Source organism: Furipterus horrens, unplaced genomic scaffold (genome assembly GCF_987537825.1).
Source record: "Furipterus horrens unplaced genomic scaffold, mFurHor1.1.pri manual_scaffold_1, whole genome shotgun sequence".
NCBI lineage: Eukaryota > Metazoa > Chordata > Mammalia > Chiroptera > Furipteridae > Furipterus > Furipterus horrens.
This window is the reverse complement of record NW_028327171.1, coordinates 78,341,427-78,413,515: the sequence shown is the minus strand read 5'-3', so window position 1 is coordinate 78,413,515 and position 72,089 is coordinate 78,341,427. Positions and strand designations below refer to the sequence as shown.

The following is a 72,089-nucleotide window of genomic DNA, read 5'->3' as shown; positions in this document are numbered from 1 at the left end:
CTGTAACAAGCCTACCTAAAGGTGGTGTCTGAATGTGTCGCGAAAACAGTGATTCACAACAAGCAACACGCTGTTGCAGATTCTCTGGAGACAGTTCATGTGTGACCCATTTTCCAACTACTGAAACCTTTCTAATCCTTTTCAGTTGGCATAGCATGGTTGTATAGGTTACATTAAATTGTTCTGCAAGTTCTCTAGAGATAATGGTGGAGTTTTCCGTGACAACAGCTTCCAACACTTCGGAATCAAGTTTTTTTGAACGAACCTCATTTGATCTATTTTTCAAACTGAAATTTCCACTTCAGAAATGGGAAAACCACCTCCTGCAACTTCTTTCAGTCACTGCAAGGTCCCCATAAGCGCTTTGAATAGACTTTGCTGTTGTACTTGCATTGGCACCTTTATGAAACTCATAGAGTAAAACATTTCTAATGTGATCTTTAGATCGGACAAACATGGGTGCAAATATTGCAGACGATTATGAACAATACTTTGATAATCTGAAAAAATAAGGTATAAATTTGTCATTGAGACATAAAAATATATAAGAAGAGGCACAAATTTAATAAATACTATCTAAAACCTTATTTTAAAAAGGTTGGACATTACTTTTGCACCAATCTGAGTTTCACTACAATTTATTCAATTGTCTAAACACATTAAGAAAATGATTCTTTAAAGCATTATGATGTAATAGGTAAAAAATGGGGACTGGGAGACCTGGGTTTTAGTTCTAATTCTGTCACCAACCAGTTTATCTTCTTTAGAGAATTATTGTTCCCTTATGGTTAAGTATTTTTATCTATAATAAAAAAAATGATACTAGATGACTGGTATTTCACCTCTGTTCTTCTAAACTCCTAGGTGGCAGTGCTTTACAAGTTCTGAAATAGGGTCTTGATCATAGCGTAGATTCATTAACCATTTACTATTTTACTATTCCCTTTACCTCCACCACTAATTGTATTTAGTTTCACCTCTGCTAATGATGGCTGCTGCCTCTGAGATTCTAACCCTCTTGCTTTTGCTGCCACCATCAAGCAAAAATAGAGATGGCCAGAGTTAGCAGTCCTACCTTGCCTCATTAAGACTCTCTCATCCTCTTTGGGCTCAGGACTCCTAGTCTACACAGATAAATTTTTCTCTGTAAGCAAATTACTTTTAACAGAACTTGGTTCTGATAATTATTGTTAATTCAAGTATATTTATGCCTTTATACTGCTATAAAATTACTAGCTCTGAATGGCTTAGAATTTTTAAAACAATTATAAATTCAAACTACATTTTAATTTTATTTAATACATTGATTTATCCTTTTTGTGGTTTTCTGCATTGTAGATCAATTTCCTGAAATTTTAATGTCAAAAAAATGAAACCATCTCATAGTAACTGCTTTAGTTAAAAGTCTAGGCCCTGGCCAGGTAGCTCAATTGGTTAGAGTTGTCCTGAAATGTCAAGATTGTGGGTTCAGTCCCAGAACAGGGTACACACAAGAAGAAACCAATGAATGCTTAAATAAGTGGAACAACAGATTGATGTTTCTCTCCCTCCCTTCTTTCCTCTTTCTCTAAAATCAGTCAATAAATATATAAAAATATACAAAAATCTACGACTTTACACTGGCAAACCATGCTTCTTATTATATTGCATGTAGAATTTACATACACATTATTTTATATTAGGCTAGCCTCAGGCTCTGATCATGGGCAAAACTGAGAATTTCCCTTAATTTTTGATGTACTCAATGATGTAGAGTTGAGGTGCAGAAAAGGAAAGTATGAAGACATCATTGAAGAAATAGTGTTGCACACCTCAGTCCTCAGAGTAGGCTTTACTTTTATTTTCTTGTTGTCAATGTAACATCTTAGTCATTACAGTGATCTATTAAAAAGTTGGGTGAGAGTAAGCATTGTAATTCTCTGTTGAGAGCTTTGGGTGAATAACTGAATATAACCCAAGACATGAAAACTGAATGGCTTCTGTGTCTAAAATGACTTATTTGAGATGTGATATGTTGAATTTATACAAGAAATGTTATTCTGCGTGTAACAAATGAGATAGAAAACTCCCAGTAGAGATGCTGTACTTCCTTCAACAGGAAACACTAATATTTTACATATTAGATCACTCAGAGGCCTGATTCATCATAGGTTTGGATATTTAATTGCTTCATACAATAATTAAAAACCTGTTTCTCACATGCACCCTGATTCCTTGATGAGAAATATAAAGTTTACAAGAAGAATCAATATTAGTTTAACAGAAAGAATCAATAAACTGGCTAAGTCATTGTAATACCAATTTGACATTTTCAGAATTACTTTACAGTCATTCAATATGTTATTGAATGCCTATCAGTGATAGGAACTAGAATTAAAGATGGATGCTACATAATTGTATTGCTACCATACAAGTTTTCTAGCTATGCAGGGGGATATTCAGCACTAAGTGGGAACTAGCCAGCATTGCTATTAGAATCTCTCCTATCAGGTCATCTCAGATCCTGTAGAGGGACTATGATTAGTGAACTATCAGATGGACTCTTGCAAGGCCTATTTATTCCAGTTTGTACCAGACTTCTTTCTTTAGTAAAGTGCTTCCACTTACTGCCAGAGCTGGAGTTTCAGGCTCTATAAGAGGTCATAGGCAAAAACAGAAAGTTCAAGTTCATCTGTGTTAGACATATGAGGATATCTATCATAATATTACAAAGGAAGTAACTTTTGAATGAGAAATACTAAGAAGCATTGGGTGGCAATCTGCATTAATGTTGTAGACCAGGCCAGGGAAAAAACTTTAGAAGTTTACTGTTAAAAAATATGCTATAAAGTTCCTTGAGGTACACCTGAATTTTGCTGCAATAATCAGAGCCGTCTGTGAGTTATTTATAGCCCAAGGATTGCCAGACACTATCATATCTTCATTTATTCAACTGAGTTAAGTAGGTTGCTAGAAGCACCAAAATAAAAATATTATTACTAGGGTTGTTGGATTTAATGAATTAGTTTTCAATCCTGGTTTAATACCAGGTAAATTATTTAACAACTCAGTTTTCTTATTTATCAAATAGAGAAGTACCTATCCTACAGAGTAACTGTTGTGTTGAATTAGAATACAATACTATTAGTGGCTAAATACTGAACGAGTCAAACAAATAAGTGTAAACTCCATGTCTAGCCCTAGAACGTGGTCAATAAATGTCAGTTTCCTTTTTCTTTACATCTCTATGCTTGTGCCACAATTTCTAATGATTTCGGAAAATAATTTTCTAACAATGAGCTGATACTCTCAATGAAGTAACCACCATCTCAGATTAGAGTTTTCTGCAAAATTGAGAGTAGTCTTAAGAGCACAGACTAACACTTCCGGGTGCAAACCTCAGCTCTGTTATTAGCAAGCTGAGTGGCTTTGAGAAAAGCTACCTCTCTGGGACTCAGTAGATAAAATATAATCTCTCTACTAGAAATGGTATAGAAAAATTACATTAATTAATATATTTAGAGCACCTGACACACAGTAAGCTTTTAAAAAAATGTTAGCTCACCATAAACAAAAGTCACTTAGAATAATGCAAAGAGCAACATTCTGTAGTCAGAAGTCAGGGCTCTAGTTTCACTTTTACACCTGCTAGATTTATAAGTCAAGGTTCTTAACCTTATTAAGTCTTAGTTTTCCTGTTTATAAAATTAGATTAATTTTACCTTCCTGTCCAGCCTATATTATAGGGACAAACTAAATGACATGATATAGGTTAGATGATGAGCATATTTTGAACAATGTTATTATCTAGGATAGTGTTGTCTGAATTATTTAGTCTACCAATGTTATAAGAAAACCATTTATTAAATAGTTATATATGCACTGTTTTAAACTCTGCAGAGCTACTCAAATCTGTAGTCAATCTTATAACCACTAGATCAGGAAGATAAACCACAGAGGTCTTCAGCTATGCTTCAGCTGATGTTCCATACCTTAATTTTCTCCTCTGTTTGCAACTTTTCTTTGTATAATTACTAATTGATAAGAAATGTCTTTTTGACTTTAGGTCCTGGCTTTTAATGTTAAATTCTAAAGACTAAGCTCAAGGGACATTATTATTATTATTATTACTGTTTTGCTAGTAAAATGCAATTTTGTGAACCCAGTAGAGAAGCCACTTCCACAGGTAAATATTTAAACTATTCTAAGAAAGCTTAACATTTCAATTACTTTAACCTACATTAGGGAACTGAGTTGTGCTGGGATTAAGTCAATCCAATTAATTTGTGGAAAACACACACACACAAATGTTTTTCTATAAGTGAGAATAAAAGGTGATAAACCTGGGGACAGAATGTGGTTGGTCTTCACAGTAAATTAATCTGAACCTTCCCACCATTTTCCTCCTCAAATGCTCACTGCATGATTTCTTTCCAACCTTATTAACTTTAAAGTGAATTTCATGTATGAGGGAGATAAACAGAGTTGGAGGAAAAACAAAGAGTGGAGGAGGAAAGACAGGTTTGCAAAGGGAAAAATCTTGTGTTTTTGCCTTCAATGCAAAGAATTTAAAGAAAGTTCTTTATATTTACATGTTATATTTAAATCCCTTTCTTTTTATATTATTTATTAAAGTATATTTGACATACAATATTTATTAGTTTCAGGTTTACAATATAATGATTTGAAATTTATATACCTTACAATGTGGGGATCTCTTATTTTTCTACACAAAGAATTACGCTTTACCTGAGATATTTTGTAATGAGGTCTATTTCTATTATTGCTAATGAAGTTGGTAGTAACTGTAACAGCAGAAGAGAAGAGTAAGGTGAGGTGATGGACTCCACAGTCCAGAAAAGACTGATGCAGTGACAAGATTAACAGTGCCAGACTTTCACCCTGGCTGGTGTGGCTCAGTGGATTGAGCATCAGCCTGCAAATCAAAGGGTTGCTGGTTCAATTCCCAGTCAGGGCACATGCCTGGGTTGCAGGCCAGGTCCCCAGTTGAGGCTGTGCTAGAGGCAACCACACATTGATGTTTCTCTCCCCCTCTGTTTCCCTCCCTCCCGCTCTCTCTAAAAGTAAAGAAATAAAATATTTTTAAAAAGAGAGAAAAGAAAAAGAGTGCTAGGCTCTTCATGCCCTGACACCATGTCAGCTTTCTCACCCACTCTGACCACCTTGGACACATCCCTGGAGAAGGGAAAACTTGGAATTCATGTAGTTAATTTTTCTATCATTTCAGTAGAATGTGGCTCTTCATAGAAATTCAGTAGTAGAAATATAAAGTAATATTTATTTTTCAAACTATATTTTGGAATTATTTCAAACCTATAGAACAGTTGCTAGAATCATACAAGGAAGTCCCTCATGTCAGATTCTTTCTTATTCTATGGAGATACCTATCGTCATTTGTTGAACAATATGAAAGCAACCTGCAGTTATGATGCCCCACCATCCCTAAATATTCCATTGTTTACCTCTCCAGAACAAGGACACTCTCCTATAGTACCTCCATACTAGCCTACCTCTCCATACTAGCCTACAAATCAGGATGTCAACAATGATGCAATACTACCATCCAATCCACAGACACCAATTAAATCCCACCAATTTCCCCAACTATGTTGCTTTTCCTTCATGATCTAGAAACTTATGTTACATTTACTTGTCATGTCTCTTCAGTTTTGTTCAGTCTGGAACACGTTCTCAGTATTTCCCTGTTTGTAATGACCTTGATAACATGATCCTCAACATGATTCTAATTCAAATGATTTCTTCTAACTGTACTCTGGCCGTTCACTCTTGGTTGAAATAGCTTTGCTCTTCTCAGTTCGTGATAATGGAAGCACACATGTCGAGTTGTTCTACCACTGGTGATGTTAATTTTAACCACTTGGTTAAGTTGGTGTGTACCAGGCATTTCCATTTTAAAGTCTCCATTTCCCCCTCTGTAATTAATTGGTTTTCTGTGAGGAGAAATTCTGATATTACACTACTTTCCTGTTATTCATTAAACCTCCAACTGAATTTGGATCCATTGATGACTTCCACCTGAATCAACCATCAGTCTAAAATGGTTGTTAAGTGGATGATTTTCTATTTTCTTCGTTCTGTCTCATCTGTTAGTTGTCATGCTATTGAAGCTTTTCCTTTCTTATTCATTTATTTTTATCATTTTTTAGTTTATTATGTATACACTTAAGAAATTCCTATTTTATTAAATGGGTTAATAATCCATTATTCTCATTATTTATTTTGATGCCCAATATCATAGATTTGTTCCCTTCAAGCTGAATCCTCTAACATTTTGCATTTTTATACTATCTGGAGTAACCAGATGTCCAGGCTAATCTTGTTTTGCCTCATTCCAACCCTAGAATCAGCCATTTATCCAAGAAACTCTGGTTCCTTTTAATGGAGAATGGTATTCAGAAAACAAGATCTAGGTACTCCATGTGTTTGTTGCTATTGGGATGGCATTTCTTTAAGGACTTCTCAGAAAACAGAAATAAGAAATGCTTGTGTATATATTCATACATCTATATATACACATCTATGTATATTGCTATATATATCTAAGTATTGTAAAAAAGAAAAAGTTCATATGATCTCTTATTTAAGTTCCCCTAAAGAGTCTTTCTCCTTCTCTCTATTCATGTTTATAAACTTCTCTGGCAATGAGAAACATGCTCCCTTTATCTTCTGTCTCTCTGTCCTTCTCCATACATGCGAACACACACACACACACACACACACACACACACACACACACACACATACACTATTTGCATAAACAATTTACTCCTTTATTGAAAACAATAAAGTTGTTTTCAACTTTATTGCCTCTGTAAAGAAGGTGCCTCTGCACCTTCTTGCTCTGCATATCCCCCAACTCACCTAGCTTCCCTGGCTTCCAGCTACTAGCTGATGTATCTGTATAGCCTCCTTGGTCCTTTGCTCACTGCAGCAGCTGACTCTCTCTGTGCTGAGAATATATTTCTTATGCACCTGATTTTTATGGCACTTATATCAATATGTTCTTGTAAAATTATTAATACTCTAAATCCAGTCTCAGTTAAAATAATGCCTTCTTGTCCAGGCCAGTGTGGCTCAGTAAGTTCGAGCACTGTCCTGTAACTGAAGAGTCTCCAGTTTGATTCCCTGTCAGTGCACATATCTAGGTTGCAGGGTTTGATCCCTGGACCAGGTGTGCATGGGAAGCAACCAATCAATGCGTCTCTCTTGCATAGATGTATCTCTCTCTCCCTACCTCTCTCTCTAAAAGCAATGAAGAAAATGTCCTTCTGTAAGGATTAAAACAACAACAACAACAACAACAAAAACCTTCTTGAAGCTCTCTCAGATCCTCCCGGTGGAAATGGATTTGCCTATTTTTGTCTTTCCCATGTTCATCTCTGCCCTCAGGGCATTAGGTCTTGACTGAACACTACTTGCCTGCTTCTTTCTGGCAGTTGTTTCCAATGGAGGGTACTGGAATTCAATGAGTTCTCTTTCTTTTCACTCCACGTAATCTTTAAACTGACTTTGTTGATGGCCTGGCTTGTAATAACCACTAACTATCATTGTATCTGCCTTTCCATTTTACAATACTCTTCCCCTCACTTGTGAACCAGCATGTTCTCTGTGTATTTATGTCTGATCTCTGAAAGCTGGCCCCATTCTGGAGATGTAGGTTTTGCCACTTTGTCCCCTACATTTGGGCTAATTTTTCCTAACTCCTGTAACAAAGGGTCAGCTTCTTCTGGAACTGGTATTTAGTACCTCTATCATGGAATGCACAGTTCTTCTAACAGTAGTGCCCAGCCCACACATTATATTGTTACTCCTTAGGTCAAAATTTTTCTCCTTGATTTTTATATACTCTATGGAACATAAACCAAAGCCTTGAACAGGATGGGTGCTTAGTAGATATTTTATAAATTTCACTATGTAATAAACTAATTTTCTCTGATATCTTACACTAAAATAATTTCACATTTGGTTTATTGATTTGTGGCAATAACAGTTTAATAATTATTTATGATATTATAAGTCCACTCAATCTAATATGGTCTAGTGTAGAACAGTGTGAGACAGTATAGGTGCAGAAAATTTCTTGGAAACAATAAAAAAGACTGTGTTTTGCTACATTTAATGTATTTATTTGCATTATATTTGGAACTTCCAAAAGCCTTGCATTAATGTTAAAGTGATTTTCTACACAAAACCAAATTTAAGGAATTATGTATATATATATATTTTTGGATTCTCAGTTTCCCTAATTCCAGAATATTTTCACTCATTCAACAAATTAAAACACCATACATAGAATTTTATTAGCCACTCACATGTTTTTCAGGTAGTGGCTTGTCATTGAGAGGCTAGATTATAATTTGGAGACATTTATCCTCAATGTAAACACTTTAAAATATAAAATGTAAAGTGCCAATTAATTTTTAAAATCACCATGTGTTAATTAGCTGACTTAACATTGGACAATATATAAATCGTTCTAATGAATATAAAACTAAAAAATTCTATGTCCTTTATCTCTGTAACCCAGAGGTCAACTGATAAATAAATTTTTATTTCTTGTGGGCTTTATCTGCTAGCCTAGTAAGAAATATTAGAAATAAATGAATAGTTAGAACCTGAGTTTTGTATTCAACTGTTCTAACTACTACTTTTAAGGCATTTCCCTTAATAAAGGGATATCCTATTACAGCGTCTTTCAGAGTTGCTTATAGGAAGAGGATCTTAGTTATTATTTGGTCAATTTAATTCATCATAAACATTTTCTCATGCCTAAATTAATGATAAAGGAGGCTGTTTATTAACCCAATCTTTTATTCATTTAACAACTGATACATTGTGAGAATTTGGCACCCATCAAGCCCTTATTCCCATGGACTATTTGCTTAATAAGATCTTGACATGTGATGGGTGAATAGGCTTTCTTGGGGCTCTCTTCTTGTTCACTTTCTTTCTATTTGTGAAACATATTATTGTTTTAAGATCCTTGAGTATACAAGAGAAACCTTTTCAATGGAAATAGCAAGATTTTTTTTCTAGAAGCATAAGTTTTATTGGAGTTTGTTTTAAAAATATAAGATGCAAAATGGGAGAAAATTAGAACAACTGTAATAGAACATCAATAAAAAATTAAAAATATGTAAGATACAGAAGGACCTTTAAGAGAAAAAAGAATCTTTAATTTTCTCACAAGAAGTTACCATGAGTGATTTAATATTTTACATATTAAGTCCAAGACATCCAAAAGAACATATAAGATAAAAATCAGGAATATAATATTTTACTTTTATGCCAGCTAGTATAATATAATCTTGAATTTGGACAGTCATCAAAATTTGCTCTGTAAGAGTCTACAAAAATAGGGTTTTTTTCTACACTGTTTTTTTTCTATTTTAGTGTGAGAAACTCAGATTTCGTTACCATGATTGTTTCCTTCCCTGCCAAGACTAGGCATCTCCACATTTGGGCTATTTTAGATTTGTTTATTAGAGCACGTGAACTAATAATAACCCAGAATTGGGTTGCACTTACTATGGAGTAAGCTTTCAATAAATATTTGTTGGATTGAAATTGCCTTGTGAGGCACTGATGAAAAATCATCAGATATTGATGATGTCTGCTGACCTTTCATCACAGCCACTTTCAAGTCAGACATCAAGTCTGCTTCCCATTCTCAGTCTGGAGAACCTATTATCCTTAAAGGCTTTGTTTGCAAAATACATTACCAGTAAAAGCAGAATATGCTGTTAGAAAGACACTGTGTGTTTACACAGAGTGCAATAAACTATTTTACACAGTAGTAAAAAATAAAACCAGTCATGTCTCCTCTTCCCCTGTAATATAAGGCACGCACATTTCTAGGTCTCAAAGACTAATAGTTGTGCTCTAGGAAACCGTAACATCTTAGAAATTCATATATGTATTCTCACCAGAAAACCTTGCATTTGATTCATCGTGTCGGAACAACCATTCCAAGTTTCTTGCAAAATAAATTTTACACATCGTACCTGGAAGGCTCAAGTAGTGAATATGATTTTAAGTCCAATATATCATATATTGCAAGGGCCAAACACTCACAACTGGAGTTCGACATTCTATTTTACTGTAAGGTTTTAATACAGGTTACCCAAAGACAGAAATTATGGAATAAGTCATCAAAATTGGGTTCAGTATCAATGTTACAAAAAAAGTAATTGTGCTGATAAAGTATATTACCCGATAAAGAAATTGCTATGAGAGAGCCCTTGCTTAGAACACAATAGAAGTTTTCATAGCTAACAATCCTTGTTTGTTAAAACTCATTCATATTAGTTTATTTTCAACTTAGTAAAACCTCTGAAGAATGGAGACATTATTTTTAGGACATTGTTCCAATACGATAGCCATTTCAGAAACTTGTTGCAGAACTGGACCCGCAGCGGGAGCAGAGAGTGGATTCCAGAGAGCCCTGAGCTATCCTACCAGTTCCGCCGGCTTCGTTACCCTGCAGAGGTGCTCAGCCCCCACCACCCGGTCCCCTCTCTCCCTGCAGCGGAGCACGCAGGGCGGGACCCCGCAGCGCCCTCTGCCGGTCTCCGTGCTACCGACACGATGGTGTGCACCGCCTGTAGAGGCTAGTGGCTCAGGGAGCCCTCCGGGAGGCTTCACATAGGCCGGCCTTAAGGTTGTGGCAAGGCAGGTTTTGCGAACGGTAAGATGGTTCAATGTAAAAAATGTATACGATTTCAATCATAGGAGTAACATGACGAAAGATGTATTTATACAGCAGATCGACTGCCATAAGAATAACCCCCGGAAGTACCTTAGCAGTGTAGGAGATGGAGAGACTATTGAAAGAACAGAGACCATGGAGGCGGCACTTGTCTCAGGCCCGGGTGTAGTTTCAGGGCCAGGCGGTAAACGTGCAGCCGGCCGAAGCCATAATAGCCACTCTGCACGTCGCTGGGGTCACGCACACAGTCACCTCATGTGTTTACTCACATGGAGACAGAAGTAGTGAGAGTACGAGGGAATGAAGGTCCGAGGGGTGTTCGTGAAGGCCAGGTGCCCCACAGGCCGCGGTGCCTACTTGCATGCGTAGACCCCATGGGTGCCACCACAGTACTGCAGCTGTGGGTGCAGGGAGGGGTGATGGAGGCTGCCGATAACTAGGGTGTAGGAGAACAAGGTAGGCCAAAGAGACAATCTGTATCCAGGCTATAGATCACAGTTCTGCAGATAGCACAATGGAGAAAATAAAGAAATACAGGCTTTGTTCACGAATGACCATGTGGACTAGAAAAAGAACAAAAAAACAGGAGTAAACAGATATCATTTCTAGTCTTACTTCTCTTATTCATTGTGTAAACTGGAACAATTCATGCCATCCCTTTGGGTCTCAGTTTCTTTTTTACAAAGGGAAGGGTTGGTAAAAATGAATTCTAATATCCATTCTTGTTTAAAATTATATAAATTGTGTTTATCATACTTATTATTTTTGTCCCCAAGGGTTATCAGTGAGTTCCACATGAAATTAAAATGTAGATTTATTCTATGGTTTAAAAAAGTCACCATGTTGAATATTAGTGAGAGGAAAATAAAAGACGAAATTAAATTCATCACTTGCCTTTATGATCCAAAGGTTCCAATACTAGTAGAGGTCATCTGAGCAATCTGCCTGAGCAATGGAACACAACTGTCTCATTTGCCAGTGGAGAAGGAAGCATGCAAGTCTTATGTCAACCCCCTGGCTCTTCCCTAGTCCTGTCTGCCTTTCTACTTAGTACATCACATTCACTTTCTCATCCTATTATGTGGTACTGGATTCACTCTTGCCTTAATGTCTTCTTGGTTGCTACTTGATTTGAAAGTGCTTTTGCCTAAATTTGTAGAATATTAACTGTCTGCATTCTGCCTCTTACTTGAGTGACAGTATGTTGATAAAACATGTTGAAATCCTCTGAGACTAGGTTTAAGTAACTATGGGGTATTATTATTGGTAGGTCATTCAGTTTAAAAAGAAAGTTGACTATTCCAGATTTTTGCATGTGTTAGCAACTTATAGAAAATGATTGAAAAGACATTTATGTTTGACTGACTCCAAGGTCTGGCCTTGGAGACTGTTTGGAAAAGAGCATAGTTTGTTTAATTGAAAATTCTCTGCCTGTTATGATTTTCCATGTTGAAGCAACTAAGTTTACATTTAGTGGTGGTTGTTGAGCTTAGAAGTAACAAAATGTTTGAGTCCTTACATTATGCATGTGACTGTGAACATTGGTCTGCCAGAAAAGCTATCAGCAGCATCATACACAGACTCTGACTTGTGCAGGAAAAACTGCCAGACAGAAAGAGAATTATTTAAAATATCACGGTTTCCCGCATTGGTTCTTCTTGGTCTTAAGGGAAAGAAGCGGATGTAAAGACATCTGGAAAGCTTTCATAAAGTGAGATTTTACTTATCTACCTCTGGGTAGATAGTTTTAATTTCCAAACTCTTTAAGGGAGTACATTTGCTCATCCCTCTATGGAGTATTGTAGGACAAGACCTATTACAAGTAACAGCCCAATGTGGCTGAATCTTCCACATGTTGAAATTAAAGTTTTTTTTTTACTGTAGAGTTCAAGGCTACCTAAGAGACTAATTTATGCAGTAGTGACTATTAAACCTAAGCCCTTTTGTTCATTCTGTAGCGTGAATTGGAGAACATTTTTCTATTTTCCATCTGGATTTATTTGCTGTGATAAATTACTGACCTGACTTTAATACAAGAGAAGAATATGAATATATGTATATATATATAACAAAAAGAAATTTGAAGTGGGATTTACAATTAGGGCATATGAAGTAAAAGTTCCTAACTCTTCATTCTTTTGTTGCATCTGAAGATTCTATTTTCGTGTTGATTAGAAATTTGTGCTTGTTTTTATGCATCTATTCTTTGGCTGATGGTCTTAAGCCTTAGAGTTCTTGCAACTGAATTACTTATTTACCTGTAGTCATGTGTGCTAACAGCTATTGGACTGGACCGGAGATTTGAGAAAATACTGGTATAAGGGGTTAGGAGCAGAAAGTGTGACAAAAATTTCTTTGATAAACAGACATAATTATCATTAAGCAGTTTCAAATATAAGAGGCTTTATTTGTTGAGTTCCATAGCTTGCTTATTGGCTCTTACTATTCAGGGGGCAAAAGGGTAATTGTTGACAATACTTGGGAAAACTTAGAAAATATATGTATGGAATTTTAGTAAGAAAGATTTTGAAATGCGCTTGAAGATGAGTTATTTAGAACAGCACAGACTGTGGAGGGAAATCTAAAGATGAATTTAATTATGTACAAACGACCTGGAAATTGTAGTCTGTTATAAATTGTTAAATTGCTTTTTTGCAAAGATATCTTTACCTGGAACCAATTCTCTATCTTCCAATTTGATACAAACATTGGTCATTCAACCTAGAATGACTACTATTGGTGTTGTAATTATATGCAAAAAACAAAACAAAACAAAAAGCCAAAATAGAATGAAAGGTTCAAAGCTACTAAGCTTTATAGCTTGAGTTTTTAAGATGTTCTGGGTTGTTTTAATGGAATGCCAGACATACAGTGCCAAGAATAAACATTTGTTGGCTTGATCCCTCTACTGTTTACCACATTACTTGTTTTCTTCAGGAACATTTTATCTTTTTCTGCTTGTTTATTGTTTTTCTTTAGTTATTGTGTTTTTCGCTATGGAAGGGGATGAAAAAATTAAAGATATATTATTCTGGACCCCGATAGCTTAGAAGAACTTACATAATTTATGAGTTCCTTGATGGGATGACCTCGAAAATTCCTGAATTAACAGAATCACTTCAGGTTAGCTCTACTTTTCTAGAAATGGCTTGCATACATTTATCTCATTTCTTTTGATTTTCATTTTTAGTGGCACACACTTTATTTGCTTAACAAGTTGTGATTTGTTTACTATTTACATGGACTGCAGCGCATTGCAGCATATGTTTCTCAGGGTGGAATAATTTCCATGTGGCCTATATCTTGTCATTTGCCATACATATGGCTAGCAATAACCATTTTAAAAATAAGGTGGGAATACACAAAAAGTATGTCTTTCTTCACTCACACTTTGGGTAACTATCCCATCCTGCCTCCTCATAGCTGACTCAAAGATTTATCTGGTAGGAATGGCAGAAAAGCAAAAAATAGTAATAGTTTTCTCTGAGAAGCAAAATAAAAAATAATATCTAACACAAAAAAGCTCTTGCAGTTTCCCTTGGGATGCCAGTAAATGGAAGAAGGAACATCCAGAAGAAAGAGGACATACACATGAAACTATTAGACACCTGTGAGTTGCTTCTGTTTCTAAACTCTGTAATTATAACAAGAATTATCTTAGTTAATCTGTGTTTGACACTGATGGGGAAAAAAGGTATTGACTTGTAGTTTTATATGTACAAAACAACTTACTCTTTTCTAATCCTTCTTTAAACCTAAAAGTAATTTTGGCTTTGATATGTAATTTTTGGTTCATTATAAAAAGAAGTACATAATATATAATACATGAAATAAGTTGCTCTTCATTTTAACTGGCACTGTCAATTTTCTTAGTAATTATTATTTAGTTAATATATTAATGATAAATGTTTTATTTTTTATTACTTCCAAACATACAAATTACTTTCTTAAGAAAGTGTTTCATAATTATAGCTAGGTATGTCAACATTCACTAAAATAAAATCAGAAAATGAATCTCTGTATAGGTCATTTTTAACCAAATACCAATACTGTAAAAATATTGTCTAAGAGAGACGCAGATGTGGTGACAATAGTAGAGGCAACATAAATTAGTAACACATGCCTAGTCATGTAAAGGAGATAGTCTCAGCAACTCTAGGTAGGTCTGTTCTTTGTTAAATTGTTTTCTCCTTCATTATAAAACTTATGGATTATTTATGTAGGACAGTATTACTATATATCTCTCTTAGAAGGTACACATTTATGAAACTATTTAGTATTACATTTTGAAAAGGAGGGATCTTTTTTTTCCAAGTCAGTTTTCTAAGGGGGTTCTCCCTGCAGCAATCAATTTATACCTGTAGGGGTCAGTCCACATGAACAGATGTCGAATTAGGTGTCCAGTTTTAGGACAGTGTTATCATTTGATTTCATGCAGTGTTTTTTCATTTGGGGATAGAAGACTCTCCTTGGACACTTACATTCTTGCATCTTGAATTTTCTAGCTACACTCTTGACAGGGTATTTCTCAAAGGATTTCAGTACATGGCTTAACTGTTCTTTTTCCTTAGCCGTCTCGTTTTTCTTCTGTCTGTTGTCAATTTAGAGCCTTCATCAAATTTAATATGCAGGAACAAGAGAATGGCTGACAACAGAATCTTAGGTCAGGAAGATGACAGTTGCTCATGGAATGACTAGATTTGGGGTGTGACTAACATATAACATGTGAGTTATGTATGAGGGTGACATTATAACTATAATGCCTTCTCTAACTGTAGATTTCTTTCTCTCTCTCTCTCTCTTCATATTTCTTTTGTCTTCTGGAAGACATTGAGGTCTGTCTTCCCTAGTGTATCATACAGGGTGGGGCAAAAGTAGATTTATAGTTGTTGAGTACATGAAGCACAGTTTATTCTTGTATTATTCTTTATTAATTATGGTATTATTTCTCATATGAACAGCTGTAAACCTTCTTTTGTCCCACCCTGTAAGTTCTTCTTAGGGAGGTGTTATATACTAGCAATCTTTATTTTTCAACTGCTTAACACAATATTTGACAAGTAGTTGGCACTTATTGTTTTTTCTTTTAACTGAACTGAACTCAGTAAATACTAAATGCCAGAATGAGCTGCTACACAGTAGTTATTTTTATCGGTAGGGAAGTGTTCAACATCAATGGAAATGCCCACTGATGCAAAAACGAAATGACTCATTCTTCTTTTTCTTTATAAAGAAGGAGGAGAGTGTACACACTTTATAAATAGTTGGGTCAGTTTGGAACTCTTTTTAAGCTAATAATTTTTCTGAGTAAAGAAAAATGCCTCTAATTTTTAGATAAAACTCAGAGAAATAGTCCCATGTCTTTTCCTGAGGAGGGAATTTTGTTGGTTTGGAGATAACAGTGCTTACTTCTCAGAATAAATATCTTTTTTAATTATTCTGCTTCATGGTAAGTTTAACATCATATTGGCCATATTAGAAAATTAGTTTTAAATCATAGAATCCAGCTTTTGGAATTGGAAATGAACTAATTATTTAATTTGCATCATTGTGTTTTATAGATGTCTTTTTTACTTTTAAGCAGAATGAGTACCAAAGTTTTTAAAATAATGATGGCTTTACTCATTATACTAAATTGTGTTATGTATATATTGTACTATACTAAATTCTATACTTATTGAACTATGATCAGAGACGAGGTTCAACTTGTGACCACTGGGAGTCACTGTGTCGCTGTCACAGCTAAGGAGGCTCCCACACCATCCACACTATCTTGCTGGGCTACGGGGAGATAACAGACTCATCTCTTTCCTCCAACCACTGGCATTTATCAATTTGCCAACTGGTAGTTATTAAGTGCCCACAGAGAGCTGGGTGCTGTGTTAAATTAAGCAACACAGTGAGAACAAGCTGCGTGTGTGGCTAGTCATGTTTCCCTGCCCCACCCCCACCCCCATGCAAAACTCTTTAAATCTCCCTTATGATTTATGAGTTTCATGTATTTATTATAATTTATGCATTTATTTTTGGGATTTTGTCTTTCCTACTGGAGATCCTTCACAGCAAGGTCTACATTTTTATTTTGTGATTGTTTATCCCATTGGCTGGTGGCATGCACTAGTCGATTCCCATTACATATGATTCCCATTACATATTTGAGTGACTGGATGTTACACCAGTTATTTTCTCTTGTCCTTTTGACTTTGCTGTTATTCCTCTTGACTGCACTACTACCTAGTTATTGTGACCTACCCTGCAATACTCCCTGCTCATTATCATTTAATGTTGTTGCAATAATGAAATGGTTATGGGTGAATAATTTTCTTTCATGTATGTTATTCTTCCTTTGTCATTCTGCTTAACAGTTGAGAGATCTTTTATATACCAGATAAAAAATGAATGACATCAGTTATCAATGACAATATAATATTCTCATTTTTGTAAGTGGGGATTAGAATTGAACAATATGTATCTAAAGCTGTGTGGGTTGGAAAACAGCATTAGTTACTGGAAAGAATACTAAGTTCAGAAGAGGGAATTCTACATTTTAATTTTGTATTTTTCACCAGTGAACTCCTTCAATATGGAGAATTAAATTAATTCTCACTATTCCTCTTTCTCCATTTATAAAATCCATTTAACTTCTTAAATGCCATTGGGGGCCAGGCAATGTGCTAATTGTTGAGAGAAGTACAAAGATGAATTAAATAGAGTCTAGTGCCTTAAAAAAGTGATGGCTGTGGTGGAAGCTAGAAATAAGATAAAAGAAATCAAACTTTAAAGGCAGCACTTAACTGCCAAATATGTGGAAGAGACCATAGGAATTTAGGTATGTGGGTGATTCCATTTAGAGTAGATCTGTCAAGCCTGGCTCCAGAAAATTGGATTTTGCCTTCGGCTTTGAAATAGTGAGACACTCCTTTTCTTGGAATGGAGAGCAGAGGACGTTTTGGGGAGAGATGTTCAGGTATGTGTTGGGAATAATGAGGAAAATTTATGTCTGAAGTGGAGAACATATTTAGGGGAAAGTAGAAAAAACTATTAAAAAAGTAATGAGTCCATTCTGTGAAATACTTTGAAGAAACCTCTAATCATGAGTTTTGGGGCCAAAATGGATCATGCTTAAAACTGGGTATTGAAAATTACTCCTCATTTTATATCCTGCACTTTCAGCTAAACAACTGGATGTTCTCTGTAGGTACTACATCTAGAGTTACCATCTCTAGTAATTTTTTTCCTGACACTGGTAATTACTAACAATACAAGTCCGAATATTGCCAGAGGTGTCTGTCCTTTCTTGGAGAAAAGGTGGCATTTCATCCATGCCTTTTCAGATGGCAACTTCTGGAATACATGAAGTCCAAAGGTGACCCAGTGTTTGGGTCAAAAAAAGCATAGAGCTCCAGGTCATATCATGGGTTTTCAGTTTTCCCTTTTACTTCCATTTAAAAAAAATTTCTTTAGGAAAACTTTCTGCCAGACTAGGAGCCACAGATGCTGAGCTTGTTTGATAAACCACTGAGCCCCTTAAGGATAAATTGGTGTCTGGAAAATTTGCTTGTGGAATTAATTAAATTAAATTTGCATTAAAAATATTTTAATTATTTGATAAATAAAAATCTGTGCTTAGGGTATTATTAATAATATAATTTTGTTTCTATTCTATTCACTCTTTTCTTTCCTTCTCTTGTCTATGCTATGTTTAAGGACTGCCAATTCAGGGGAACAACCTTTTATTCCCATAATTAAGAACCAACCCTTATTCCCATAAATGCATAAAGATTTCGGTTCCTGTTAATGTCAATAGATTTTTAGTCCCATTAAAGAAAATGGATCTTTATTTTCGTGGATGTTGTAAAATGAGATGGCTGGAACCTCACAGGTAATAAAGGCCAGACGAGTTGATTAAATGAAGAAACCATAAAGAAAACAATTGATTTTATGGTAATGATTTTTTGTTTGTCCAAAAAATTCTTTATAATTAATTTTTCTCCCATGGGAGTGATAGTAATGGAACTTATAAAGAATGTGTGCATGTATATGTTTCTGATTTTAGGCTACAAATTTTATTATTTTACAGGATGACCTCATATACTCTGAACTCTCACTTACCTATGAAGCACATTGTTAAAGCTACAAAAATCGATCAACCACAATTTTTAACATAACAAGTAGAGGAAATAAATAGAGTGCTTGATAGAAAAACATCTTCACATTCTAAGGACAGATAAGAGTCTGTGTTAATCTTATATGTAACCTAGACTTGCAGTATGATTGCAAAAAACTCTCAACAGGTATATAACATTTAACTCAATAGATATTTCTACAGATATTATCTCTTTATTTTTAGAAATAAGTTAATATAAACAAATTTATTGTAGTAAAAGTGTCCCTGCCCTGGCTGGTGTGGCTTAGTGGACGGAGTGGCGGCCTGCGAATCAAAAGGTCTCAGGTTTGATTCCCAGTCAGGGCACATGCCTGGGTTGCAGGCCAGGTCCCCAGTTGGGGGTGTACCAATGGCAACCAATCAATGTATCTCTCACACAACAATGTTTCTCTCCCTCTTTCTCCCTCCCTTTTCCTCTCTCTAAAAAATAAATAAATAAAATCTTCAAAAAAAGTGTTCCTAATTGTATACAAATTGATTTTCAAAAATTAATTATTATGTAAATATACCAAAAAGAGTTTTCCATTAAAAATATTACAGGGAACTTTTTCATAATTAACCTTTTTAATATTGCAAATAACTTTTACACATATAAAATATAAACTGTAATTTGTAAACCTGAATTTTTTATGTATCAAGAGCTCTTAAAATTGGTCAAGTGTACAACTTCCTTTTATTGGAATGAATAAAAGACATACCTATAATTTCTTTAACATGGCAACAGGAGCATACTTATTGGTGAGCCTAACCTAAACATTGAGCTGAGAGAATGGAGTGGGTCTGCAGGCCATTGAAACAATCACATTAAAATTAAACAGTTTGGTCATTTATAAAGATGTTTACTTTTATATAAATGTATTCAATTGTTTACAAGAGTTTTCACTTTAAATAAAAAAAATTGAATGGTGCGGGGCAGAGGCTCTATAAATACAACAATAAAACATAGTCCCCCAAAAATCAAACAGACGGGTGACATGAATCCATGAAGTTACTGGACTAAATTTTTTAAAAATGATTGGAAAAACACTTGTTATTTTAATTTATATTCCTTCAAAGTCGCTTATTGAACATGAATTTTTATATCTGTGTTTTTAATCTGCCTCTTCCCAACATGCATCTGTCACAAGGGTAGAGTGGTAAATCTCATATTAAAGGAAAGATTGAATGAACAGAACAGTGGTAAATGTAAACCGAGATCATATATTACCTTTAGTCTAGGAGCAGGAAACCAATTATTTTATACATAAATGGTCATTGCTCCTAAATATTTCTTAGCTAATAGAGAATAGTAATTTTTAAGTCATGTCTTCTTGAGAGTATAAAAAAATTTCCTTTTTGAAAGGAAAAAAGGAAATTTTCTATGGAGAGGTGAAAAACCAGAACAAGAATGCTTTAGAAAAGGAAACTACGAAATAGGGAATTAGAGAGACCCTGAGAAATTATCTAATGAGCAGTACATCTCCCTCAACATGTAGATAGGGAAACTGAGCCATGGAGAGAAATAAGCACAGGTTTGTGGACTTTTTTCTGTTAACTTTTTATTATAAAAACATTTTAACATGGATAAAAGAAAAACGAATCATATAGAACTCTGTTGTTCAACATGGTAATCACTAACCATATGTGACTATGGAGCACATCGAAGCTGTCTAGTGACACATTGACATGGTACTATTTTGGGTATATCGACTTAAATAAAATATATATTTTAAGTAAATTTCATTTATTTATTTTTACTTTTTAAAATGTGGCTACTGGAAAATTTTAAGTTACACGTGTGGCTCACATTGTATTTTTTTTCTTTTTTTTAATTAATTATTTATTTTTTAAAGTATATTTTATTGATTATTATTATCTTTTTTCCCCTGACCTCAGGGGGAATGCCCTCAGTTTTTGCCCATTGAGTATGATGTTGGCTTCAGGTTTCTCATATATGGCCTTTATAATGTTGAGGTATGCTTCCTCTATTCCCATTTTGCTGAGAGTTTTCATCATAAATAGGTGTTGTACTTTATCAAATGCTTTTTCTGCATCTATTGATATGATCATGTGGTTTTTGTCTTTCATTTTGTTTATGTGGTGTATTACGTTTATTGATTTGCAAATATTAAACCATCCTTGCATCCCTGGGATGAATCCCATTTGATCGTGGTGTATGATCTTTCTAATGTGTTGCTGGATCTGGTTTGCCAATATTTTGTTGAGGATTTTAGCATCTTTGTTCATCAGCGATATTGGCCTGTAGTTTTCTTTCTTTGTTGTGTCTTGACCTGGTTTTGGGATTAGGGTAATACTGGCTTCATAGAATGAGTTTGGGAGTCTTCCCTCTTTTTGGATCTTTTGAAATAGTCTGAGGAGGATAGGAGTTAGTTCTTTCCTAAATGTTTTGTAAAATTCATCTGTGAAGCCATCTGGCCCAGGGCTTTTGTGTGCCAGGAATTTTTTGATTACTGCTTCAATTTCACTAATTGTTATTGGTCTATTCAGGCTTTCTGCTTCTTCTTGATTTAGTTTTGGAAGACTATTTGTTTCCAGGAATTTGTTCATTTCTAGGTTGTCAAATTTCTTGTGATACAGTTGTTCGTAATAATTTCTTAAATCCTTTGTATTTCTGTGGTATTGGTTGTGATTTCTCCTCTTTCATTTCTGATTTTATTTATTTGGGTTCTCTTTTATTCTTGATGAGCCTGGTTAAAGGCTTGTCAATTTTGTTTATCTTTTCAAAGAACCAGCTCCTACTTATGTTGATCTTTTGAATTGTTAGTTTAGTCTCTATGTCATTTAATTCTGCTCTGATCTTGATGATTTCCTTCCTTCTACTTGCTCTGGGCTTTGCTTGTTGTTGTTCCTCTAGTTCTTTTAGCTGCAGCGTTAAATTTTTATTAGAGATTCTTCTATCTTTTTTAGGTAGGCCTATATTGCTATGAACTTTCCTCTCAGGACTGCTTTCACTGTATCCCATAGGTTTTGGGTTGTTGTGTGTTTATTATCATTCATTTCCAGAAACTTTTTGATTTCTTCCTTGATGTCATTGTTAACCTATTCATTACTTAATAGCATGCTGTTCATTCTCCATGAGTTTGAATGTTTTTGAGTTTTTTCCTTGAGGTTGATTTCCAATTTTAAGCCATTGTGATCTGAGAAGATGCTTGATATAATTTCAATTTTCTTGAATTTGTTGAGGCTTGTTTTGTGTCCTATCATGTGGTCTATCTTTGAAAATGTCCCATGTGCATTTGAAAAGAATGTATATTTTGCTTCTTTGGGGTGAAAAGTTCTATATATATTGACTAAGTCTATTTGATCTAGAGTGCTGTTCAGTGCCTCAATATCTTTGGTGTTTCTTTGCTTTGAAGATCTGTCCATTGTTGACAATGGGGTGTTAAAGTCCCCTACTATGAGTGTGTTGCTGTCTATATCTTTCTTGGAGTCTTTCAAGTAGTCCCAATTTTTTTCTCTTTGCTCCCCTCTGTCCAGCACCCCCTCCCTCCAGCAATCCCAGCCCCTTTAGTTCATGTCCATTGGTCCTGCATATAAGTTCTTTGGCTTCACCATTTCCTATATTATTCTTAACTTCCCCCTATCTATTTTGTACCTACAGATTATGCTTCTGAATCCTGCACCCTTCCCCATTTCTCCCCCTTCCGCCTTCCAGCCGACAACCCCCTAAACGATTTTTATACCCATGATTCTGTTCCTATTCTGGTCTGCTTACTTGGATTTTGTTTTTAATTTTTAGATTCCATTGTTGATAGTTGTGAGTTAGTTGTCATTTTAATATTCATAATTTTTATCTTCTTTTTCTTAAATAAGTCCCTTTGACATTTCATACAATAATAGCTTGGTGATGATGAACTCCCTCAGTCCTGCCTTGTCTGGGAAGCATTCTATACTCCCCTCCATTCCAAATGATAGCCTTGCTGGATAGAGTAATCCTGGCTGTAAGTCCCTGTCTCCCATCACCTTGAACACTTCTTGCCAGCCCCTTCTTTGCTGCAAAGTTTCTTTTGAGAAATTAGCTGATAGTCCTATTGGTACCCCTTTGTAGGTAACTCTCTGCTTTTCTCTTGCTGCTTTTAAGACTCTCTCCCTATCTTCAGCCTTTGGCATTCTAATTATGATGCATCTTGGTGTGGTACTCCTTGGGTCTAGCTTGTTTGGGATTCTCTGTGCTTTCTGGACTTGTATGTCTATTTCCTTCACCAAATTTGGGAAGTTTTTCTTCATTATTTTTTCCCATAAGCTTTGAATTTCGTGCTCTTCCTTTTCTCCCTCTGGCACCCCTGTGATTCGGACATTGGCATTTTTAAAGTTATCCCAGAGGTTGCTAAGCCTCTCCTCATTTTTTTTTCAATTCTTGTTTTCTCATTCTGTACTGGTTGACTATTTTTTTCTTCCTTCTATTACAAATCATTGATTTGAGCCTCAGTTTCCTTCCCTTCACCACTGATTTTTTTGTGGATTTTCCTTCATTTCACTTAGCATAGCCTTCACTTCTTCCCTTATGCATTTGTCGTACTCAAGCATACCTGTCAAGCCTGTGAGCATCTTTATCACCAGTGTTTTGATTTCTGTGTCTGTTAGGTTGGCTCTCTCCTCATTGCTTAGTTCTCCCACTGGAACCTTGATCCATTCCCCCCTTCCCTGTCTCATCTTGACAGGCTCCTGTGTTTGTTTGCCTCTGTGTCTTAGGTGGAGCTGCCGCTCCTGTTACATTGTAAGGGGTGGAGCCTTAGGTATTCATCAGTACAGGGTGACCTGTTTCACCACACTGTGGCGCTGTATGTGGGGGAGGGGTCAGAGAGGGAACAGTGCCACTTGCTCAACACTTGCCCCTTTTCCAGGCACCTCTGCCACTTTTGTATGGGACTGGCACCTCTCTAGCTGTTGCCCTGGCTGTCCTTTCCAGAATGGGAGGGTCTGCAGACGTTATAGGACTGTATGGGACCTTTAAACAAGCAGACTCTGCTGAGAGATCAGCAGTTTCTTCCTCTTCCCTGACACCCACTGGTTTGCACAGTCAGAAGCAATGAGGCTTGATTATCTCTGGTGCTGGGACTGTGAACTGCATGGTCTTTTCAGGAGCTGGAAATACTCCCCAGGTGTCCCTCCCCACTTCTTAAAATGTGTGACTGTGCTTTACATCAGCCTGCCATTTCCACTGCTGCTGCCACCACCACACTGCATCCTCTCTGCCCCTCCTACCTGTCTGGATGAGTATTTCTTCTTTATATCTTCGTTTGTTGGACTTCTATGCAGCTCAATTTTCTGGAACTTCTGGTTGTCTCTAGTTTTGAGGTAGCTGTATTTCTTCTTAGTTGTGGAGGGAGATGCAGCGTGTCTGTCTAGCCCTCCATGTTGGCCGGAAGTCTCTCACATTGTATTTTTATAAGATAGTGCTGTGGTAGAACCCCATTTCAACAGTTGCCAACTTGTGACTCATCTTATTTCATTTACACCTCTTGCACTTTAGAACTGCCTTTGGTCATACAGGTAATTGGTTCCAGATTTGGCATGGACACCTGCTTTTTTACTATTAATTTTTCTACTACTGTACTTTAAAATTTAAGTCTTTTGTGTGTGCCAATTCTACTATCTCCTAATTATTTAAGATTACATTTCTGAGCTATACTGATTTTGACAAGTTAATAATACATGCATTCATTTCCTTTACAGACTGTTATTTTAATTTCATTGAAATTAAACTTTTGGATCAAATTCTTCATTTACTAAGTAAGAGTGAAGTCATTTTTAAATCATTATTTCCTGTAAAATTCTTATCACCAAAAATCAGCAAAGGAATTAATGCTGTCTTGGTTCTTATTTACATGCAAAGTTTCATTATTCTCTTAAAGCAGATGTTTAAAAAGCAGAATTGTCTAATAAGAAACATATCCATTGAATATTTATCATGTAAAAAGCTCAGAGTGTTCTGTGCAGGTATGCACACATGCACACCCACACACAGAGACTCACACAACATCATTCAGGGAACTAGTAGCCTTGGGATGGGAAGAAAGAGGAAGAAACACAAGTTTGTCTCTGGATATGATGGACCTCTAGTGTCAGGGAGAGTCCAGAGCAGAAATATCTAGACACCCCTCATCTTAAAAAGCCAGAGGTACTATCTTATCCCTCTGGGTCTTCTGTCTCTACCCCATACATTTTAAACTCCCTTCAAACTGTCCTAATTTGAATGTGCCATTTGTTTCCTGTGGGATTCTGAAAGTGTATGAGGATTTCCAACCCTGGTCTTTCATATTAGAATTCTAGTTTGACCCTGATCCTTCAGCAATTTCACCTCAGTAACTGAATTTCTACTTGGAAAAAAAAATGACATGTTACTGGAGGTTCTGAGACATTGATCAAAGGCTATAGAACAGGATTTTCTCACATTCCTTTCTACCTAAATAATAAAATGCATGCTTCACTGGAATGAAATATAGAACTGACATTCCAGAATATACTTGAAAACTGAACAATTCTTCAAGGGATATTTGCAATTAAACTAAGGAATGAGGTGGCAGCTGCAGCCCTGAAGCCTGTACATTTGGACTTGACTTCAAATTGACACCACAGACACATTTGGCCTCATGTCGCTGGCAACAGCATTAAGTCCTAGAGCACTTAAGAGCTTCAGGTTTCGAATAAGCATTTTCTTCAAAGCAGAGGCTTGATTTGCTCTGTGATTTTTGTCAAGTGCATATCATATCAAAGGATAAGTGTTTGCCAAAGCCTTTCTTCAGCCACAAAAAGGGGAGTTTTGTTTGAAGAAAGTCAAGTTGCACTGACTGGCTCCCACTGGGAAGATGAAAGGAACGACTGGATTTCCTGTTACTCTGTTGTTGTTTGTATCCCTCAAATATTTTAATCAACATGAAAGAGCTTGTTGCTCTGTGAGAGCAGTGCAATTTGAGAAAGCCATTTAGAGGCCGCCAAATAGATTCACAGCTAATAAAGTTGTATTTGTCTGTGGTGTCAAAGACCAGATTTATGGAAGATGATTAATAAGGGCCAGAATGCTAGACATGGGAAGATGGTCAGGAGATTATTTTCAGAATGGATTTCCCATCGCCAATTCTTGATATGCGTTATGTACATTTCAAGAAACAACAAGATAGATTATAAAGGCTGATTTTGATCTAGTTATAACGTAGCACAAGACAGGATTATGATTTAAACGGTAAATTCTATGTAAGCACATGCCCTAATGAACCAAGAATAATCATTTCAAATTGAAAATTTAAATACTTTATTAAATTATATTTTGTAGTATGAAAGGGATCATCTTATTTCTATAGAGTATTTTCTTGTTAAATTTTGTTCTTTTAAAACTAAGGCTGTATAAGTATAAACTACTATCTGATGTGCCAGATTTCCCTTTTCTTTTATTTTTATATAGCCTTTGTTATTTGTGGATCATTGTCTTTCCATTCTAAATTTAGAACCAATATATCATATTTCTCAAAAATTTATAATAGATTAGGATTGCACTTAATTTAGAAGGGAAACCTGACATTTATACGTTCTCTTATGTAAGTGCATGGCATATCTCTCCATTTATTCTGCTCATCTATACCCAACATTCGAGTTTTAAAATATTCCTCAATCTTGAGTATTTGTGTTTAGAATAATTCCTAGAAATTTATAGTATCTATGTAGGTTCTCATTTCCATTATATTTTATAATTATTATTTATTTAAAGAGATGCTATTTAATTTTGTAATTTGATTTTATAAAAGGAAACTTTAATCAATTTAAAAAACATTCAAATAGTTTGGTCCATTGTTTCATTGATTGTCCTTCAGGATGATTATTTACCATATTGTTGATGTTTACTAAAATTTATTCCTGGCTGGTTACAGATGAATTTTCTTTTTTTCTATTCTTTGGTTCTAGCCTTCTAGATTACAAATGTCATCAAGGTATTTGATAATGTTAAAGTTATAAAAAATTTACAACATTCACCTTTATCTTCTTATTTCAATACTTTCTTCAAGGTTGTTTTTAATATGACTTTAATATGGCAAAATACCAATGGCTTTATATATGTAAGAAGATTTTTTATTATTCCCTCATTTTTAAACAATAATTTGACTGTATATACAATTCTTACAATAAAAGTATTTCCCTTCAGTACACTAAAGCATGAATAATTGCTGCAGAGAAGTCTTAGGTAAACTAAGTCTTATCCTTTTGTAGGTAATCCGCTATTCCCCTTGGGAAGCTTTAGAAATTCTTCCCAGAAGAGAGAAGGGAGAAGGCAGTCTCCTTAGTTTGTAACCCATGAGCCCTGGCAATAGGAAGACATTAAAGGATGAATGCTGGAGGGGAGAAGGTGGTCAGCTGGGATCTGTTTGAATTTACTTTTCATCCCAACGGGGTTTTTGCAATACCCTGAGATTACTCTGTGGAAGTTGGTAGCCTAGGCTGTTATCACCATATGGCTTTTGTGGCCAACTGCCAAGAGGCGGTTTTCCCAAGCCAAACAGGAGAAAGGAAAAGGCAAAATATAAACGCTTTCCTGACCACACGACGAATTCAGGAAAATCTATTGTCTCCTTAGTGTCCTTTTTTGTTTTTTGTTTTTCTCTTCGCAGACTTCTGTTGTAGTTGCTTTTTTTCTCCTTTTATTCCCTCCAGTGCTTTCTTTCCTTTACCTTCTGTAGTTTTTCAGGAAGAATCCTGTAGAATTCTTCTAACAGCTTTTCATCCACTGTGCATTTATTCTGTCTTTTCTTCCTAAACCTCCCCTCCCGCCTCTCCATTTTCCTCTCCTTTCCTCTTCCTTTTTATCCCCTTCTCTTCCCCCAAATATTGACTAAGGAAAACAGCAAGGTTAGAATAATCAGCAGCAAACTATTCCTTTTTCCTTTCTGCCTACCTAACAAGCCCTGTTCTATATAGCTTTCTAATATGTTCATCACTGCGGGTCAAGTTTTGAAATGTCCTTAAGAAACTGCTCAATCCTCTTCCACTGAAGGTGTTTGCCTAGAGAGAGAGAGGTTGTCATTGACTTTGGCAATGTTTAGAAAATTTACTTGTTCATTGACTCTTTTATTAAAAATCTTTGTGAGCTTTTCTTATCCTGTAGTTACTCTGTTGTCATTTTCTTGACCGTTTCCTAGATTTAATTACTTCCATATCCCATAAAGCTCATTTAATCCCCAAATTATCAGACCCCTAGAGTTTTCAGTTGCAATTGGTTAAAGTACAATTATTCTAAGAGACACTCAAGAATTGCTCAAATTGCTCAGATATTTTTGGGAGAAGTTCTATCCTGCCTTTTTTTTTTTTTTCATAAAATACAGAATTCTCAACAACTTTTTGGCCTTTATCACATTTTTAGTGACAACTTCTGTATTTCTTAGAAAAGGACAATTAACTATATTTATCCCAGGATGGGATTAGAGATGAACGTTTTCCAAGTTCACTTTGATCTTATGTATTTCTAAAATTTCCCCAATGAACTAGTTTAATAATAAAACATTTAAGAAAAGGTGTTTAAAATGAGTATAAATTAAAAAGTAATGGCATTAGGAGAAATGCCTAACACTCTAAGACCTGTCATTAAACTCTGTCATCATTCTCTGTTTCTCCCACTTCAATGAGATGGTCATTTAGGTATCTGGAAACAAAATTTCTTTTTAAGTCACTACATAAATAAAATTTATGTGCATTTATTTCTAATATTTACATTTTACAGAAACTATATTAAATATATGATGAAAATCAGGTAATGTTATATCTGATTCTTGGAAAAGATTTAATCAGAGTTAATAATGGCAGAAGTTTTTAATCTTCTGCACTTGGGTCAACATATAGAATTGTTTGTTCAACACCAGCTAGTGCAGCATGTTGCCTACATATTAGACTGTTTTTTTTTCCTCACAGCAATAACTGAAACCAATAAAAAATAAGATACATTTTATAACCTTATATAGAGGAGGGGAGATAATGTCCCTTGGGGCTTCAGAGTGAAAATTGCCGTGTAAAGTACTAAAATTTTAACAAAATAGTTCTTTTGGGTTATTGAAAGGTTTCATCTATCGGACTCTCAAACTAAACACAGTTGGGCCTCTCCATAACCCTGAAGTGGTTCTGTGATGAGAAGTGGCAACTATTTAAAGCATATGTGTCCTTTGGAATACATACACACAACATTTTCCTTTGCACATACATTGTTAATGTTTTACTCTGAAACCTTGTATTTCTTCACACATTTGGTTAACCATGTATACCTTTGATGACAATCCAGTCTTTTTTTTTTTTTTTTTTTTGACAATCCAGTCTTAAGGCATTGCTTCTTATAGGGTATGAAGTACAATTAAGCTAAAATTTTAGACTAAGTTTGTAATACATTTTGATTTCTCATGAGGTTCTAATCCAGTTTGCAGAATATTTCCAGATGTATAGTCTAGTTCCAGATCAATTTTATATATGTATGAAAATCCTCATGCTTAAATTATAAAAATATAATATTTATATTCTCTGTTGTGCAAGTTCCATTTGGAACATTGTCTTGAAATTTTTATGATCATGGGTGGTTTTTACAGGGTAATTTTTAAAATTATGCATTTGTGTTCAAAATTAGTGATGATAGCCTGTGAAAATTTAGACCTTATACTAATTAATCTTAGAGATGTAATCTATTTAAATTTACTCTCTATAATTCCCTACTGTATCTTCAGAGATGCATTGGACTGTGAGGGACAGAATTAGGGTAGGAAGCTGCTGCAACAAGTTTGTAATTTTAGGCAAGATATCTTTGCTTCTAATTCTTTGATTCTGAATGTTACCTAAATTTGTTTGTTTATCTATTTAACAATGTGTCAGATATGATGCTGGGGATTAGGACTATTAAAATGCACAGAATAATGTTCTGAAAGCTCTCAGTCTGGTGGAGTAGTCAGAAACATAAAGGCATCTTCAGGGATAAACAGGATGTAACAAAGTGAACGCTGAGGAGGAAAACTATAGACCAAAGGTTTAGCATTAAAAAAGATGTGAGTGTGGCAACAGCATAGGTAATTTCAAGCAAGTCTGTGTCTCTTAGTCAATCAAGTTTAATGTCAGCAGTCACAATAAATCAGGCTGGAAAAAAAATGTCAGCAAAAATGCAACAAGGGCTCTTTTAACTTAATTTCAAGAAATTTTAGGTTTTCCTTTAGAGGGAGGAAAGTGAAATGCCTTTAAGAAGTTGTAGCAATTTGGGCCAAATAGAGAATTGTTTGGGTTAGAAAAACACTACCATCAACTAAAGCTAAGCATAGCCCTATAGTATGACATGGCAACCCAAGAAAAATGAGTACTTGTGGTTATCAGAATACATACAAAAGAATGTTTATTACAGCTTTATTCATAATAGCCTCAAAGTGAAACAAATAAAATCTCTACTAACAAGATAATGGATAAATATATTGTGGCACATTCCAATTGTAGAATACATCAATGGAAAAGAGCTAGAGTAGCTAGGTGGATAGTCACATAGAGGAAAGTATATGGATGAATCCCAGAAACACAATGTTGAACAAAATAAGTCAGACACAAAAGAGAACATACTATATAATCTAATTTTTGTAAAGTTCATTACTAGTGAAAATGTATATATTTTGATAGGAGTTAGATTAGATTTGGGGAGGATATTGACTATGAGGGAGCCTGCTGGGATGCTGAAATGTTCAATATTATATCAGTAATTACATGGATGTAAACATATGCAAAACTCATAAATTCATTGTGCTATACACTTAAGCCACATGAACATTTCCCTATGTATCCTATACAGTAATACAAATTGAAAAAAGACTAGTTAGTGAAAATGATTGGAAATACTGGGCAAGTAGCCTTCATTTCCCTCTTGCATTTTGTTTGTGCTTGTGTGCCTGAGTCATAGTAGAATGAACTTTGGACTTTGACTGAAAAGAATTGGATTTAAGCCACAGCTTACCTTACTAGCTATGAGATTTTGTACAAATAAATTAACCATCTTGGAACTTCAATTTTGTCCTTATGAGACAACTTCCAGCAAAGATGGAGGCCTAGACTGACATGCTCTGTCTCCCTCCACAACTAAGAAGGACTACAACTACTGCAAAACCATAAATAACCAGAAGTTCCAGAAAATAAAGCTACATGGAAGTCCAACATACAAAGTTACAAAAAAGTCGTGCTCGTCTGGATGGGTAGGAGGGACAAAGCTGGGGCAGAGAGGTCAAGCTGTGCTGGTGGCAGCAGCTGCAGTGATGGTGGCAGGATGACGTTAAGCACAGACACCTATATTTAAGGCAAGGTGAGAGACACCTGGGGAGTACTCTCAGCTGCAGACCAGACCCATCAGCTTGCAATTCCAACGCTGGGGAACGCAGACCCTCATTGCCTTGGATTGTGAGGCCTGGAGGGTGTGGGGACGGAGGAGGAGGCTCCCCGTCTCTCAATGGAGAGTTAATGGCAAGAATTCATCTTGTATCCCCACCCCTACACAAAATGCCACAGCCTTGTGAGAGTGTTGCCTGGTAGTGACAAGTGTATGGAGATCAGCCCCTTATAGCTTAGGAGGTATGACAACCCTGCCCAGGAAGCAAAGGTAAACACAGAACTGTCAGGATGGCACAGATCATGATAAAGATCCCAATCACGCAGCTGACCAGACAGCAAATATCTAATCTAACTGCTCAGCAGATAGGAAATCTTTCTGAGGCACAGTTCAGAGCTTTGGTTATAAAAATGCTTACAGACCTAACAGCAGATATTAAACAAGACGGAGAAGGAATGAAGGTTAGCCCTGCTGAAATGAATGAAAACACATAAGAAACTAGTGATGAGGGAAAGTAAACCAGGGATCAAATAAACAAATCAGAACATAGGGAGGGAACAAAAAGTCAACCAGTGCAGAAAGAGGAAACAAAAAGTGAGGATAATGAGGAGAGGCTCAGAAACCTATGCAACAGCTATATGCGGGCCAACATCTGAATCATAGGGTTGCCAGAAGGTGAAGAAGAACTAGAAATTGAAAAATTATGTGAAAAAATATTAAAGCAGAACTTCCCTAAGTTGGGGAAGGAAATAGGAAGCACAGAGAGTTCCAAAAAAACTGGACCCAGGGAGAACCACACCGAGACACATTATAATCAAAATGTCAAAAATTAAGGATAAAGAAAGAATCTTAAAAGCAGCAAGAGAGAAGAAGAGAATTGCCTACAAAGGGATCCCAATAAGACTATCAGCTGATTTCTCAAAAGAAACTCTGCAGGCAAGAAGGCACTGGCAAGAAATATTCAAAGTAATGAAAAGCAAAAACCTACAACCATGATTACTCTATCCAGCGAAGCTGTCATTCAGAATAGAAGGACAGAGAAAGTGCTTCCAGAACAAAGTAAAAGTGAAGGAGTTCATCAGATCCAAACCACTGTTATATGAAATGTTAAAGGGACTTGTTTAGGAGAAAGAGGATCAAAACTATGAACATTAAAATGAAAACTGTATCACAACAACCAACAACAGAAGCTAGGGAATCAAAACAAAGGCAAACTAAGTAGGCAATGAGAGTGGGGAAAGAATTCTAGGTATGGAGAATATTATGAGGGGAGGTCAGTGGGGAGGGGGAAGAGGGGAAAGGAGGGAGATGGTACAGGAATTAAGAAGCATAGTAGGAAGGAGTAGAGTAGATAGGAAGATGTTGAGAAGTATATGCACAACAAATGGGCATAGACTAAGGGGAAGGGACAACTAGAGGGAGGGGTGTCAGTGGGTGGAGGGGAACAAAGGGAAAAAATTGGGACAACTGTAACAGTATAATCAATAAAGCATACTTAAAAAAAATTGTCCTTATAAAATGGAGATGATAAATATTTTACAAGATTGTTATGAGGATACAGTTTTAGTCCATGTCTTCAGGAAAGCAGAGTAAGCCTAAGGTAAGGAAGAAAAGTGAACTTTCTCCAAAAAGTCTACCAAAGATAATTTATACTAGTTTCCTTAAAATTTTGTCTCTTTGTTTTCTACTCTCTTTCTAAGGTAAATAATTCTCTTCCTCTCTTGCTTTCTTCCCCTCTTCTTCTTAACCCTCCCCTCCTCTCTCTTTCCCTTCCCTTCCCTTCTCTTTTTTCCTTTGCTTCTCTCCCCCATTTCTTCTTTCATTTAAAAAATACCATTAATCTTAACAACCCAGAGAATAATAGAATTTGAATTACTCAGTTTTTTAAATCAAATTCAGTATATATCGTTCACTTAGAGTAGCAATATTAATGCTAACATTACCAAATAAACTGAAAAAATTAGCAATATTTTTGCATTTATTTTTCACATTAAATTTTTTTTAGCATTATACTATGTTTAAATTGTAAGAGCATATATTCATTACATGTTGTATTTTATCTTTTTAAAATACTACATATTTAATATTGACTATTGGTCTTTATGTTAGTATCTCTCTAGTCATTTCGATTGAAGCTGTTCTTTAGGAGATTTCTCAGGAAGAGCTCAAGGGAACGTGATTCCTTGAGTTTTTGCACATTGATATCAGAAAGATTTATATTGGACAGTTAGTTTTGTTAGATATACAATCCTGAGTTCGTATTTTCTTTCTTTTACTAGCATGGCTGTTATTCAATTTCTTCTGGAATAAGCATTGCATCAAAAAGTCTGATTATAAACAAAATTTTCTTTTTTGTTACTCTTTTTTTTACCTCAATATTGTACCTGAAGAAAGTATCAATACCTCGATACCTATTGATTGTCCAGTAACTTTACTATAATACTACTTGGTGTTTGGTAGTCTTAAATATGAGGTATGGTTTTTTAATATGTAGTTAAAAATATTTTTATCTAAGTTTATGGAAAATTTTTTTGTAATACAGTTTTTAGTATTTGTCCTATATCTTGTTCCTCCCTGCTCTCCCCAGGATTTCCTATTTTCTATTTGTTGGATCTTTTCTATCTTCAGTGATTATCACTTCATCTCACTACTATTTATCTCTTTATTTCTTTTGGTCTTTTATTTGTAATAAGTAATTATCTCTTACATTTATTAGTCTTGCATTCCTAGTTTAGTCTTCATTTCTGAATGCTTTATTTTTAATTCTTTCCAAAGTTCTATTTCCTTTCTTATTTTATAACTCAGATTTATTTTGTTTATTGTGTCTTGTATAATTCAAAAATATCTTTAAACTACTTTTGAAATAATGAATTATTTACATTTGTTCTTATTAGTATTATAGTTTACGTTATTTTCATTTGAAGGTTATGCTCTTCATCTTTTTTTATTTTTCTTCTAAGAATTTTGTATAAACTTCACTATGACCCTTTTGTGTTGTTAATTTTTTTGAATTAGTGTTTTTTATCTTTTAGAAAGATTTCCTTTACTGATTTACTTGAATGTTAAAAATGAATTTTCCTGAATTTAAATCTAAATGGTTTGAGTAGTTTTTAAATTACTCATAATCACAATTTTGAAACTTCCAGGATCATCTGTTTTAGTTCAAATTACCTTATACAAGATTCCATCCTTCTGTACTTTTTCGTTATGATAATGTTCATGGTTACTACTGCCATAAGCATTGATTCATAGCATGCTTCATATTAACTTGGCCCTGTTAATACTACATCACTCTATATTAACCAAAACCCATCTTAATTATAACATCCAATTAGTAAATATAATATGTTATACCCATTTTGTAGTTTCTCATGTAAAGATGGGTTTTTTTAAGTCTCTGTAATAAAAATAATACAATTTTACAATAAAAAGAAGGTATGGGTTAGCATAGCTTTTCTAGCTTTATAGAGCTTCCTCTCCTGATTTATTTAAAAATATTTTTATTACGTTGAAAATATAGTGGTTTACTTTCTGAGATTTTCTAGCTCTATTCCCTTCTTCAACCTGGATTACAAACTTCTCTTTCCTTGCTCCTGTTGTCTCTGCACAGCACATTTATTCCATTCTCAGTAACTTCTTACACAATTGCTCTCTTTTTATTAGGACATTTGGAGAGGTTCAAAAAACTTGGTCTCTGTCATCACCATTGTCCCCAAACCTCTACTGGTGGAACTTTAATTATAGAAACATAATAAATGAAGAGTGTCATTCTAGGTTAATAAAGTTACCTGGATAAAGTGGCATAAGACCAAGAAATGAAAGCAGAGAAAATGGAAAAACAGTAGAAGCATAATAGTAGAGACATTCTTTGATAGGATAGAATGCAATAGTAGCTAGCAGCATTTGGTCAAGTGAAGGTGTCTAGAAAAGCAACATTTGTTAAAGAGCTGGATTATAGGGGGAAAATAGGCATTTATTCCACTAAATCTCCATGTGCTTTTTTAAATTAATTCTTTTTTATTTAAGTATAGTTGGAATACAAATTTATATTGGTCATATTGGTTTCAGGTATATCATATAGTGATTCAACATTTTTATACCTTACAGTGTGATCACCCCACTAATGATCATCTTTATTAGTTTATTAGAAGTAACATTAACAAGGAGCTGTGCTATTACAGAAAGCTATGTATTCTTTTTTTTTTTTGTGAAGCATGAATACTTTATATAACCAGAGGGCAAGGGGTGAGTGAATAAGCCACAAATTTTAAAGATGAATCCACTGAGAATAATTTTTAAAAAGGAGAGTTCTATAATCATGTGACTGTTCCATTTACATTGAAGCGCTCAAGATTGAATTTTTAAATTTTATTTTATGTACAAAGAGCTAGCCATTCTGTAGTACGGTAGATGTCTCGAATGACCCGTTCACAGGAAGTTTACTTAGTCCAACTTAATGAAACCTATATCCTTCGCGTACTGACGGAAACACTGGCGGCACATATTAAGGCCATACTTCCGGATCAGGCCGTGCCGGTTTGAGCAGACGCGGCAAGAACGAGAACCCTGGCCGAATTTTCTCGGATGGCTCCAGTAGAGCTGCTGGTGACCCATCTTGCTCTTTCTCTGGCAACGAGGCAAAAGGCGAAAGCTATGTATTCTTAAAACACAGTTCCTTAGAATGTAGAGATGCAAGTAGGTATGACTAAGTAGAAATCATTATGCATTTGGATATATACAGGAAATAAATTTATTATTAACTTTTAAAAAACAATTTTATCTTAAAAAAACAATTTTATCTTTCAATCAAGTGTTCATATCTGTGACATTCAATGAATAATTGTGTATGCCCATAGGAAATACGATATACCGACAGTGAAATAATCATTACATCAAAAGCATTCTTAAAACTTCCAAGCAATAACAACTCTACTTTCATCAGATACAGTTAATGTTGGGAATGGCATTCTTTGGAGAATAATTTATGGGAAAAAACCTTTTTAATTACAGATACAAATAATTAAAAGTTAAAACTGGTTTCTTTACAATTGGCTATGAGAAATGAAGCTACTTTAAATTTGTATGTAAAGAATACCCATTTTAGGGTAAGTACAAATCTTTGTTCATTGGATATTTGCAAGGTACTGGGGATATAGCATTGAAAAAGACAAAAATCCCTGACCTCAAGGAAACTCCATCACAATGATGATAACCAAGCTGTATTCATGGGCCAGAGATTGCACACTCTTTCTAGGACAGTGGGCTGCCTCCCTTCCTAGGATACATAAATAAAGGAAATAAATTAGCAATAGGAAACATCCCACGTTACCAGCTTATTAAATACCATAACACTTTTAATAAGCCTCGTATAAATAATGTCTATACATAAATAAAAATTACACATATAATGAATTATTTTCCAACTTTTCAACTCCCTCTAATACACATTGGGAAACAAAACAAAACGTGAACTTTCATTCCAGAAAACTATGGAAATTCCAGTACTCTCACAGGATTTTCAGGGGAGGAAGAAGAAGCAGTGTTTACATTCTGGCTCCTGGCTCTCTGCTTGATTAGGTTGAGCAGCCTCTTCACTCTTCCTGCATGTCTTCCTTGTTCAGTGCACAGCTAACACAAGGTTTTTAATTTTTTTTCCTTTGTAAGAGATTTTAAGTAGATATTTAGGAATGATAGTTAATTACAAATCTAAAAAAAAACAAACAGCTTTTTATCAGATATTACTTATGTAACTGTTCATTGCCCATGCCTTGCCTGCAATAGGGGACTTCTTTCTGGCAGTTCACATCTACGGCCCTTTCACACTGCAGGTTGATGTGGCTTTTTTTCTTTCCCTTTAGAGAACTTGCACCTGTCTCTTATGCTCCAGTAGTCTTGTCTCCTGGGCTTGTAAGCAAGATAAATGAAAAGTTCTTGTTATTCTATATTTAGAGTAATTTAGTTATTATTCTGTGTCTCTACACATATCATGAATAATCAGGATTTCTCTTTTATAATGTAAAAGTTAATTACTGAGATAATTTTAATCTTCACGAGCACTTTCCATTCTTACCAACTGCTATTTGAAGTGAAAAAATGGCATTTTGTACCGATTGAAGTTTCATCTGTTCCTTTCCAGAGTAAACCTTATGTCTGAAAGGCAAAAATTTTTCTCATTTAGGTCCTTCTGCTGTTTTAATATTTAAATGGATATGAGACATATTACCAGGAAAAAATAACCAAATATAATTAACTATGTATGTATGGGGCCTCCATAGGAATATGGGACACAAGGATAAATTGGGCATTTGAGGTTTATATGCCATCTTGAGCTAAGAAGGGGCTAGTGGTTTGGGACTTCAAAGGGGAGGAAGGCAATTTAAATGGTAACCAAATGTTTGCTGGACCATGCAGAGATAATATAGTTTGCTCTGGTGATAGCTCTCTTTTCTGGAAAAGGTCCCCTATTTAAATGATCTTAGACAGTTAAGAGGAAGGTCAAAGTTTCTTCCTGAGTCTTTTACTTCTTAAAAATAAAATATCCTCATGCCAGAAATACTCAATTTGGAGGGGCAAATTTTGCTTTTCTACACCTACAAAGAGTGGCACTTGTTCCTTTTTTTAATGTAGCAAGTCTTATACAAGAAAAATTTACATTCCATTTCCTAATGCCAGCTTTATGATGGTATAACAACTATCAACTGTATTTTAAGGAGCTTTAAGTATTTTCTCATTCATTACTTTCAACTTTTTATGCAAATAATCAGTATCATTTCTTCAACTGATATATTTTAATATAGTGGTTTAAACAAAAGAATAAAATAAATACACTATATCTAGGAAATGAAATTTCTGATTAGCTAGACTATACTTTCAGGCACACTATATTTCTAAATTCAGCTTTCTGTTATTTTTGATTATTTTATTCTATTATTGTTTACTTTATTAAATGTACCTAAAATATAAATATGATACATTTCATTGGAAAAATGGCCAATCTTTCAGAAAATCAACAGAGATTTTTGGTTCCCATTTAATTATTTATTCAGAATGCCTGCGCTAACAAACCAAATTTTAAAAAAAGAAAAAGCAGAAACTGCATTATTTTTTCAGCCTTTCCTTCCCCTGCTTCCCAAACCTCACAGTGCAGCTTACATGTCTTGGGTCTTATCTATGCAAATTAACCACCTGGTCTCTTATGCAAATTAGCATGTTCTTTACATTGACAAAAAAGGAGGGAATGTAATCTTCTTTAGCCCCAACAAACTTTTGTAGGATATTTAAAAATGACTAATTCAATTACAAAATACAAAATAAAAATAAAATGACTAATTCAATTCTAATGTTTATTTGAACTTATTCTTAAATGTTGCTTTGATCCAATCAAAACTCATAAGATAATATTGTTAAACAGCAATAGAAATACATAGGATGTCAGGCCTAAACTCCAGATGAATATTTTTATTTACCAATGAATTTTATGAGGACTGAATGAGACAAGATATTTGAAAGGATTTTATTATTTAATAAATTATACAAATATTAGGTGTTATCACTGATTATATTTGTGAATTTGTACTTTGATATAAAGTCTATTTTTTGTTCTACTTGGCATTTGCTTGGATGCACATGTTGTTACTTTCACTTAATAGAATCCCTTCGCTGAAAACGAGACTCATAATGGATTCTTATTAAAATGGTATAAATGTCAATGTAAAATTCAGAGGGAGGAAATTAGTTCTAATAACTTCAGTACAGTTCAGCACTCAACTTATATATCTTGAGTTAATTTCTCTTAAACATATTGTCATTACAAGTTCCATGTAAGCTTAGTGAGATATATTAAAATTCTATTAATGTAATAGAGCTGTCTATTTCTTGAATACATCGTAAGTCCATCTCTTACTTCCTCAAGAGTGAACTTTTTTCTGTGGTTTCTTTGAGTGCATGTCAAGAATGATAATCTGGTCAGGTAATCTGAGCAAGTTACAAGGTGTAATATGCCTCTCCTGGCCATCAGACAATTGATTTTGTGCATGTGTGTGTGTGTATGTGTGTGTGTGTGTATGTGTATGTCCCATTAAAGATCAAAACACAAGAGAAAGAATAAATATACATCATATTACTGCTGCCACAGATGTATTTATCAAGAGGATTTAATTAGCCAAATGCTATGAATCATTGTCTTTTCAAGCTTACCTCTGAAAGGAAACCATATGCTTGGATTCATAGTGGGAAAAGAATGATGAAAATTATTATCAGACCTGAAACCAACTTTGATGGATTCCATAGAGTGAAATATGGTACATAAAGTTGTGAGAAATGGACTCTTCTCATTAAGGAGATAGTGGTACTAATCAGGACTCTCCAGGCTGAGGCAAAAGGAATATGGTGTATGGAAATGTTGTCAAGGAAGAGTTTGGAGCTGATATCTGACTGGTTAGTTTTAGGAAGTTTAGGCAAGGAGGTTTGCTTCAGCAAATAAGATAAAACCTCCTCTTTTCTGGGTCCTTTTAGAGCATATGAAATTGGATCTTGAGGATCTAATGTAAAACATGATGACTGTAGTTGATAACACTTTATTGTATAATTAAGAATTGCGAAGAGAGTAGAATCCCTTCACAATGTGTAAGTATATCAAGTCACCACAATATACACTTTAACTATAGTACAGTTTTAGTTGTGAATTATACCTCAATAAAACTGAAATTTAAAGAAAGAGAAATTGAGTTTTTCCTATATTTTTGGGGAAGTTTATTTCCTTTTGTGAATAGAGAGTAAGCCTATGAATAGTTTTCTACTTTGTGTACACAGTAGGTCTATGCTTGGAGTAAAGACTATAAAATAATAAGGATGATGATGATGACTAACCCATGTCAATACTTTTCATGTTTCAGGCAAAGTTCTAAGTACCTTATATGGATTAACTCGTTTAAATCTCATAGCAATCCTCCAGTGAGGAAAATGAGTCATGGGGAACTTTAGGAACTTGCAAGAGGTTACAGAGAGACAGGGAAAGCAGGATTTATACTCAGACAAGTCTGGCTGTGGAGCTGATTCTCTTACCTACTACTCTGACGCTTTTAGTTAACAGTGGTGACTGATCATGACATTCATAATTAGCCCAGACTTAAGAAAAGAACAAGTTCTACATTATGTTCTCATCATTGACCACCCTGGTCACACCTATAAAGGGTCAAATGTATAAAGGAGTCACTATTTTTTTCCATTCCTTCATATCACAAACATTTCTGTGTGAGGCCTGAGACAGTAAAGATTTAATATTCACTACACTATACAGTATGATGATATAAAGATTAATTAGATACTCAGGGAGTGCACAGATAGAGGGAGATATTGTAAATAACTATAATGGAGGCAGAAAATAAGAACCACAAAAAGGGTAAAGAATTCCTCTGACATAAAAGTTGGGAGGAAGAAATGTTCCCTCCCTCCTTCCCTCCCTCCCTCCCTCCTTTCCTTCCTTCCTTCCTTCCTTCCTTCCTTCCTTCCTTCTTTCTTTCCTTCCTTCCTTCCTTCCTTCCTTCCTTCCTTCCTTCCTTCCTTCCTTCCTTCCTTCCCTCCTTCCTTCCCTCCTTCCTTCCTTGCCTCTCTCTCTCTTTCTCTCTTCTGCTTCAGTCAAAGAAAAAAAAAAAAACACAAAAAACAAAAAACAAACTCTTGAGGCCCCAGAGCCACAGGGTTCAAGCAGAGGGTCCAAGGAGATGGTGGAGGGGCCTTATTTGACCTTCTTATTGAGGTGCAGGTTGTTGGTGTGGTTGCACTTGTTGACAGCGAAAGGGTGCAGGCGGGTGTAACACTTGGCAGATCATCTTGTCACATGGGTTGTACTTGTGGGCAGGCTGACCTAAGGAGGGCTCAAGGATGCCACGCTGCAGAGCAAGCACCAAGTGCAGGGTGGACTCTTTCTGAATGTTGTACTCTGAGAGAATGCAGCCATCTTCTAGTTGTTTGCCCACAAAAATTAGACGCTGCTGGTCAGGCGGGATGCCCTCATTGTTTTGGACTTTAGCTTTAACCTTCTTAGTTCTGTCACTGGGCTCAGCTTCGAGAGTGACGGTCTTACCAGTTAGGGCCTCATAGAGATCCACATCTTTGTGTCTCCTGGGAGGCTGCTCCTGTGCTTCATTGAAGAAAAAGAGCAATAAATGTCTTTTTAAAAAAAATATTTTATTTTTTAGAGAGAGGGGAAGGGAAGGAGAAAAGGAGGGGAAGAAACATCGATATTTTCTTGCATGACAAACATCATCTGGTTGCCTCTAACAGACCCCACTGGTGACCTGGCCCACTACCTAAGCTGTGCCCTGACCAGGAACTGAACCAGCAACCTTTTGATTCCCAGGCCAGCACTCAAGCCACTGAGTCACACAAGTGAGGGCAAGAAATGTTTTCTTTCAAGGTATGGGAAGATTGCTTTCTTTCTTGTATGTCTGAATGTCAAAATCAGGATCATGGATGCTATAACTTAATTTTTTATATTTGCAGAGAATTTGAATCAAACACTCAGGTTCCATGGATAATAGTTCTTTGGAATATATTCAAGTCCTCTCCATATTCTTTTTTAAAAAAAAATTACTTATTTATTTGTTTGTTTGTTTATTTTTAGAGAGAGGGGAAAGGAGAAAGAGAGGAAGAGAAACATCACTGTGTGGTTGCCTCTCACTTGCGCCCCCAACTGGGGACCTGATGTGCAACCTAGTCATGTGCCCTGACTGGGAATCTAACCAGTGACACTTGGCTGGCAGGCTGACTGTCAATCCACTGAGCCACAGCAGCCAGGGATCCTCTCCATATTCTCATTGGGGAAATCCTTTCCCTTGCTTATCTATATTCCTGAACTTTCATGCCATTCAGAAATGTGGACCTGGGAAATTAAACATAAGGTTAAACATTTATGCTTAAGTAAATTGCTTCTTGATGGAAGGTAGGTTATTTTTAGACTGTAGTTATCATTTAGTTAACTAAAACAGTAAATATTCAATAATATACTCAAATTGTTAAATGTTGCCTTACTCCATTTTTGTATTTCTTTAACCTTACTCTTCCTTCCTTCCTTCTTTCCTTCCTCCCTCTCTCCCTCCCTCCCTCCCTCCCTTCCTTCCTTCTTTCCTTCTTTCCTTGCTTTGTTTCTCCCTCTCTCCCTTGATCTCTTTCTCTTCCTTCCTTTCTCTTTTTTTCCATTCCCATTCTCTCTCCCTCCCTCCATCCTCTTATTATTTTTTTCTTATAGGAAATTCAACAACCCAATAGACTTACCTATCATTAGGTTAAAAATGATGGAGCCATTGAACTATTGACTTTATAAACAGATACTCATTAATCAAGTGAAGCTGAGTTCTACTTTACAAAGTCTATTTCAAACATATGCAATAACATTTAGTGACATATGATTCATACTTCAAAATTTATGAATCATATTAAAAAAAAGTTGATATTTAATAAGGACCCTCAATTGCAATGCAATGAAAAAATAATCCTGCAGCAATTTTTGACGGATACCACCCTTAATAATTCTGATTTTAAAATATTACCATTTTGGTATATGTAGATCCAGCAGGTATATAAGAAGTGAAATTATAATGTTGACATTTAATTAAAATAATTAACACAAAGCATATTCATAAGAACATATTTAGCTTTTTTCTATTATCTAAAATATTTTAAAAATATTTGTGGAATATTTCTATTATATAACTCTAAGGATCAGTTATAAAACTCTTTTGAGACAAAAATAGCAACCAACTGAATTGTCTTACTCAGATGGCTGCCAACTAAATGACATTTTGAATCTCTATCTTAATGTTGTTCTGATTATAAACTTTAAATGAACCCAAATATATTAACATACTGATATTTTTATGTGAGAGGCCTCTACTAGTATTACATCCATATGTGCTGTTTATAATTAGTAAAAATTAGGCTTAACATTTACAAGAAGTTAGGCCCCCAAAACAGCTGTTCCCAAAGCCTGTGTCCCCTTTGGGTCTTTATACTCAAATGTCCCAGAGTATATATATATATTCCTGTTATCTATTTCAGAAAGAATGAAGCATATATTCAACCATTATGAAAACAATCAAGTCTGCAAAAGTTTTATAAATGATTTCATAAATCATCTTAAAACAGAACAGCTTTTAATTATTCATAGATTGGCATATTCATACTATTAACAGGCATGTACATAATGAAATTTAAATTATCACATGTTTGTACATATTTAAAAATATACAGCACTCATGAGGTTTAGTATAATTGCCATGGGACTGTGTACTGCTGTAGTATTTTCTTTTCTAGTATGTATTTCTGGAATTGTGTGAATGGTTCATTATAGACAAGTGTTTTGTACAGCTCAACTGGCAAAGCAACGCACTAAGAATTACAATCCCACTTTAATAACTTTTGAAAAGAAATTTCCTAAACAATTGTTACTTGGTTATTATTATTTTAATATTTTGATGAAAAAAATATCAATTTTCCAAATTGTAGCTATGAAATAAATTCATGTTGCCTAAATGAAGTTGCAAATTAGGTAAAAATATGTATATGTCTTTTTCATTTGGAAGCTGGATAGTGAGAACCATGTTCTTGTATATGTCTCTGCTTAATTTAGAGGGGAAATTTGCATGGAAAAAGGTGCACACTTAACAATGAGCAACTATGGAAATTATATGCAGACTTTTTTTCATTCTGAATTTCTCCCAACCCTCTATGCCAACTATAAAATTTGCTTTGTGAATGCTGACCATTATCAAGAATTGTAAAGGGTCTGATATTTTACTCTACTGGAAAGGTAATGAGTTAGGCTGCTACAGTTTTAAGAATTCTGGAAGAAAGCATGAGAGTCTTGTGTCAGAGACAAAGGACTGGTTACTTTCATCATAGCAAGAAGTATGAGTTCCATGTGTGTGAGGTACAAAAGAGCTCAAGTGAATGCTGTATATGTGGTAAGTTTCCATCATAGCTGAGGAGCCCCAAGTTTAAGTAACCCCAATATCTTATAGTGAGCTATTAGTTGACATGTTCAACATTTTTCCTGTAGAAGAGACTAGCTCTATCTTTAAAGACTATTTTATATATAGACATCCTTGAAAAGACTTGTTGTGAGCGATACTCTAACCTTATGAGGATCCGTGCTATAGTTTTTCCTTTAAGCCAGCCTCCAGCCTTTGTCATGAACTGGAGGCACTGGCCACCTATATGGCCACCAGCCCTACAAACAACACTGGCACCAAGGAATAAAAGTGAGTCAGCACAGGTAACTATGCTACTCAATCAGCTTTTATTAATGCAGATTCAATCCAAATCTATAATAACCCAATATCAACAATAACCACTCAGAATCAGTCAGTAATAACTTCATACAAGAGAACTGAGGGATAATGAACTTGAGTCCCAAGAATCCAGGTCAGGCCTGGGTCTGGGAGGCAGCTGGTCAGTGTCTTGCAAGGAAGAGTCTACAGTGGTTTCAGAATCAGCTAGAGCAGGGTCAATCAGAACAGTAGAATGTCTCTCATCTGTCTCAGCTCTACTCAGCTGTCTCAGCTCCTCTTGGCCACCTCAGCTGTCTATTCAGAGGTCTTTGCTTTCATACTCTTGTATGATGTAATGTTGCATCAGCCTTTCTTTGATTAAGACATGTTTTTTTGTGCCACCTTGATAAGCACATGTTGATCATGTCACTTTACCGTGCATGCTCTGAGAGATGGTATTACCCTCCAGATAAGCACATGTTGTCTACCATGTTTCACTCTGCATCATCACTCTGAGTCATTGCTTTACTGTGCATGCTCTAAACATGGCTTCTTAGTTGACAGGACTGACACCATTTAGTTCAGTCTTGCTCTCCACCAGAGTCCAGAAAAAAAAAGTTAGTGGTAGTGTCCTTGCTCACAAAACTGGTAAAATTGTGATATCAATGGAGAATTATTTCCAGAAAAATGAAGCCCTTGTTCTACATTGTCTTCAATATAACAGTCTAATCTACCTGATAGAAACTGTGACCAGGTCAATATAATTTGTATTAGAAAGCACTTAATTAAGTTCATTTCAAACAAGACTTCAAGTAGAAGAATGAGGCTAACTGCACTATTTATCTCAACCATGTCATACCTTCATGAACCATTAGGGCACCCCTTAGAAAGCCAGGAAGTTTTCCGTTAAATTTCCGTATTGACTCTTCCACTTGACTTGAGGAAATAAGCCAGGTATAGAAAGATATATTAGAGATTGCCTAGCCTCCACTTTGTCCTGCAAGGAAGAAATCTAGGTCAATTCTCTCATTCATATCAAGCTGGTCATTAAGTTGAGATTGAAGTGAATGCCTCCCTGGCCTGAGGAGTGTTTCCATAAACACTGAAGGTTTCTTATAAACCCCACTAAGGTGCAAGTCACAATTTGGGGGGAAGCCATGTTACCCTTGCTTCCATATGAAAAATACAACCTTAAGGGTGTCCCTCAGGAGGAAAACCTGTTTTTTATAATTGATGGTGCCACTCAGACCGAACCTATATCAGTGGCACAGATTGAGAATGCTTCTAATGTCATCACCTGGCTGGATTGTAGGCTGTAGGGTTCCAAGTTTGAAGAATTGAATCTATTCCTTATTTTTAGAGGGACTACCAGTTTTTGCACATTATCAGCTGGTTGACATTTTTCTGTCCAACAGAATGATGAGGAATTAAGGTGGAGAAGATATATTTTGGGAGTCAGGGCCATCCAATGTTCTTTCAGATGGACCACTTGAGAAAGTTAAGAGAAATGGCAATTAAATCATGGTCACAGTCATCTGGAAGGGGACAGCCCATCTAAGAATTAGTTGAATTTAAGGCATGAAACCAAAGTTTTGATGAGCCACCCTGGAGTATTTTCTTTCATGCAGAAAGCTCCACAGGAGGTCATGAGAGAAAAAGGTCATTGATTTACTTTCTTTCCTCATCTTCCTGGTATGTAAGGTGTTCCTTCCTCAGGTACCAGGGTTTTTGCTCTCCTTTCATCACCACAAAAACAGTATGTCCATTTCAATAGTTACAAATTTACCTTAAAAAAATAATTTCATACTCACAACGCATTTTGTGTCTCCTAGGCCTCATTTGGCTTGGCAGTCTCAAAGAAGGTGTTAAAACCAAGCCAGACTGAGTTTACTCATAAGAAAAAGAAAGCAGTATCATAACAGAATAGAATCTCATATTTTCAAAACAGGTCTTTATAGTTACCCCCACATTTTGGTCATTATCATCATCCAGGAAGTTGCTGAGAGAAGATTATTCCTTTCTAAGATGGCCACATTTAGTGACCAAACTACCTTACTAAGATGTGTGTACAAGAGGAGGCTGAGAAAGCTAAAGATAGGTGTTAATTCCAAAACTAAGTAATACCAGATACGTGGGGATGTTAGGGAGTGTGGAAGGTCCATTAAATATTTTGACTCTTAAATAGTTGTTGAGTAAATTTTGCAATTAAAAAAGATATTGTCTGACTAAAGAGGATCTGAAAAGAGAAGTACAGACTTTGGATTTAATCTCCAAACCCTTGGAATGTCCTTCCTGATAACAGTATCTTTGTTTAACTGTGGGCTTTGAGCCATAGGGTGATTTAGGGTGGGAGCCTTGGTTCATGCAGGTATTGGTCGATTTTCTGAGAGTCTGGAGACTGAGGTCATCCATGTGGTTGACCAACCATGTTTATGAAATAAACCCCAATAAGATGCAGAACACCAAGGGTCACGTGAGTTTCTCTGGTTGATAATACACCATATGTATTATCACAAAGCAATTCTGGAAAAGCAACACATCCATGACTCTTTGAAGAAGAGGAAAACTGAAAGCTCCCCATTTTAGAACTTCCTTATGTTACAGAAACAGGGGAGTCCAAAAACAAACCCCAGAGTTTGTGGTTGGGAGATAGGGAAAAGGAAGCAGCTTCAGGATGCCTTTGTATGCCTGGGGCTAGTGGCTGGAAACTTTGTTGCACAAAGACCTGCTTTGAAATTTCCAAGGCCCAGGAAGATGGGAGGGGTCTTGGACCATGGGATGGTACAGAAGGAGCCTACAGAGCCTGCGTAGGGTTCTGTGAATGATCAGAACTGGTGGCTACACCCACTGCGTCAGAGGACGCAGTCAGGGATTTAAAAGTAGTTGCAGACATTTTTAGCGGGGGGTCTCCAGGCTGCTTCAAGGGAGGCCTCCAGGCTTCTTTAAGAAGGGCTTTTGCCATGTGGTTTTGAGAAGGAGAGGAGATCCACACAGTTTGCAGGAAGAAGGCAGTTTACAAGGAAGCTGAGAATCCAGGCGCTTCTGCATTGAGAGCTGAAGGGCGCCACCACACAGAAAGACCTCCCCAATCAGAATTGAATAATTGACAGCTACCAGTAAAGCTGAACTGTGTTTAGGAAGTAGGGAAACAATATCTCTAACTTCTCTAAAAGTAGCTTGGATTGGTAGGGGGAGGCAGAACTATGTGTTTGTGGGTGTTTTAAGAACATAAGACCTAGAGGCAGAAATCCGCAAATAATCTAAATTATATATCTGTTAAATAAACAATTCTTTTTCTTTTCACTAAACTCTGGTATTGAGAGTTATAATTCTGGCGGCGGGCAATCGGGTCCCTAACTAAACAGCTCGTGGGTTCTGTTTCAAATCGGAGAAGGCCAGGGATTCTGTTATACTTAGACTATGCACTATGAACTTCTTCCCTTAGCTGATTCTAATATTTTCCTATAATAAACTGTGACTATGAGTATAACAACTTAACTTTTATGGAATTCTGTGAGTTCTTCTAGTGAATTATTAAAGGTGGTCTTGGGGACCACTTAAACCTGGAATTGATATAAGAAATGAAGGGAGTCTTGTGGACCATGCTTCCTAACTTTGCAGTTGGTAGAAGAAGTAAAGGCAATCTGTGAACTGTCCTTTAACCAACAATTCACATTAATTTTCAAGGCCAGAATGGTATTGCCAGAGTGGATGGGAGTAGCAAGTCCATACTTAGGTGTCAACAGTGGTGAGTCAGCTTTTCGCTAGAGTCACAAATCTGACATGTAGAGCTAGCTTTTGCATTAGAAATATAGAGACCTTTACTATGTGTCAAGTCTGTGATGCTGGATGTATTGTCATGTCAAGAATGATCATGGATCCAGGCAGAAATGGTGGTAATCTAGGTGGCAAATCTTGATCAGTGGTCTGATTCCAATCAGTCTTGTCAGAGAATGGGCCCTTATCATGGATATCCATTAGAATGACCCAGGCAGTATAATAAATAGCTGCTATTTATTTCCATCATTTATAGTCCTAAAGGGGAGTATCTTTAATCTACCAGTCTGCAGTTTATCAAATGGCAAACTAAATAAGCCACGAGCAACATCTCAAGAGTCAGTAATAATATAGCAAGGTTTATCAAAGGGAGTTTTGACCAGAGCTATGAGAATGGCCTGAGAATGGGCTTGGGAATGACCACTGAACAGAATGATCATTTACAGTTTTGCTACTGTAGAGCTGGTACCATAACTGAATAGCTTTAGCAACCCAGTGGATATCATTGGGTTCAGCTTGGTTGAACCAGGACCAGGCTTTTACAGGAATCTCTCTGTGAGTTGAGGACCTACGGAGCCAGTGGCTTTGCTTCAGGAAGTATAATAGAGGATAAAGTTTCTCCTAGAGTGATACTTGCTACTATTTCATGTAAAGCTACGTTAGCACTGGAGCCAGGACTAGTGAATACATTTTTGAGTATGCCATTTCCACTTGACTGTTGAAGCTTGCTGGCCTCCTCCCATCTTTGTAGCTATTGAGTAGGAGGAGCCACTTCAAATTGGGAATATCAGGCCACAGTGTTATAATATCCTAGATTAGGTATTAATTTTTGGCAAGAAACCAGTGGCAAGCTGATAGCTGCTTTTGAAAGTAGTATACCTAGTAGCTGTATCAGGGAGGCCACAAGTCCAGAGTCATCACAAGGGGATTTTCTTGGTGCAGGCTGTTTTTCTTTGCCATAGTCTCTAATACACAAAATCTTCGGTCACAGAGTTTCACAGCTCAAAGAGGTCATTTCAGTTGTGAGGCTGCATAGATTGAGAGTGTTCCATAGCTGCTGGACAGGTTCCAGTGCAATCTGTTCATTGAGCTGTACTCAAATGATGCTGACTTGTAGATTAGCTGATATAATGAACAAAGTAGAATATCCAAATGAGACAATACTGTCTCCAATGCCTGAAGTGTTAATAACATGTTGGGCCTCCATTTTTGGTCATGGGGGAACAAAATAAACAAGTTTTTAAAAAACATTTCTGTAGGTGCTGAGTGTTGTGAGTCCACCTAAATTACTTTGTGTGCATGCCCCTACATGTTATTCTCAGGACTTACTAGCAACTCCTGCTGAAGAGGTGTTATAATACTCCATTAAGGGCCATTGAGATTGGGGCTGCTGATTGCCATCCAACGGGACATCTATGTACAGTGAGGGCTTTGGATATTAGAGGATAGGGGCTTGCATGTTAATTCCTGACCCACCCACTGGTGGGAAGTTGTAGGTATTACTTGCATTGGGCTTTTTGGATTCCTCAAGATAGAAATCAAGAGGAACCTTCAGAGAAAGTTCCAAATTTTATTAATCTTATGCGTGAGGAGGCAGCACAGAGGAACGGTAAGTCCTCCAAACTATTGGGTTGCTCTTACAAGATGGGGACAAGGCAAGTTTGTGTAAAAGTTGAGTAGTGCAAAGATTTTTCTATGTCAAGGCTGGACCACTTCTTTTTTTGGGTGTGTGTGTGTGTTGCTTAACAATGACCTCTCTGCCTGCATTGTGAGGGCATGGTGGTGGGGTTGCTCACTACTGTCACTCCAGGAAGGTGCTACAGTGGTCAAATCTTAATTGGCTATGCATGTGGAGCAGTGGTCTCTACATCTGCAAAGGGTGGAAGGGAGAGAAGAATAACTACTTATGTATTTTTTCTAGGAAATGGAGGGGTGGTTACATTATGGTCAGCTTATGCGGTGTTCTTTCTGGACATCTGGCATTCATTCAGCCCCTGGGCCTAAGTCCCTATAATATCTCACAAGGGAGTTTGAGCCACTAACATTTCTCTACATGTGGCTCTCCCCTCATGAGAGAAGGCTCTATGGTACTAATGGATGGTTAAGTATGTATATGTAGTACAACAATCCTACTCTACATCCAGAAGCATCAACAGTACATTGAATTGGCTCCAAATGATCCACCTACAAAGTCATGTTAGATTTCCACCCCTCACTGTGAACCTTGTTCAAACAGCAACAGTTGAATTTGGTCATGTTCTTGCCCTGCAGGGCTGGGTAGGATGATAAGCTGGGTGCTTATATCCAACAGAGCTCTAAAAATTTGAGAATTTCCTGTCCCTGAAGATTTTCAGTGTACTTGTATAGGTGTGCTTGGTTTTCTTTAGTACCTCATGAAGACAGAAATACCTCAGCCCACGCCTAATTATTTTTCTCTATAAAGAAACTGAGATTAAGGTAATGGGAGGAAAGAGACAAAGCATGGAGGGAGAAAATTACTATACACCAGTAAGCATGGCACATTTACTTTCAGTTTCAAGGATTTTATCCCAAATCCCAGGGTGTCTTTTAATATCTCTAACACAGGTCCACGAGGCTCTCATTTTTATTTTTATTTTTTCTCATAGGAATCCATGGCTCTATCAGCATCTCATCCTCAGTGATAAAAACAATTGGGTTGGCCAAAAGGTCTTTTACATTTTTTTTCTATAAAATAAAAGACACGTTTTTTCATTTTCACCAATAACTTTTGATTTGGGTATTTTGAGTATGTTGACTATCTCCCACTATTGGCCTTTAGTGGGTAGAGGCCAGGAGTGCTGCTAAACACCTTCTAATGCATAAGACAGCCCCACAGCAAAGAATTATTTGGTCAAAATGTCAATTGTACCAAGAAAATTTGCAAACCACTTTTGATAAGGTCGATCAGTCACAGCACCTTCTCCATACACTGTACATATCTTTTTTTTTTTTTTGCATTTCAGTTGCAGTTTTACCTTTCTTGAAATAATAAAGCATAATATGCCAAAACTATCACATATTTTCTTCCATCTTCAATATTAACATGGCTGCACAAAAATTCACCAATTTTGGTAATATTTAAAAAAAATGCACACTGATATGACACTTATCTTAATACAATCTAACAAAATTGTTTCAAATGAAGTTAAAGATGACTAAGTACTACTAGAGCCACTATACAGAAAAAAACTAAACAGGTTTTTTCATCAACCCAATATTAATAAAACAGTAAGTTAGCTGGGCATACTTTCATGGAAGCTAGAGGAAGATATGAGACTCAAAATCAGAAATAAAGGACTTTATCAATCATAGCACAGCAGAAAGCATGAGCCTCATGTTTGTAGTGGTGTACCTTCTCCCTCCTTCTTCCCCCAGGCCCCTAAGTCCCACAGGGATTATTTATATAAGAGTTGAGGAACACCAAGCTTAGGGGGGCCTGAATTTTTTTTTTTTCAAAATCAAAAACTTTTATGCTTCAAGTGACTACCAAGAAAATAAACACACATACAGAATGGGAGAAAATATTTACAAATCATACATCTGATAATTAGTTTCCAGACCATATAAAAAATTCTTATAATTCAACAATAAAAAGATAAAAACCCAATTAAAAAATAGGATCTGAACAGACATTTCTCCAATAAGTACAGGAAAGATGGCCAACATCATTAGTCATTAGGGAAATGCAAGCCAAACCATAATGAGGTACCTCTTCACACACACAGGGCTGCTAATATAAAAAAGATGGTGAGTGAGGAGTGTTGCTGAAGATGTGGAGAAATTGGAATTAACATACAGTGCTGTGAGCTGCAAGCAATTCTGACCAATCTTTGGCCTGGAGGAAGGCATTATCTTTTTTATACAGAATAATTAACAAACCTGCATTCTTCTTTGAAGGGAGGCTGTCTTTCAAGGCTTGTTCTATGCAAACATACTTAAAAAAGTAGTTTGGAACAAAAGATCAGAAAGTACCTTTGTTTGCAAGATGCAGAAATACTAAAGATTCATGGAGAATTGTCTTTTGACAACCCCTTCTTAAAAGTAATAAGCTTTTCTTTTTGTATTTGTACCAAATATTCTTCTATTTACTTTTATTTAATACAAATATGGATTAGAATAGTGTCTGTCATGGGAAAACAGCCTACTAGAAGTGGGCATGTGAAGGCAAAATTGAAGGGTCTTTGGTAACTCAGCTTGCAAATGCTTGGAGCATACTGATCTACTAATAACATAAAATTTATTAATTAATGCAGAATATATTTATTGAGCCCTTGCGATGTGCTAAATACTATTTTTGTTTTGGGACATACAAAAGTTAGAGAGAAGGCATCTAAAGTAACTATACTGGAACCTCTGGGCAGAGTGGTAGGAATCATGTAAAGAACACATGTGTTTACTTGGATCTTGAGAATATAGTGAGAACTTCCCAAGTGTAGTGCAGTTGGTGGGGGTAGGAATTCTATGGAGAAAGAAATGTAAGTACTGGCAAACATCTCTAGAGCATTTCAAGAAACATTTGGTGGCTTGACTAAAATAGAGAGATGAAAGAATGACATAGGAGATAGAACTGGATAGGTAACCAGGGCCAACTCATTGCAAGTAGTGGCTGCTATCCTAAGGAGTTTAAGTTTTATCTCTAGAATAAAGAGAATATCTCAAAGATATAAAAGTGAAAGTATATAGCTCAATCATTCTACATGTGATGAGGACCTCTTGACTAGTGTAAAATAAATATATGATAGGACTGGAATTGGAGAAGCAGTTGAAAGGCAAATGAGATTATACTTGTGAAATATATTTAGGGGGATGGTCAAGGTGATAGAAAGAAGTAGAAGATACAATATTAGAGACTTTGGACATAGTCTTGAAACTGGATGGAAAATGTATGTGTAAGAAGGGCAGGGGAAAAAAGATACCTCTGTTTTAAAACTTGTTTATTCAAAAGATGGCCAGCCAATGTCATTCTGATGATGATGATGATGATGTCATTTTGATAATGGTAGAGGTTTTATTCACAAAGCTTCTAAGTATAAACTTGTTAAATATTGCAAGGTAAAGAATGTGCTTGAATTGATATGTGATCTTCCGCTCATTCCATTTTATGTGCTTGTAAAGTGGCATAGATTGTACAAAACTTTTCTCCTTACCAATGTTACACATTTACAGAAATGGAATTGATTTTTGGACTTTTTTTTTCCCTGACTTTAACTGTGGTGGCTTTAACTTTCTTATCTGAAACAACTGAAAGTAGAATGAAACTATTTGCTGTGAATTCTAAGATTTAAAAAATATAGACCAAATACTCAAAAGAATCACCAAAACTATAACTTAATAAAATTTGAAATCCAATATTTAGTCATAAAAACTGTAGCTTTGTTGAATAATTTTGCAATCAAGTGTCAATTTCCATACAGAGAAACTGTTAATGTTGCTATTATAATCTTAATGCAGTGGGTAATAAGAAAGGAAAACTTTTATGTACTATAATCAGTGGCTTCATGCAGAGATAAAAAATACAAAAAATCTTTGCAGGTAATTAAACATCCTAATTCTGGATGATCTTTGATTAATATACTAGAAGACAAAGCACCTTCAGTGTCTTAGATTGTAGCACTGTTATAATAGTGCAGCTGATCTTTCATTGTTCTACTGAAGATTAATTATCTCCCTTCCTCTTATAATATCCGTTTAGTGCCTTGTAAATTGGATTCAACTATTAGCATTATTCATTTATTTCCTGTGAAGATGGTTGAAGCTTTATCTATTTGAGTGTTAGATTTAGTATCACTTTCTTTTCCATCTTAGCTAAACACACATTCTTCTAAAGAGCTTTATTCTAATCTACCCCTCACTACTGACTTCCCGCCCCAAACATGAAAACAATACACACACTCACACACTAATACAACAGACCTTTTCCTCCTTCTGTTGGTGCTTTGTAATAAATTTATTGTATTTGTCAAGTTTCAAAAAGGTATCATAAAATGAGGGAAAGATTTTTCATGACTGATAGTGAGCCTATGCCTCTGGACTGTGCACTTCACAAGAGTTTCTCAGTCTTTTTTCTTCTGCCCTTTGGTGAGACCAGTTGGCTAGGGTGGACTGGAGTTGGGTATCACAAGTCAGTTAGCTTTGATAACATCCCAGCAGGTTAGGTTCTGGTTAAGTAGTTTCTCTTGAGGGCAGGCCTTGTTAAGAACTGAGTACTCAGGTGTACTCAAAAAAGTATGGGGATCCCCTATGGCTGGGTCCCCCTGGAGTTTTTAGCCATTGGCCTTGTCTGCACTGAACCTCCAGCTATTTGTCAATTGCAGTTTAAGCTTTCTTACTCATGCACTGGTTCCCAGGTGGTTTTAAGCTGCTCCTGTAAGCCCTGACTTCCTGTATGCGCCTGCCTGTCGCTATAGTGTTGGGGGAAGAAAGCCATTTGCTCTGTGTCCTCATCTCTATCATGGATCCAAGAAGACTTGTTGATTTTTAAGCCTGCTCAGCTTTTTATAATACTTGTGGTTAGGACAGAGTGGCATCTCCCAAGGTCCTTACATGTGGAACTGGGAACCTTACCATGACTTGTATAATTTGTGTTAGCTCATGTGATTTCTCAGCAACACATGCTGATATGGAGAGAGAAATAAGCTGGGCTTCAGTAGGTGCCCATCTTCCAAATGTAGGCAAGAGTAGGTAGGCTAGGTATAGTGTTTTACAGAGATCAATTTTCTTGTCTTCTATATTAGGAAGTCATGAAATTAGTCTGGTGTGATTGGGCTCTAAGCAATCTAGTCAGCCAGGTGAATCTTATACTTCTAAGATCTCTTACCCAGTCCATGTGCACCCCACAAAGACACTGGGAATATGGAGATGGGTACAGCTATTAGCCTGGCAAGAAGGAGCTAGGGTCCTAGGCCTATGGGCAAATAATTGCAGTAGTTTTCATGATAATTCTGTACTTGGATAGATAACCAACCCTACAGACAGAGAAAGTGATCATTTAGGGCCTTTATTAAAATGAATATTTGTCCTATTGTTGCAAGGTGAAGCTGATTCTGTGCTTAAAATATAACAGAAAAAAAGTAACATACAAGATCACAAAGGATAAAAAATAAGTGGAATTGACTATAGAAAGTTAAAATTTGTTTTAGGCTTTTGTTGCTACTATCCAAGATTGTTTGACTTCATTAAGCTTCCTAAGACATAATGAACTATGTTCAAATAAGTGGGCCTAGGAGTCAGAGTAAGTGGGTTTAGATATTGGTTCTAATATTAGCAGCTATGTAATTTGGGTACAGCATTTAAATTCTCTGTGCCTTTTTTGTTGGTGGAAATCAAGTCTCTGGGTAGGGGCATTTCTTTATGCCCCCCTGACCAGGTGTCCTGTGACTCAGATAAGCAAGCTGGACTTGCTAATGCCGGCAGCTGCAAGCTGTTCCAGGCCACTGAGCTATGGTATCCTGAGAATAAAGAGACTTTCCTGAGTACTCCATTACTCCCTTGTCTTATCATCTTGTTTGAAGCTTAGCCTTAAAGACTTATAGTTTTGTTTTGTACTTAAAGTAGTTAATGTTTGAACCCTGGCATCCTGTTTTCTCTTTATGCAATATGGCGTGTATCCTGTACTTGCCACCCTCAAATTTCAATAAAAGGACGGTGCTTGCTCTGCTCAGTGCTGACTTGCCTGAGCGTGCAGCAGCCCCCCTTTCGTCCACATTCTGCCTGCTGGAATTGCCTCAGCGTCCTCGGTCACCTCACATTTAATACAACACTTTATTATCTATAAAAGCAGTTAAGATAATACAGTATTACCTCACTTATCCTGGGTATTATGTTCTAGATCCCCCTACGAAGTAGGAACCTTACATTTATTCTACACTCTTAAACCTACGTAACTTTAACAACATACATATACAGTACACAAAATCCTGTGATATAGGGAAAAATCCATAATAGATAATTAAATATAATATTTTTAAAAATCCTGTGATACTGTGAGGCCACTATAAGTGAACCGCGATATAGAAAGGGACTACTGTAACTTACTTGTGAGAATTTACATGAACTAAAGTATTAAAGTACTTAGAAGAGCACCTATGTGGCCCATCATAAGCATTAGCCATTGCTACTATTATCTAAAGTTAACAGTCATACTGTAAGATGAGATTTTTATAATCATTAATTCCAAATATGGAGCCTTAGTTTACTATTACTGAGAATACCATCACGCCCAAGCAAATGGAAAATGCTCCATAAATTTGTGATTGTTTTATTCCGTTTTGTAGACCATAAAACTTCTTGGGTGGGCTGGATGAAGGAGGGCAAAGGGGGAGGGAAATTAACTGTAATAGAATAACAATAAAAATACTATTTTTTTTTTATTTTAAGGACATCTCTAAATATATGCTCATCTCTTTATTATCCTAAGATCTTGAGAAACAGGTTCCTTATGAAAATAGTGGGATTATTGTCCTAAAGATTATTACTTTTCATGTAGTTTGCTAGTTCCTCATTGAAACAGTTTGTGGGGTTAATTTTTCCCCTCTCTCTGTTTTCTTGCTACTTGTTTTTAGTGAAATATATAATTCAAAGGTTATTTCCCACTCTAATCATGAGTTTCTCTTCTCTCTTCGAGTCCTTTCTCTTATGTAGCAGCAAGAAATATTGAGGTCCCACAGGGCAGGGGCATTGTCTATTTTTATAGTTTTATTATCTTGTGAGGCTGTTATTCAATTTAAAGAATAAATTGCATTCTGTGTGAAATGCTGTAAGGCAAGGTTGACCAGATGACCTAGGTTTATAAGCCTTCCATTTTTTTAAAGATATACTTTTGGTTACTGTCCTTTTGGAATAGAAATATTTTCATGCTTCCTGTTTGCAGGGTGCCATGTTAGCAGTTTCAGTTCCAGACTATAGAAATAGGGAGATATAGAAAACATACAGTCAGAACTTTGCAATATTTTCTCATACAACTAAATTTTCTTTTACATTTTAAAGGCAAGTTGTAATTGTCCAGCCAAAAAATAATGGCCCTAGAGAGATAGTTAGAATGGATTAGAAGTAGATGGATTTAGCTAATTAGGAAGTAGTTTTAAAAAGACTTGGAGACCAATTGGATAGGGTGGGATGAGGGAAGGGGAAGTGTTACAAATAATAGGATTGTTTCTGTACAATTAATAGCAACCCAATTCAAACTGGCATAAACATAAAGGAAATTAATTGATTCTGGAGTGGGGAAAGTCCTGGGAGTAGATCAGATGCTTCAGACATGGCTGGATTCAGGAGTTTAGGTGATGTTTTTATGAGTAAACCTCTTCAATTCTTTATCTCTGTAGAGTTCTTTCTTCATACTGGTAAGATAGCAGCTGGAAGCTCCAGGTTCACATTCTCACAGGGTAATAAATACAGCAGAAGAGAATGTCTCAATATTTTCAGGAAGTAGGCTAGAACTGAGACTTATTTACTAATCCTGGGTAACATGTCAACCCCTGGAGCTAAAGGGCAAAATCTGTCCCACCGGGAGCAAATAGACCTATGGTGGGGAAAAAATGTGAAAAGCTATTGAAAAAAAAAAAAAAGAAAAAGAAAAACAATTAGAGGCAAAACTGAAAGCAGATTTGGTTATGGTGCCATACTTTTATTATTGTATTTACTTTTTAGAATAATTTACTCTACTAAAGGGAAAAGACATTTTCCCTTCTTTTAAGAACTAAGAAATTAAATAACTTAGAAACATGGTGTGTGGATTTAGGAAGATTTTTATATTAAACATAAATCTTTTTATTGCTGGTCACAGGAGAAAATACAGTTAAGAGGAAACTTCAAACAATTTTTTAAAGTATATTTTATTGATTATGTTGTTACAGTAGTTCCACTTTTTCTCCCCTTTGCTCCCCTCCACCCAGTACCCCCCCTTCCTTCCAGCAATTTCTCCCCCCTTAGTTCATGTCCATGGGTCATGCATATAAGTTCTTTGGTTTCACCATTTCCTATATTATTCTTAACTTCCCCATTTATCTTGTACCAACCGATTATGCTTCTTAATCCCTGCACCATATCCCCATTTCTCCCCCTCCCCCCTCCCAGCTGATAACCCTCTAAATGATCCCCATACCTATAATGCTGTTCCTATTCTTGTTTGCTTAGTTGGGCTTTGTTTTTATTTTTTAGATTCAGCAGTTGATAGTTGTGAGTTTATTATCATTTTAGTGTTCATAGTTTTGATCTTTTTTCTCTTAAGTAAGTCTCTTTGACATTTCATATAATAATGGCTTGGTGATGAACTCCCTTAGCTTTACCTTGTCTGGGAAGCACTTCATTTGCCCTTCCATTCCAAATGATAGCTCTGTTGGATAAAGTAGTCCTGGTTGCAGGTTGCGTTTCACCACATTGAATACTGCTTGCCAGTCCCTTCCTGCCTGCAAAGAGTCCTCTGAGAAATCAGCTGATAGTCCTATAGGCAACCCCCAGTAGGCAACTCTCTACCTCTCTCTTGCTGCCCCCAGGACTCTCTCTTTATCTTTCACCTTTGGCCTTTCAATCATGATGCATCTTAGTGTGGTCTCCTCTGGGTCCAGCTTGTCCGGGACCCTCTGTGCTTCCGGACCTGTATGTCCATCTCTTTTGCAAAATTTGGGAAGTTTTCCTCATTTTTTTCAATTCTTGTTTTCTCATTCTGCATTGGTTGACTGTGTTTTTCTTCCTTATGTTCCAAATCATTGATTTGAACCCTGATTTCCTTCCCTTCACCATTGGTTTTGTGTGGATTTTTCTTCGTTTCACTTAGCATAGCCTTCTTTTCTTCTCTTATGCCTTTGCCGTACTCAAGCATATCTGTCAAGCCTGTGAGCATCTTTATCACCAGTGTTTTGAATTCTGCATCTAGTAGGTTGTCTATCTCCTTGTTTGTTAGGTTGGCTATCTCCTCGTCGCTTAGTTCTCCCACTGGAACCTTGGTCCATTTCCCCTTTTGGGCCATACTTCTCTGTCTCCTTATTCTCACAGGCTCCTGTGTTTGTTTGCCTCCGTGTCCCAGGTAGAGCTGTCACTCCTGTTATGTTGTAAGGGGTGGAGCCTTAGTGATTCGTTAGTGCAGGGCGACCTGTTTCACCACATTGTGGCGCTGTGTGTGGGGGAGGGGTCTGAGAGGGAACAATGCCGCCTCCCCTTTCCAGGCACCTCTTCCACTACCACACCGGACTGGCACCCCTCTAGCTGCTGTCCTGGCCGTCCTTCCCAGAGTGGGTGGGTCTGCGGACATTCTAGGACCGTGGGGGCCCTTTAAACAAGCAGACTCTGCTGAGACTGGCAGTTTCTGCCTCTGCTCCAACCCCACCTGCTCTGCACAGTCAGAAGCAATGAGGCTTGATTTTTCCCTGTGATGGAACCGTGAGCTGCGAGGTCTGGTGTGAAGCTGGGAAAGCTCTCCAGGTGTCCCTGCTGACTGTTTAAAACATGTGACTGAGCTTTCCGCTGACCTGCCACTGCTGCTGCTGCTGTTGCCACCGCACCGCGTCCTCTCTGCCCCAGATCTGCCCCTCTGGAGTGGATGAGTATTGCTTCTTTATATCTTTGTTTGCTGGACTTCCATGCAGTTTAATTTTCTGGAACTTCTGGTTGTTTCTAGTTTTGAGGTAGTTGTATTCCTTCTTAGTTGTGGAGGGAGATGCAGTGTGTCTGTCTAAGCCTTCATCTTGGCCAGAAGTTCAACCTCAAACTTTTAAAGCTTTAATAAGATTCTACCATTGTTATATGCATAATTCAGGTATGATTCAAAGATGTTAGAGGTATATTTCTTTCATGAGAAGTTATTCCAATCTTCTGCAGTTATTTTTGCATCTACCCTCTTTCTGGAATATGGCCTATCTAATTGTCCATTGAACATCTTGGTATTGAGTAGAAACTTGCTATAGTCTGAGAATAAAACCATGTTCAGATTTTGGGCAGTTTTCTGAGTCATTTCATTTGCTTTCTTTTCTATATAACACATTATTTTTATTTATATTGTGTGAAATATGTTTGAGTTAAAGTTCTCAGGAAGGTCATGAACTTAACAAAAATTTCCATTTAATAAACTGCTTTTATCAATTGTTTTGATATTAAACTGCTTATGTCTCTAAGTGAGAATTATATGTTGAAGGAAAGTACTTCAGGATACAATTTGCATTTAAATAAAGTTTGAAGTATCTGGAATGGAAGTCAAGTTTTTCAAATAAAAAAATGCATTCTACTGAAAAAAGAAAATTTTGCTAGTTTTTAAATTTAGGAAATATTGTCATAAACTATTTTTTTTTTTACTCCCAAAGAGACATTCTCATATAGTAAAGGGGGTAAGAAATCTTACCATTTCAGTTAGTTAACCAAATTATATTGAATACATGAGCAATGTTTTATTTAAAAATGAGAATAGTCTGATACAAGAGTTTGATTCATGTTAAATCTTTTTTTTTTTTTTTTTGATCCTCACCCAAGGATATGTTTATTGATTTTAGATAAAGAAGAAGCAGGGAGTGAGAGAGAGAGAGAGTTAAGAGAGAGAAACATCTATCGGTTGCCTCCCACACACGCCTTGACTGGGGATAATACGCCTTGACTGGGGATGAAACCCAAAACTGCGGTATGTGCCCTACCAGGGATCGAACCTACAACCCTTTGGTATATGGGATGAGGCTCCAACCAACTGAGCCATGCAGCCAGAGCATCCTCATGATTTTTTACCATTACATAGTATTTCAGGATTTAACACATCAGTTTCATGATAATGTATTTAACTTGCAATATAAGAGAATTTGTAGATGGTGCTGAAATGCTAATTTTATTTAAAAAAATAGACTTATAGTGGTTGCTGAATACATATAAGTAATGTTCAATCCTGAAATAGTGCAAAGCAGAAAAAGAAACTCACTCTCTAGATTGCATTTTTTAACTATATAAACATTGATCTTTATGTGTTTTGTCTTATGAACTTTTTATTGCCAATTCATATAGAAAATCTAATAACTAACTTATTGACAGTGAAGTAGAAATTAAATATATGGACATTAATAGCAATGTTACTGAACAGCAATTGGGGTCCTGCTGCCTACTACCACCCTCTAGGCAAAATTCCAGAGGCAAAGATTTGGTGATAAAAGAAAGGAGTCTTTATTCAAAAGCTTCACAATTTTGGAATAACAGCTTTCCACATGCTTTAGTCACTCAAGCCTATCAATTAAGGCTAAACTCTTTAATACCTGAGTTCTCCTAGCATTCCCCCTGTTAGTTTTTAGTTATCTTATTCCTATAGGTTAGTTTACAAACTAAAACAACATAATATACAAAAGCTACACAATTTTGGAAAAATGACAGGCTTCTGCCTCACAACTCGTCCCCTCCTGAACACCCAAAGAATAAACCTGCCACCCTCTGCGAGGCCAGCCTGATCCTAGGTTGTGCCCAGAGTTCCTTCCCATCCAAAATACTGGCTGTTGGGAAATTCAGGCAGCTGCAGCATGATCATCCAGGCATCCTTGAAGAAGAGAGCCCTATAGGCAGACAAAGAGCCAGAGCCAGCCAGTCGGAGAGCCCAAGAGTGCTTCTTTTATTTCAGATGTTCTAGCCCATAATTCCATATGATCTAGAGGAGTCATTTAGCTTCTCAGCCAATCCCATCCTAGACTGTTTACCAATGCCTGGGGTAGACTCCTCCTATGGAAGCCTGCACCCATAACCAGATTCTTCTCCAGTGTATGAGACAGAACAGTCTGGCAACACTTGGACCTCGGCTGAGAGTCACTCATTTCAGTCCTCCAGAAATGCTGGAGCTGTGCATGGCCCCTGGAAGAAACCCCACTGGCAGCTGCAGTTCAGCTATGAGAGTATAAGTCAGGGATGAAGATTTTGAGCATATGCGAGAGTCAGCTCTAGTGGGGAACAGGCAAGGCCTGCTGCCCCTGTTGATTCTTCTGAGGGAGAAAGAACAATATTTATTGTGAGCCTCCTGTCTTTAAAAACGGCCAGCAAGCTCCATGTGTTCTTTTCCTGACTGAGAGCATGGATCCACACTGTGTACATAACTTGGCTCATGTAAAGTAACTCAGCTGACCCATGTTTACATCTCACTGCTGGTGTCCTAAACACCATCAGGATGGGCCTGGTAGCCTGTCTTGGCACATAACACAAGCTTTGTGTTTTTCTTCCCTTGGTGCCCCCAGACATTAGTGTTTCTTCTGATTGGCATTAGTGTCTTCAGCTGCTCATGCCTGCCTGATGCTAACGACTCCCCGTCCCGTGCCTCTCAGAGATGGCTGTGTTTATTTCATCCATTTGTTTGTTCACCAGACATTACTGGAAATCCACAATGTGATGAGATGTTTTTTAAACTTTCAAGATACAAATATTTTCTTAATTTTTCTGTAGCAAATAAGTTAGAAAGCAAATAAATTTTTCTTTTAATTCTCATACCTTTTATTTTGAGACAGTGGAGTGCAGGGGAAGAAATCCTAGATGAATTCTGTGATGACTCCTATAACCAGCATGCTGGGCATACTGATCATGGGCTGTGAACAAGATGCACCTTCAGTTCTATTTCCCTCTTGTTGTGATCTTCCCCACCCCTGATAGGGACTCTGACAGCTCACATGGCTTTTGTTGCCACTTACTCCTAGCTAAAACAACATCTTACAATTTGCGTAAGTCAAAAACAGTCTCACTTAAGTATGTAGAATGTACATTTAACAATTCTGTACTTGGCCTGTGTCTAAATCTTCCCCAACCCAAATTTGCTTAATGTTGGAAGCGCAGAGTTGGCCCTCTGCCCTCCACTTGTCCTGGCCAAGATCTTCTGTCACTCACACCATTTGCAGTGAAGAAATTAGATGTGCCATCACATGTGGACTGTCCACTCTGGCACTGAGGGATGACAAAAAGTCAACTCTTTTTCTCTTGTTCTCTGCAGTTTCCCACCTAGTCTCCTGTTTTCTGAGGAGCTCGTAACCCTGGGGAATAGACCTTTGTTCTGGGTGGTAGTGGGATACTGAACTGTCAGCTTTGAAGCATTGCACAGTGCCTCTCCTTCATTTCTCTGCAGAGGTCTCTGCCCCTTGAGGTGGCACTGTGAGACGCAACCCAAAAGTCTCATATGGGCTCTTTCATGTTAAATGGCCCACATCTGATCCACAGAAATGGCATATTCTATGCAAAATATGAGAATTCAAGTAATCCCAAAGCAACGTTCTTCTGACTCTTCCAGTGAAGATGGAGGTGGCCTATCAAATGGTACTCTCATTGGCCTTGGGCTTAGAAACCAGCATATCTCAAAACTTCCTCCAAAGTTTGGAAACTCAAAGCAAAGCACCAGGTTTCTCCAAAGAATTCTCTATATCAATCTCTTTCTTTTCCCACTGTCTCTGAAGTTATTTTATGTCCTTAATCTGGCAGAGGGGTGAAAGAGTCATGTTTTTGGGTTTTTATGTGTCTCTGTGTGTGCAATTCTCTTTAAAAATCAGCATATGGGGCCCTGGCTGATGTGGCTCAGTGGGTTGAGCAATAGCCTGCAAACCATAAGGTCACCCACTTGCCTTGGTTGTGGGCCAGTTGGGGGCATGTGAGGGGCAACTGATCGATGTTTCTCTCATACATCAATGCTTCTCTCCCTCTCTTTCTCCCTTCCTTCCCTTCTCTCTAAAAATAGAAATAAATAAAATCTTTAAAAATTTTTTAAAAATCAGTGTATGAGGACAGGGCTGCCTGTATACACTCCCTGCTATCCAATCCTTTTCCTTATGATACCTCATTTGAAACCTGAGGCAGGCACAGTCCCATACTAACTTCCTATTACACTCATTACATAACATTGCAATGACAATTTAATTTTCTGAATTTGTACTTCCTCCATAAAAAGAGAGAGTTGAACTCAATCTCTAGAGTCCCTCCCAGCTCTCAGGTTTGGTGGTTTTGCAGTTAAATTTCTATAGACAGTGTAACTCAATGAAAAACACATTGAGATAGTTGTCAAGAAACATAATCCCAGCTGTAATCCTATTAACCAGTTGCATGATGTTAAGCAAGTCTCTTAATTTTCCTGGGACTCGGTTTTGTAATACATAAGGGCTTCTCTCTCAGAGACTATTTTTATTTATTTACCATTTATTGTTTTTGAGGATTTCTCAAATTACAAATCCTTATTTTGCCACACACACACACACAAATAAGGTTTTAAGCAGGCGAATATCATAATTAAGCACAGAACTTAGCTGAGAAAACTCCTAGTTAAAAAAAGCTTAATTAAAATGCTAGATTCATGATTATTATTAATATTTTGAAAGGCTATATGTTGTAGTAACCAGTGGGCAATTTTGGAATCTGGAAACTAGGATTCTAGTATTATCTTTGCCTCTTTCCCAGATATATAAACACAAATATATCACCAAATATCTTAAAACTTCATTAATAATAATAGTAACAATAAACAATGTTTACTTAATAAGGTTGATGTGAGGATAATATGACACATTTGAAAGTAATTTTTAAAGGAAAACATGAAATAAACACCGACCGTTATATTTAAATATATTTAATAATGTAGAAAAAATTTTTTTCTACTTATTCAGAATGGTAATGAGAGAGTAATTTAGTGATTATCACTAGGATTACAAGCCCACAATATAACCAGAAGTAGGAGGAGCATGAAAACTGGGCCAGAAGGTGAAGTAAATCCTGGATGTAGTTAGTGAGGGATACATTCCAAGACCTTTGTGACTCTCCTCACTAGAAATATTTGTCCAGGCTCTTGGTTTTCTCTCAATTCACAATTTAATCAAGGCACATGTTTCCTGAGAATATCCTCATGTGATTAGTTGGAGGATTGACTGGAACATTCCAGTCATACTTTACCTCATTTCCACAGAAAGCGGGGGTATGTTTGCTCGTATTACTGGTCCAAGTCTTCACTAAAATAGGCATTTCACTCTTTAATGAACCTAAAACTTCTGCTCTCTGGATTAGAACCATCAGTCTTTTAGATGCTTCACTTTCAACCCCAACACTATATTTTTAGGGAAGTATAAAAGGAAAATAAGTTTGATTTTATTGTTAGTTTTTCTTTTTGAATCATTTTTTAAAAGAATTATTATGAAGCTTTATTTTCTACCTAGGTGATATATTTTCATTTTTTCATATGATTCAAATTCATACTTTTGCAAAATGATAAATATCATCTAATAATTCTAAAATCCTTCCAACTGACCATTGAATTCTCAAGTGCCAAGATCTGTCACCATACTTAACAGCCTTGTCATTAATGCATTTCCCTAACAATTCAATTTCCCTTTTCCTGATCAGGCTATTTCATACCTCTCTCTCAGAATTACAACACCCCTACTTTTTACCTTTGGCTGATAAGATCACTTTTTAATTAGTTAATTAAGAAAATGGAAATGGAAAGACAAGAATTCCTCCAGATCCCCAACACCAACTGCTCACCCACCCGGTGACCTCTCTCCTACAATCACCTCCTGCTGCCTACATCATCATTTCCTCTTCTCTACTGGATCATTCCACAAGCAGACAAACAGGCTGAATTATCTCCCACTTCAGAAATCCTTCACTTGGTCACATATTCTCTTTCCTTGATGGCTTCATTTGTCTGTTCCTCTTCTTTTCTAAATTAGCATATTTCTTCCTCTCCCACACTCTTGAACCTACCTCAGACAGACTAAAATCCCTACTATGTCAATATTCTCTCCTGGCTAAAAATAACCTCCAAGAGGTAATAATCCAAGATTAGATAAATGTTTTTATAGCCTCACATTTCTCACATAATTTACTCTTAGTCAAATTTAATTTTCACTGTTGATAATTACTTGCTTCTTCAAAATTTCTTGTCTCTTAGCTTCTGAAAAACCACACTCTCCTGGTTTGTTTTCTGGCACGTTGACTGTTCTTTCTCAGTCTTGTTTGTTGACTATTTTTTCTCAACCTAAATATTATAGTGGCCAAGAGCTTGGTCTTATATTCTTTTTTTTCCCCCCTCTATTTCACATATCTCACCGACTAGCATGACATTAAATAAAATGTAAATGTAGAAGTAAATTCATAGCTTAAGATCCCTGACTCTTGTTGGCCTTAAAAATAAAAGTTAGTTATTATACCAGCAAAAATGAGTTTATTTGGGAACAGCAGAGAGTTGCAACTTAGGACATGCAAGCTATGACAAAACCATTGACAAGCCTGGAAAACAACGAAGAGGAACATCCTTTTATAGAGGAAAGAGAAAGTTGTAAAGACTTATAAACAAAGAGTCCATTGGTAGAAACTGGGAGTTCAAAGGGTGGTGGTTTTCCTTTGACTAGACTGTGACAGCCTCTTACTGACTAGGCTGCTGTCTGGAGAGAATAGAAAACATCTTCCTGTTGGAGATGCAAAGCCTGTCCTTCCTGTTATGGAACCACGATGAGTGGTAGGGTGCGGTAGCGCCCTCTACAGGCCCTCCCCACTTCAATCCTGGTGGAGGTCTCCTTTATTAATTTTCACATTCTACATTAGGCTCCAAACCGAGACTCTTCATGTTGTCCAACAGGGGAATGGAACGGATCCAAGGAGTAACACTCTACATTATAAAGCTTTCAAAGAAAACTAAAATTCTTGTTTACTTACTTATTCTGTGCATGGTCCTTATAAACTGATGTCAAATTTATCAAAACAATCGAACTTCCCCGAAATCATAAATAGTGTGAAAATCATTCCTCACAAATAACGTACTTTTTTCTTCATAGACATTCCTAGCTCCTGGTGATCCTGAGCCATTTGTAATCTTCCCAAATGTGTGAATAATGGCACATTTTCAGGGTTAAAAAATTCCACCTTCTCAGGCATTTCATTCTGAAATCAAGATAGTGTTCCAGCGTTTGTTTAGTGACCACCAAATGCCCCCCGCCCCCTGCCAATGCTGGGAAGTATTTTTGCACTCCATCTTTTACTGGGCTTTGAGCCAAAAATTTCCTGTCATACATGTTCCCACTGGCCTCTATAAGGGGGGAAATGATTTTACCCTAAACTTTAATTAGCAAGAAAATGCTCATAAAACTGCTCAGCCTTTCCCTCTTAGATGGATAAAGCAAACAAAATCGACCTTATCTTTATATGGATAAAAGTCTGTACCTAAAATTTTGCCATTGACTACTGAAATAATGAGAAACACTTCCCTTCCTGGCTAGCCTTCCCCATATCAGATTCCTCACCCTCCTGGGGGACAAGGCCAACCTACCATGAAGCAAACCCACTCTCACTCTCCCACTACACCAATCACTGGTACGAAGATGTGGAGGGAGCACTGTGGGAAAGCAGACAGCAGACTGAGTTAATATTCTGCTGTCAGAATAAAGCTTCATAAATCATGAATGTGAGGAACTGACAAGGAAACCTGCAGTCAAATCAGTTTCTACTCTGAAGAGTCTCCATATCCCTGGAAATTATATAAACTTCAAACCCAATCATAGACTGGTTCATTTCCTGTTGCCCAAAGAAATGTCTGCTTACAACATTTCATATAATGGTTTTAACATAAGCATCCATTTCATCATTGTAAATGTATGCATTCAGGTTGGTGAGCTAAACCTTATAACAATGGCGAAATAATTTGGAAGGATAGCTTTATAAAGTAAAAGGAAATTCTGTGTGTGTACATTGTTGTGTGTATGTATGATGTGTGTGTGTGTGTGTTGGGGTGGACTGTGTGGGTGTGAGAGAGAAAGGGAAGTGAAACTTAAAAAATGCAAGAGTGTTGCAGAGTAGAAAGATTTCCCAGCTCTACAAGTGAAGTTAGCCATAAATAAATTTCAAATGAGAATCTCAGTAGGTAACTCTGAGCCCTCCAAAGTTGATCTGTTAGTTCTATACCATCCTTCAGTACCACTCTATTACTTGAGCAATAGCCAAGATATTCAGAATAGAATGGAAACAAATGCCCTGGCTAAGAAATCCTTTCCCAGTTAGACTTACATAACCCACTGCATAGGAGGATCATGCATTTTGGCTTGTTTTACTTGGTGATCGTCTTTCAACAATTTCTATGTTATATCTATTCCTCGTCACTAAAGAAAAAGTATTAGCAAAATTAATGGCACAATAGTTACATAAGATATGTGGCCATGAGCTGCAATAAAAATAATATATTGAGCCCTGACAGGTGTGGCTCAGTTGGTTGGACATCTTGCAGCAAAGCAAAAGGTTGCAGAGTCATTCCCAGTTGGGGCACATGCTTGGGTTGCAGGTTTGGTCCCCAGTCGGGGTATGTGTGAGAGGCAACTGATCAATGTTACTCTCTTTCTTTCTCCCTCCCTTCTCCTCTCTCTAAAATTAAATAAACTAAATCTTTTTTTTTAAAGATAATGCCCACAATTTTTATTAGAACCCAAAAGTACTCATGAATATAAGGTTCAAAGCAGACACTCTACTTTAATTACATCTAGCAGTAGAGAGAGCTAAGGGTCTGAGAACACCGAGTAATATCACTTTGTAGTTTTTTAAAAAGTTTTTACAACTTTATTGAAGTATAATTATTGTGCAGTAAACACACATATTTAAACTGTACAACCTGAAGATTTTGACATATGTATACACCTGTCAACCTACCACTGAAGTAAAAAGATGTACACATCACCCTGAGAGTTCTATGTGTGCCTTGGTAATCCTTCTCTCCCTCCTTCCTCCCACCTTGTCTCCAGACACCATTAATCTACTTTGTGTCACTCAAGATTTGTTTGTATTTTCTAGAATTTTAGGTAAATGGAATCATAAAGTGTGTTCTCTTGTTTGACTGGTTTTATTCATTCAGCATCAGAGACAACCCAAATCTCTATCAACCCAAATATTAATGAATAAATAATTATGATATACCTGCACAAAGGACTACTACTCAGCAATACAAAGGAATGGACTATTGATACTCATTTTGTACTTTCTATGGAGCCTAATAAATTGCCCATTTGGAGTCAAATGTAAAGAGAATAGATTATATTGAATAGTTCTGTTTCCATCTATAATTCAGTAATTATATAGATGTAAATATATATCTAAATATATGCTAGTCTAAATATATGTTAGTGTAACTTATTTTTAGCTGAAGTACCTTCATCGGTACCATAATGTATAAGCTGAACTTTTTCTGAATCCCTTATCATGAGATGGCCAAAGTAATATGTATAATATATTTGATGTTTTCTGGCCTGAAATGCAAATACAATCATTTAAAATATTTTTGCATGGATAAAAGATTGCAAGTACTCAGTGAGCAGGTGGCAGTTATTCATTGAGTTTTTGTGGCTTTTGCACATATTACATAAATCTTCCAAATGAACAGAAACAACCTGGTCAGTTTATTGTGATGTTCCTTGGGACCACACATTCAAGTTCAATAGTTTTCATAGATTTTTTTTAATTGGCATATAATAGTGCGACAAATGAAAATCATCCATTTATTTCGATTACTTTTCTATACAGTATTCAGCAATACTATAAGTTCAGAGTAGATTTGTCATACCCTTGAGAATAAAATATTTTTTTAAATTAAGTTTATTTTGGGTTGATTCTATCCCAGCCTTTCCTTTAAAAAGGAATGCACTCCAGACATATATTTTACAATATTGTTCAATCTTTGTTAGACCAGCAGTAGTAAAACATTGTGTAATCTGGGGGAAAAAAATTTCCCAGTCATGCTGACATTACAAAATTTTGTAGAAATACAAACAGGTTGGTATTTAAGCTCTAGTTTGACAAAGATAAGTGAACCCAAAGATGGGTGAATCCTGTCCCCAACCACACCTTAAAAGCTGTAACTAGGAGGGGGGAAGATGGCAGAGGAGTGAGGGGAGGCTGCACTCTCAGGCTCCCGAGACCCGTCTGTAGTTTGGACTAATTGCAGATAGAACATCTCAGTGAGCAGCTGGTCACTGGCAGGAGTTGAGCCTTGGCACTGCTGGATTAGAGAAAAAACATCTGGGAACAACCTGTTTAGTGAAGATAGTGAAAAAAGAAAAAGGGACAAAATGGGATTCCTGACTGGGGTGGCTGCCCGAGCCACGGCTGAAAGGACACAAAGGCTTTTTGGTGACCACAGGCCTCCCCAGAGGGAAATCAGGAGGAAAGCAGATCTCTGCCGGCTGACAGAGACAGGACTCGACCAGGTGGCATAGGCGCTGAAAGACGGGAGACAGCGTGCTGCTGAGCAAGTGAAATCGTAATTTTTTTCTTTATATTTTTCTCTTGTGAACTACGGAGAGGGGGGGAAAGTTTGGGGGTGAAAGTACATTCTTGAGGAGCGCAGGTGCAGAGGTGCGCACGCTCACTCCCCAACCCTCCCCTTGGGTCGCAGGCGCGCATAAGGAAGTGCCATCATTCACTGGCCCAGGTGCGCGGGGGCCGTGAGTCCAGGGGTCCCTCGGACACACCCCAACAGACATAAGATCAGTGCCCAAACGGGCGCAGGGAGGGACCTCTGGATACACAGAAGACTGTGCGCAGTTGCCCCTGGCCAGCTCCAGCGGGAGCCAGTCCCGAGTGCCAGGCCAGAATGCAGAACATTCCCTCGGGCTCGGGGAATACTCGCCCAGGCGGGTGCAGGAACGGTGGGCAGCTGTGGCGCTGGAACAGCAGGCAGCAGCGACTCACAGACACTTACCGGGAGCGCTGCGCTTAGGCTAGCTGCCCGGCTGCCCTGGGCGAACAGGGGCGCGCGAGGAACAGCAGGCAGCAGCGACTCACAGACACTCACTCGGAGCACTGCGCTAAGGCTAGATCCCCGGCTGCCTTGGGCGAGCAGGGGTGCACAAGTGCCAAAATACCTCACTGACATCAATAAGCACCAATTGCTCACTTCCACTGTACACGAGTGTCTGGGGCCCAGCACTGGCAGGCAAGAGACCATCTCCTGGAGCACAGTGCGGCAGACCTAAGGATAACTCCCTGGCCACCTTGGGAAACTCCCGGAGTGTTATGTGACAGGCCTGAGGCGGGCTCTCGGGCCACCGTACCCGCTCACAGGCGAGCGTGCAAAGACACCTTGGCTAGCTCCAACAGACACCGAGAGAACGCGCAGTGCGGGGGCCCACTGCTGCAAGGAACAGGAACCTCTGACCCACCTCATCAGACCAGCTGTGAATACAGAAAAACAAGACAACACACAAAGGCTGAACTGACATCTCCACAAAAGAATTCAAGATAAAGTGGATAGAGTGACTCTCAATCAACTAGCCAGAAGGAAGATCCTAACAAAAAGCATCTGAAATATAACCACACAGCATAAACAAATGATATAAAAGATACCCCAAGAACATCAGGCTCAGGAGATCAAAGACACTGCACCACTGAAACCCCCAGATCTACCATGAAGAATCTCATATCACAGAGGTGGGAAGGCAAACCAGATAAATACAAATAACAAAAACAAACAAGAAGAATCCAACATGGTAAGACGCAGAAACAACCTCTCAATGAAAAGAAAAAAGGAATCCCCAGAGAGAGAGGTAGATGGAATAGACATAGCCCAAATGTCAGACATGGAATTCAAAACTATGGTGGTGAAGACTCAATATGCTCGAAAACCTCAAAAACAACTATGACAACCTCCAAGGAAGTTACCAACAGCTCCAAGAAAATTACAGGGAACTTGCAGAGAACTACACCAGCATAAAAAAAGACATAGAAACTATCAACGAGAACCAGGAAGAAATGAAGAATTCAATCTCTGAACTAAAAAACACATTAGAATCAGTCAAAAGCAGACTAAATGAAGCAGAGGATTGTATTAGTGAGTTAGAGGATAATGTAAAAATAATTCTCAAACGATAC

General features: G+C 36.8%; 1 protein-coding gene and 1 pseudogene across 1 annotated transcript; both read right to left on the bottom strand.

The window, feature by feature from the left end:
* Positions 1 to 35,559: 35,559 nt before the first annotated feature.
* LOC150021332 (small ribosomal subunit protein uS14) lies at positions 35,560 to 35,850 on the bottom strand. The gene has a single exon (XM_090291813.1). The coding sequence runs from the start codon at positions 35,824 to 35,826 to the stop codon at positions 35,656 to 35,658; it is 171 nt and encodes a 56-aa protein (XP_090147939.1). The 5' UTR covers positions 35,827 to 35,850; the 3' UTR covers positions 35,560 to 35,655.
* Positions 35,851 to 40,948: 5,098 nt separating this feature from the next.
* Positions 40,949 to 71,094, bottom strand: LOC150021331 (ubiquitin-ribosomal protein eL40 fusion protein pseudogene; annotated as a pseudogene).
* Positions 71,095 to 72,089: the final 995 nt, after the last annotated feature.

What these genes read in the sequence shown, in the direction of transcription:
- LOC150021332 (XM_090291813.1), bottom strand. Translation starts at nt 35,826, where the DNA reads ATGGGTCACCAGCAGCTCTACTGGAGCCATCCGAGAAAATTCGGCCAG.